Genomic DNA, 55002 nt, shown 5'->3' with positions numbered 1-55002 from the left:
TAATCTAATAAAAGTTACATAAATCAAACTTAAACAGTATCAGTATTAATCAAAGTATAGACTTGGTCCAAAAAAATTACTTTCTTACCTGGAAATTTGTATTTTTGCTGTAAAATCTGCACACTTCTTCACACAGTCATGCAAATTCACGTTTAAGGTCATGGAGGGAGTGGTTATATATAAAATTGATCACAAGACTCTTCTCTCATCCCTTGTTGGTGAAAGTGACACAACAAGCTATCACAAGGCACAACCCACACTACTCTTCCACTAAGTGGCATCACCTTGTGTTAGTTAGGTTTAAGCATGAGGGCTGAGATTGGTTGAGGGTAAGGTAACATATTAGGGTAAACCAATGCAGTGCAGTGACTACACCCTACATATCATGATAGAGCTGAGTTTTTATTATGCGGTGCATTGACCATACACTGCATATTATAACAGTATAACTGAATTTATAGCCTATTATGCAATTGACCACGCCACTGAATATTATTACAACAGAAGTGAATTTATATTATGAGGTGCAGTGACCACACATACTGCATATTATAATAGTAAAACTACAAAAAGCTTTTATTCTGAAAAACTCAGACAGGAAGTGTCGTCAGAACAACAAGCTGGTCGTTAGAGAGAAGGAGCGATGTCAGATTTGTCGTTGTATTTAACTAATGTCAACGTCTCCTTGGGGCAAACTATGGAAACTGAAAAGGTTAGTCCGTGCGAAACAACTCTCTTTATTTTCGTGTACGTGAATGATAAAACAAAGTCTTGTTAGCTTTATAGCGACTGACTTCCTTAGCTGACGAGCTAATAGTCAACAGACACAAAGTAGCTATAGTGAGCTAACTTGGGAACCAATGATATGTCATTTAGTGGCTGACTCTCCGCTTTTGAACCACTTATACTTGTGAAAAAGTGTTAGGCATCGTAACAAAAGCCTTAACGCTGTTTAAACCCACTGTCACGTTTAACAAACCTTTATTTTGCTTTTGAAAACAGAAAAAGCGATATCATTGCTTTTTGGCCATCCACATTTAAACCAGGTGTGGGTAAAAAAAAAGGTCTGTAGGCTACTACTATATACAGACGTGTCAAATCTGGACTCCAGACTTTCATTATAGTACAGTCTCTGCTTTTTGAAATTCAATTTATATTTCTCCATGCAAATCTCATTAGGACAGTTTTTACAAATATATTTTAGGTTTTACACATCTGAAAATGTATTTTGCCGAGTCTCTAGAGTCCATATTTGATACATGTAAGGTTTTTAAGTGGTGCAAAAACTGAGTGTCACTTAACTTTTCCCCAAATCAGAAGGTGACTTCAGCCTCATTTGCAGTGGTGACAATGTTTTGTCTGATAATTTGGGACGATACACAGCACATTTGAAGATCATTTAAGAAAACTGTAACAACATAGAGCCTAATGTTTGTTAAATTAATTGATTTGATTCTATAATTTTGACAGAGTCAAGGAGGGCAGACAGACTTTGAGACAGTGGAGATGGGTGACTCTGCAGCCACTCAGGGGGGCGTAAAGGTTCCGCGTAGGATCGTCTACTTTGCCAGTGGAGAGACCATGGAGGAGTACAGCACTGATGAAGAGGAGGAAGAAGAGGAACCCGTGAAAAAAGACATCATTCAAGTAGATTCGGTAGGCTGATTTTACACTCACTTTACTGGAACCATACTGACTCTGCGGATGACTTTAACACGAGTACATTCACAAAGCATATCATATGTATTAATGTTTAATGTTTAATTCTCTCTATGTACACAGTAACTGGCACTTAATGCACTTAATACTTTGTTGTTACGCATCAAATAGTATATGTATAATGTATGTATTTAGAAAACATGATAGCCTTTACTGCAGGCTTCATTTAATGTCATAATTAAATACTGTCCCTGTTCTCATCTAGAGGCCCATAGAAGGACTGCTCCTTATTACTACACTGCATTGGACTTACAAGAAAAACATCATTTGAAATGCCATATTACATCAATTTTCATTTTTCAATAATGGACAAATTGTCTTCTCTCTGTTTATCTGTGTTCCAGTCCAAACTGACCTGGGGGCCATATGTGTGGTTCCACATGTGGAGAATGGCCACCTCCACTATCACAGGTAAAATACTACTGTATACAGTTAGAGTTGTTTTTTGTGTCAAGTTTTAGAAGTTACCTTAATTTACTGTGTGTATGTGTGTCCTGCAGTGTGTGACTACATGGGAGAGAGACTGGCCTCTTTGTTTGGCATCACCACTCCTAAATACCAGTACGCCATAGACGAGTACTACCGCATGAAGAAAGAGGTACGTCCTTGAGCTTTACAAATGAATCTCCCATGTTCACCTGAACAAAGTCACGCCTAAAAAATCTGTTTACACAAAGGCAGGAGCAAGAGCACAAACCTTAACCATGTAAGTGTGCTCATGCTGTTGTCTTCCTGCAGGAGGAAGAGGAAGAGGAGGAGGACCGTCTGGCTGAGGAGGCAGAGCGCCGGTTTGTGGAGCAGCGAAGGGGCAAGCAGGACGATCCCTCTGCTCCTCACCCTGCTACTGTGGAGCAGCCAGAAGCAGTCGGAGCCTCCTTTGTAAACATTAGCTTTGAGCTCCAACCAGAATCTCCTCTCAACACTCCAGACGGCAACAGAGTCCCTTCTCCACTCCCCTCCTGAAATGTCAGACACAAACCCTCTCAACAGTCACACATTTCTATCCGTTGACAAAACCTTAATTAACTTAGCTGTATAGATTAACAATATTGTTATTTTTCTATATTTTTATTTTGTCAAAAGAGGTCTTAGTATACAGCGCAGGGAAAACTGATAAGGGCTGTGCATGTGGCTGCATTGGCCTTACCTTTACCTGAATGTACATTTGTGTATAATGTATAATTATATGCAAGACTGACGCATATCACTTAACTAATTGTAGACGAGGACAACAACTGGACTCAACTCACTTTAAACTGATATCTGTTGAGTCAGTTGGCTGAATTCATAAGCTAAGCACAAACTCTGTTGATCCTCCTAATCTATAAAAATATATAAATATTTATGCAAAATAAGTAGTGTCATAAATGTAACCAGATTTGATAATGGCACTGCCTTGTCATTTCTGCTCTCAGTCTCTTTCTGTGCTTCTTGTCTCTGATACTGTTGTCCAGACCTGGTGTGTGCATTTGTAAGGTATAAAAGATAGTTAACAGGAAGTGATTGACTCAGTAGTCAGAGCTAGTGTATTGATAGTTTACACTGGGATTGCATTCTCCTCTGCAGCTCAGCCTGTCATTGCCATACAGTCATCTCTGTCATTAAGAAATATAAAATAAGGCCTTAAAGTTTTAAACATTGCAAAGGAGAGTAAACTGTTTATGTATTTTTTTAACCATTTGATGAGATCAGGAGAGAAACAACAGATATCAGAGCAGTTTTGAGTCTTTTGAGTTTCAGCTTCATCAAATATAAAACTCTGCTATCTCTGATTTCCAATCCTCATCACCTCCCTGCTGATGTATGAATAGATCTAATACATGCAGAGACATCTACCTTAGATTACTGTTGCAGGGTCAGAATAAGGGCTGGTTAAAACAAAACAAGTCACATGAAGGTTGTTACTGATTTATTTTTTGTAGCAAGTGCAAATTTTCATTTTTTCAATTTTAAATAATAACACTAGTCTGGTTTAAATCTTTAAAAAGTCTGATGATCTTCAACTTTCATGTGTGCGTTGAAGGTTCTTTCTTTAAGTGTCCTTGTGGAAATGTTTCCTGGTTGTTCAGCTGCACAGCAGGCGAGCTGCTATGGCTGAACTGTTATAAGCTTCTTATTCATTATTTGAATCCACTGATGTGGCTGCGTGGTGTAATTACAGACCTCCTTAGAGAGCAGAGGGTTTAGACAGGAGTAGAAGATACACAGAAGCCTTGAGGTTTCTCTTGCTAACACAGAAATGACTAAAAAATTACACACACCTCCTTTGAGAATGATGCATTTCAAGAAGAGATTTTAAAAGGGGATTTAAAGTTAGTTGCTCGGTGACTCGCTTTAGTTAAATGAAGGGCCAGCATATGCAAAAATGTTCTTTTAACTGGCATCTTAAATTGTAATGACTGTATATACATATTTATATTTTCAATGCATTAATAAAAACCTTTAGTTTAAAAAGTTGACTTTTGTTGTTTTATTGTATATGTAAAGTTATTAATGACAGTATTCCACTATTATAGAGGTATTGAGTATTTTATATTACCATTTTTTCTGCCTAGAGAACTGCTTCATTCATGGAATGTCATGTTAAATAATCCCATTCCTCTTATTCCATAAACTTCTCTCATTCTGTTTTATCCATTTATACATCAAGAAACGTTGAAATATGGCACCCGTTTACCCTCAACATCAAAATAACATTTAAAACTCAAGGCTGATCAATCTGTGAGCATGTTCTGTATATCTCTACTTATGATTAAACATTTTAGGAGGAATGCTTCTTAAATAATTTCTGTTGATATAATTGTGATGTTTTAACATGATCATCTTCATCACCAACAGAAAACATCATATTTTGGGGCACTGTTCTCTCAAGGAGTAAAAAATCATGTCAAATCACTGACGACTGAGGTATGGTTAAAACTACAATACAGTATCTATATATTGTTTATGATGTGTGTGGGATGTTTAATTCCAGTGGATGTGAATGATGAGGTGCCTGCATAAAACAACATGAAAGCTGAGGCAGATGGAAACATACAGGCATGGTCAAAAAATGAAACATTTATTTTAAAAATGTAAATGACAACATGTATATTAGGTCTTCTTTACAATATAAACAACAGAACACAGGACTATTATTTACACAAAGCACCATGCCTGATTTTCTTCCTTCCATCCAGCTTATTCATTTCTTTTCTGTTCAGCTGAAACTTGTCAGCAGGTCAGAGTTTAATGTCCTGCAAAATGAAATATTAACAGGTGTGATGTTTTTTGTTGGCAATTCTTCTTTAGGCCTCTAGGTGTCATCGAGGTCGGCTGTGTTGCTGCCGTCGTTGTCGTTGGCGACCAGCACTTCTCTGTTCTCGTAGGTCCAGAAGCCATTGAGGTCGATCAGGATGCTGGTGACCGTGTCGCCCTGGCAACTGTTGACCAAATCTTGGAGTGTGATCTTGTAGGGATCTTTAGGCTTCACCATGTCAAAGATCTCATCCTGAGGAGAAAGACAGAGAGAGGTTACAATGTTCAACTTTTTCTTTGTGAGCACCACTTTCAGTTTTAAACCACAGTGAGGACATTTTGGTCCACCTTATTTTTTTGTATGATGGTCCTAATAAATACAAAGAGACGTGTGTGTGTGTGTTTGTGTTTACCTTGACATCCTGGAAGGAGACAGGCTCTTGACTGTGGAGTTTCATCTGCTCTTGAATGGCCTGAAGAACATCAAGAAAACATCATGAAACACATAACAAAGTGAGTGTGAATGTAGAATAAACATGTGGGTGAGTGGGAGATTTAAATAATCACCCACTCAAAGAGGGCCTTATAGAGTCAGCAGTTAAGGTGAAAATTTTGTGACTAATAACTAACATGCTTGGATGACACCTTGTTTGACTCAATGTCTTGTTTAGTGTGTTGTGTGAGGGGTGTGTAGTTGATACCCTGAAGAAGTAGTTGAGGGAGAAGACGTTGAGGTATCCCTGATTCTCCATGTCTAAAAGTTTAAAAATATACTGCAACGCTGCCGGCTCCTTCCTGTTCTCCAAGGCCAACACAAAGTCTAAATAAGTCTTATAATCCTGGAAGAAAATAAATAGATAAAAGAAACAGAAGGAAAGCAAATGTGTTATGTGTTATTTGAATAGAACAAACCACTTAACACCAATACCCTGTCATTTTCCTGCTAGAGAGAACACACTGTACAGCTGAAGATTAACCACATGGGAGACGGTTGTTTGAAGTTGAACATTAACATACACACAGGTGACAAACTAGAGAAAACAGCCTGAATAAATGAGTGAAGAAACTTAATGAATGCCTCCACACAGGACATGAGAATCTGTGCTAAGAGGCTTCAAAGCTGTTGTTTAATATGGTGTCAGCACTCCTCCTGGCCTTTGCTCTCTGTCGTACCATTTCTCCATCGTAGGTGAGGCACTCCTGGAACACTCTGTCCAGGAAGACTGAGGTGAGGGTGGCTGTGCCGTAGCGTGACAGCTCCTCTTTGCTCAACATGCCATTGTGGTCCTTGTCCAGGTTGAGGTACTGGCCTGTAGAGAGAAAGACATGAAAATAAAAAAATTAAAAAAAAAATCAGAAAGCTGCAAAAACACAAGCAAGAGTTTATATAGATATTAATAGCTAATAACACCCATACTAAATAGATGCACTGTCATTTATAATTCCATAATTTAAATATTTCAGTTATATACCAAAGGTTTTCGCTTTCTAGGTTTGACAATCACTGAATTAGAGTTCCTCAGCAGCACAAGAATAAGGCTGCAAACTGTTTCATAGAATAAGTCTAATATTTCCACCAAAGAGATGATAACATGTTGTGCAGTACTGATACCAAATGCTGCTGAAAAAGTGTACTGGCTGATTCCCTGACACCTGCTTTTTTCCTGAGGATCGTTCAGAAACATGAACATTAGATGTGAGAGTGTGAAGTTCACAGCAGTTCACACAGACATTCTCTCACCGTAGACTCGCAGAGCCGAGGGGGCCGAGAACCAGTTGGACTCCTGGCTCTCTTTAGACAACTCCTCGTCTCTTAACTGGAAACACAGAGAGGAAACGATAGAGAGAGAGAGTGTGTGTGTAAGAGAGGTTATGAATAAGTACTGCACACGTACTACTAAAATATTTGTAGGGCAACAAGAAAAACTAAATTCATTACTATAATACAACCAAAAAATGACAAATCATTAAGAAAACTACTCCAATATCAGTAACTTATTAAACTTATTCTTTGTTTTAGTTAAGTGTTAACATTTGCTGATAGAGTAGACAGCTTTTAAACTTGTAACATTTTAAAGCCAGTTCAGACTGAAGATTCACAATGAGACAAGTTCAAACTTTCCACTAGTTGCAATGTGCCAGTTTACACCAATGTAACGATGATGTATCATTTCCATAGCAACAACTGTCTGCACTTCCCTTCTAACTGTCTAATTTTTGGTACTTCTTTTGTAACTGCAAGGAAAACACAACCTACCTCCAGTAAGTCATCTAGAAAACTGCAGGCCAGGATATCCTGGATTTTAATCTTTCCTGAAAAAAAGGAGACAAACATCTTCAGCAAAGAAAAAGATGTTGCTGATTTTGAAAATGATTCTTGTTTACTGGTTTATAATTCATGGTGTTTAGTAATGCAGGGTTCAGTCTCACCGGTACGGAGGGGATCGAGGAAGAAGAAAAACTTGCGGACGGCAGTGCAGACGTAAAAGGAGTAGAAGGACTTCTCCAATCCGTCCAGCTGAGGCAGAGTGGGGATCAGCTCCAGGATGTAGTTCTCCAGATCCTGTAAAGAATAACAAGCATTTGAAATGTCTACTTATCTGCTACTATCTGGCTCATTACTATGAAGAGAAATCTGTGATAGAATCAGATGGAAACGCTTACCGACTCCCTGAGGTAACCCTGTCCTGCCACATCATAAAGACTCAGACCTATCCGGGTCTGATGCAGCCACACTGGATCCACAGACAGAAAAGAAAAGAAGAAACAGGTGAACAAGACTGGGAGATACAGACAAAACCAAATATGATGATTTATATATATATATATGATATGATACATATGTTGTATTGGTTGACAGCAGGAAGCCTTTAAGACCTCCATCTGTTTGCTTTTCTTCTATCTGCTCAGTTCAAGATATATTTCTTTATCTTTGCAGATTTTAGCTGCTCAAAGTGTGGGAGTCATAGTAGAGGAGAAAGCCAGATGAAGGTGCTGACCTTTCCTCATGACGTAGTTAAAGAACTGCATGATAGAGATCCTGCCGTAAGGGTCATTGTGGAGCAGCTTGGCATACACTCTGGCTGTGAAGAATTTTCTGAAGGAAAAAGAGGAGAGAAGAGGGGTGATTGTTACTTTTCATTAATATATATATATATATATATATATATATATATTAATTACTCTAGTTGATCTGAAAAACACACCACATGTCTTCTAGAAAATAAGTCTGTTTAATTGGGTTTTATTTTTCTAAGTAGTCTCTGTTACAGACTGTAAAGACAAATATCTCTTTCTATTGCCACAGGTCAACACATTACTTCCTTGTGGGAAACTTAAACCATGTTCAACTTTCAGTGAACACCATCTGCGTAATTCATGTCCTTTTCCTGGTTCAATGTGTGCACTGAAGTTCATTTTTTATCACCGCCTCCACCTTCAGGGTTAGTTCAGGTGATCAGATCCCAGACGCCAGCACAGGAGGATGTAGAGTTTAAGGTAACATGGGTATTTCCCACAGTCAACCTTTGATCCGTGAAGGAAACAACAAAGTACCCACAGGGGGTTTACCCACACTGTACTGTTGCCGTTGAACTTCCTTTAACTTACGCGCACTTGGGTCCAGCCTTTTCTCCCACCTGCAGGTAGGCTTCATAGCTGATCATGGCCTCCTCTCCACTCACAGGAGGCACCTGGTGCTTATCCAGCAGAAACCACAGATTCTACAGACACACAGGCAAATAATATACAATAAAATAATCAGTGTAGTCATTACTGCAGTCGTAAGTTCTATGACTGACTATTTTAAAGTGTTATACCTGGAGTTCCTCATTATCCAGCAGTTCTCTGCTTTTCCTCTGGAGGAAGACTGCTCTGGATTCCTCTCTCAGCTTCTGGAGTAAAACTTCATCCTCTGCTGGTAGCTGCAAAACAACATCATCAGACTTATTTTCACTTATTCACCTCAATACATGAGTTAATAACATTTACATTCAGTGTTGTTTTTCCTATCCATCCAAGACTTTAATGAAATCTTAAAGTGTGTGCAATTGGTGGAAACTGACCATTTTATGCTTAAGCATGTTTTCATTAGTGTATAATCACCTGAAAATAAGAATCGTAACTACTTAGGGGGTCCTCTTCCATTGAGCCATCATATTGTAACACAATGTTTCTATAGTAGCCCAGAACAGACTTAACACTGGGTCTAAAGAGGACCTTTGGCGTTTTTTGTGAGTTTCACACCTGCTATAGTTTCTCCTATATGTTTTAAAGGGGAGGGATATTGAGTTTGTTGTAATCTGCAACCTCACCACTAGATGCCACTAAATCCTACACACTGGACACACTTTACAGAAGTCAAATGAAACACCAGAGTATGGTTTGCATTTTCCGTTATACTGTCATTTGCAAGTGCCTTCATCATTTCAAGTGTTAAAAGTGTTTCAGGTGTTTAAAACAAAGCAAAAAACACACATTATATAATGTAAGAATATAATGTAAAATTATCATCATTTAATAGTACAACTGAATGATGTGATCCTGACAATATCCTGGACTCCTTCAGCTCATCATACCAGCGGTAAACACCTGTCAGGGTGTCCTGCCATACAGTGGCATAACACCTGTAATATAATCCATTAGTTGTATTATTATTATTAGCATACAGATACCTATATGACATATCTTGTTTCTATTCTTGCTGATACAAAGTTGAACAATTCTTGTAAACAGAAAACACGCTTAATTGGCAAATGCTGGGGAGTTTAGCACTGTCTTGTACCATAATACAATTAACTTGTGAGTGACAGCAGTTTTCACTGGGCTTATAAATGTAAGGTATGTTTATTTTACCCTGTAGTAGAACCGAGGGATGTTCTTGTAGGACTTGTCTCTGTCGTCTCCTCCCCTCCACTCTGTGTAATATTTGGTGAACAGCTCAGTTTCTTCTGCTTTATTTTCCTCTTCGCTTCGCTCTTCTTTTACAGAAACACAGATATTGTAGAAAAACACTCGGAGTCAGTAAATAAACCAAACAACACACATTACTGTTAATGTTCACTCATCTTTAACTCAGTACGTTCAATTCTCAGTGAGTTAGCTCACGTTAGCAAACATCACTTTACAGTATTTCTCACCTTTCTGGGAGTTTGCTAACCTCCTTTTCAAAACGTCTGACCAGTGAGGCTCTTTCTCTTTAGCCATGCTTGCTAAGAAGTAGTCCTAAACTGTCATGAGTGTAAGTTTTTCTATCTCAAAAGTCAAAAACTGCTTAAAGTTGAGCAAAGTAGCTAAGCGACGCTAAACTGACATCAAATTAGCTCACAAAACAGGAATAGAGCTTCCGAGTTATTTTTCAAAGTAATGGTATTTTTTTGGGGGGGGGGGGTGGAGGGTTACTAACAGAATCTCACCCCCTTTTACAGAAGTACACAATAAAGCATCAAAATACATTACATGAAGTTGACATATTTCCTTATTTTTATAAACTGATCATTTTGTGTCTGTTTTGAACTTTTATTCTGAAATCAGATTTCTGGTTCCGGTATGTGTATGCTTTTTGTTGGTTTTAAACTTGACGCAGCTCACAAACCGGAGAGCTGTCATACGTTGATGACGTTTAAAAGTGTGCGACCGGACTCATGCCTGCACATATGTGTGTTTGTCCCTGAAGGTTCAGAAGCTGAACAATAGCTGAAGACGTCTTTCAGGTTAAAGAGTGAATGTCGTTTAAAGTGTTTTGAATGGTGTACAAACAGAACCAACGAGAGAGTGAAAGATGTGTTTCAGTAACTACTAGCTGGCTCGTCTCACCTTCAGAGTATTCATTCATGTAACAAACAGGGAGATAATTGGCTAATACAGTTTGTGTATGCTATGAAAGATCAGGATTTTTAACTGATGTGAAGTAGTAATAAATAATTTATACTAAATTCTCACAATCACAGAGGTTTCACACATCCTAACATGGGCTCCACCTTGATTTTAAAAGTCAGAATATGCCTAAAACCACTACAGCCTTTCTTCCACCAAGGAACTTCAGCTTTTCTCACCATAAACACTCCTGTGTCATTAGTGGTGCCTCCCACTGTACGCTTTCTGTGTACCAGACACACAAACTATAACCCTGCCCGCAGCAAAGAGACAGATAGGAGGAACAACAAACAGACCAACAGACAGGCCGGAGGGAATCATGGCACTAACAGATGGGCGGAGGAGGAATTGTGGGATGGTACAGTGGAGAGAAGAGGTAAAAAGGAGCAGTCTTTCCACAAATCTGTGTTCGCTGCTGGAACGGCGAAGAGGACGGCAGAGATGCTGAAGAGGAAAGCACCCATGGCCCATGAGGATGAGAATGAGGAGCGTGTCAGGGGGGAGCCTGTCAGGAGGGAGAGCAGAGAAGCAGGTAGGGGAAACTGCAACTGGCTACAAGGCTTTTTTCCACTGTTACTGTCAGAGCTTTTTGTACAAAATACAACAGTTTAAGAAACAAATAGCATAGTTTTGCTTGGGGGTTTTCTAGGGAAGATGCAGCCTCCTGAGCACCCGCTGTCTCCTGCTGAGTGGAGGAAGCTGAAGGAGTCTCATGGAAATATGCAACGTTTTGACATCAGGATGATGAATGCACTGTTCTCCTCTGGGGCCCAGCTGGATACTGCTAAGTAAGAGGAGGAGAAAGAGGGTGTTTGTGTGTCTCTGACTTTTGAAACTCTTGCAGATTGTTTTGTATCCACTTTAAAGGTCATAAATCAACATGTACCTCTTCCGCCACAGGTCCTTGCTGACTTTTGTAGCCATGGAAACTGGAACGCTATCCTATGAGCTGTTACTACGGTACCTGACACTTTGTGTGAGAGGTGGCCACGAAGCAGAGGTCTTCGATGTCTATGACATCATGCGAGGAAGTTTCCCCTCTCTGGACACAGGGGCCTCCAGCCTTTTTATCAAGTCCTTCAGCCAGACAGTGAGGTGGAGGGAGGCTATCGACATACTGCAGGAGGTTAAGAAGGTGATTATTGCTTTAAAACGTTCATTAAAGTGACGACTCATTTAAAAATTAGTGTTATTATTCATCTTTTCACCCCTGTTATCACATCCCTGTCATACTGGAGATGGAGCTCTATCATCAGCTGTTTTTACTGGCATCCCAACAGGTCTTTACCCCATCAACTCGTAACTACGGTGACATCATCACTGCAGCAATGCTAAATGGTGACACGACCACCGCCTGGGCCCTTTATGATGAGTTAATTGAAAACGGATTGAGCCCACACCAGGAAACCTGGGACGCTCTGTTTAAGAGAGTGACCAATAGTAAGGAGGAAGAGGGGCAGGGAGCAGAGGTCATGTCTGACACCGAGCACCAGGAGAGGCTGCTGGGGATTCTGCTCTACATGAGGAATAACCAGATCTACTCCCAGCAGAGCCTCACCAGCACCATCAAGACCTGGTTTGAGAGGTACAAGAGAGCCAGAAAGATAATGAGGGTTAGATGGGAGGCAGGTTACAAGATTTCCTAAACTCAGATGCATCACTTCTCTAAACTGTGTCAAAGTCTGTCAATATGTTTTCCAAGATATGGATACAGATACAGATATTTTGTGATAAATTAAAAAAAGTTATATTGGTCTCATTAAAAACACATAGGAATGCACAGATCCAACTTTCTCCAAATTTAATACAGCGATGATCATAAAGTCTGCACGAACTTCACATGATCTGTTTCACTTCTATTGTTATACACAACCACACGTCACTCTTTGCTCTAATTTCTCTATTTAAATTCAAATAAGTTCAAATACGTTTTATTGGAATGACAGGTCAGAAGCTATTTTGCCAAAGCAGTACATGAAAAATATATACATTAATAGATGATTAGCAATAAATATACAATATTCAAATATCAACAATCATATCAAATACATTATAATAAAAGGCATTAATTTTTTTACAGGTATAATCACACAGAAATGTATTGTAGAGCTGGTTTCTCTTGCAGTGTGATAATACAACTCAGGATATATATATATATATATATATATATATATATATATAGATCCTTATATCTCCACAGCATAAAAGTGAGATTCTGTCTCCACCTCTTCACTGTCTGTCTTCCTCCATGTTTTCAGCCTCTCAGGGGAGAAATGGACGGGAAGTTGGACCAAGGCCACTCCAAAGTAATGACACCACTTTCTTCTTCAACATTAACACACTTAATAACAGCTTTTTTGTGTTGACATCCTGTAATTTAGGTATATTATATAAGTATGTACTGTGTATTTGTGTGTGTTAGGGGTGTGTGCAGGTGTTGTGGGACACAGTTGGAGTCCATCCAGCTGACTGCGGAGGAGTACCAGCAGCTGAAAGACAGAGTCATGACAGACATCATTCAAGGCCGAGATGTTTTCAAAAAGACCACACCAGAGGTGGGTTTGATCTACATTTTAACCAGGTTTCTTTCTTTTATTAATTAGTAAAAGTTTGTGAACTTTCAACTTCAGCAGTTTGAGAAGTTTGAAATTGGGTGTTTTTCCAGTTTTTCTCTTTGTAAATGGACACTTTTAATCCTCAATAGAAAGTCAATATTTCAAAAAATGTGTTAAAAAATCAAAGATCAGATATCCATTGAGGCTTATCTATCAAATATCATAGTGTGGTAGTTTTTCTAGCTCCTTAACCTCTGCTAGATGGCGTCATTGGTTCACATGCAGCTCCGGACTTTTGAGGTTTGTTTAAGCAGATTAGCAACTGCTCAAACTGCTGCTTTCACTATCTAGATGAATGAGAAGAGAACAGGTTAACAACAGACCTCCTTTTAAAAAGACTTCTTGTCCATCTGGCTCCAAGACTGTACTGATTCATTTCTCTGAGTTTGATATTTAGTCATTCATCCACAAATTTAAATGTAAGGTTTACCGGCAGTGATGTAAGTAAGTAAGTAAGTAATCACTTTTACATAGACAAAACTAACAACACAGCAGTGTGAAAATACAGTTATCAGCAAAATAGTATCAAAGGAAAAAGTAGTTAGATAGGTAGTAGGTAGATATTAATAATACTACTGATGCACCAGTGTGTAAGCGGCATTTACTGTTGTAGTTGATTATGGTGTGACTATTTTAACAAACTTTTTATACAGTTAGCTGGTTTAGTCCAGTGCTTTCCAATTTATGGTTAGGATCACAAGTTTAATATGGGGGGTCTGAAGAATGAAAGAAAGACCTCTGTGATCTTTTTTTTTTTTTTTGTGGTATAATATTCTTTGCGGCTCAGACAGTTATTCAAATGAAACCATCAGAGAAGTGAAGAGGGGAACTGCTAACAACTCATAGACATCTGAAAAGGTGTCAAGTACAGCCAAGCAGACACTGCTCTTTTTAATAAGGGGTCACAAGCCAAAACAGTGTAAGCTTGAATCTGAACTGTATTTTGTGAATTCATTATGAGTTTATAATGTAAAAACTTAATCTGTTATGAAAATACAAGTACAATAACATAATATATATTCAATTACAGTGCTTAGTTACTTTCCACCACTTTACAGTGTCAGTGTTAGTGATTGGGATAAGGTTAATATCTGATATAGATAACAGGAGCATCCAGATAATTATACAGTTAACCTGCAACAGTTTCTAGTCTCACTTTCAACGTAATCTAACAAGTTTTACACTCAAAAAATAAAATGAAAGCAAATGCAAAATCAGTATTTTTTCCTGCTGTTACAGTAAACAAGGGTAGTGAATCAAGGTGAATGTGTCATGTTTTAAATGCTCTCCAGGAATCAGAGCTCTCACCACCTGTTCAACAGACACAATTTCAACTGACAGAAGCAGGATCTTGAAGCAGGGCTGCATACAGGGCTGTATTTTTTAAAATTGCATGCTCCATTTTTAAAAACCAAGATGCATCCCTGCATACAGTATGTACACAGGGATGCAGGGTGCAATTATTTTCACTGGACTGGAATACCCTGGCTGTAATTTATTAGTATCATTATGGCAAGAAACTTGCATTTTTATCTGAAATAGTGCCAGAAAGAAGCTTGGCAACATCAGTAATATGTAAATAATAACATGTCATATTCAATTTATGAGCAGAGACAACGTTTGCTGTCTCCCTTTGTGTGTTTCTGTAGTCAGGGGAAGTTTGTCAGTGGAATAGTTAGTTAAATTGAGGGGATTTCCACCATGTGGAGCACCATGTGAATCTGGACCACAGCGACCTCCCGCCAAGCAGACAGAAGAGAGGAAGGCAGACAGACACGTAGCTACACTCCAGTTCATTAATTTGCCATTTAAGGCAATTCATTTTATGGGCAAACAGAGTTATTCAGACAACAGAGAGATGACAGATGCAGGGAGGGACAGAGATAGACGGAGAAAGAGAAGGAAGGAGTGGACGTCTGTCTGCGTCTGGTGATCAGTAGAGTCACAGCCAGCAGGAAATCATGATGCATTTTAAAGCACATATTAGATATACACAGACACGGAATAAAGTAGACAGGGATCAAGTCAGATAAGGTGACAAAGCAGAGGAGATGTGCTTTTTTCACACTGCATCGAGTGACCAGAAAAGCAGAAAGCCATGTGTGACATAAATCAAACTGACAGAACAGCAATTATTAATTAGAGGAACCCACTTGGTTTCACTTTCAATTAACAAAATAGTAATTTTTTGAGACTGTAGGTATTCGGTTTACCTTGTATGCCATCTAACTTTAGGGTGTTAGCATGCATTTGCTTATTAACACAAAGCACAGCAGAGGCTAATGCCATTAGTTTTGAAAGTTTATTTATTTATTAGTATTGAACAAATTGAATTTTTGACAGTAAACAAAGAAATTATTACAGTCCGAGGGAAACATAAATGTCGGTATTCATTTCATAGAAATTCAACAGTTGCAATGTTTCACCCCAAACCACAAATGTGAACCTCATGATGGCGCTACAGGGAATGTCCGGTGCTGCACATGAGGGATTAATAAAGTATTTATCTATCTATCTATTAGGATACGCCGTCTGGGCACCACCACTGTCTATATAAAATTGAATGTCTAATTGCTGTTGAGATATTTTAGTCTGAGGAGTGACAGACATGGCTAACATTTGAAGATGCAGAGTTTAGCTAGCTAGTTAGCTTCAATTGTGAAGGGAGTCATTTTCTGTTTAGACTGTTAGAGCTAAATTAACCTTCGAAACAAGACAAGACTTATTTAAACAGGAACAGAAAACTTGAACTTTTAAACACTCTTATCTCTGTCTTTCCTGATATAGACTGTTTCTTAACTTTAAGGCATTTCAGTTCATGACCCAGTTTCATTTCAGGGGCAAATATAACAGTTAGATGCAGTGAAAATTAAAATGAAAGTCATACACGATTAGCTACTATATAACGATCTGCTGTTTTTGCTATTATCAGAAAGGATTTTCCATTAAATGCCATTTGGATGTAATATTAGCTCAAAAATGTGATGTAATGATATAATGCAACAGTAGGTTTAATATGTAAGATGGATTCTCAGTGTAGTTTTTATGTCATTATCAATCATAAAAGCTGTACTTCCTGTAGATTTTAAGTACTTTTGTGATGAAAACATAGAATTACAACCAAATCAACATGTAAAGGTTCAGAAAAAGGTGAAACCAGTATAAGGACTAGAAAAGAGGAAGTTTCCAGTAAACGGTGGTTAAAACTGTACATGTACATTTAGATGTAGCTTGCAGCTTGCAGTATCCATATGCATACAGCCCATCAGCTGTGGGCTAGCTTTTCTGAATACCACCACGCTTTGTGTCATAGTGGTGCATAAGTGGCACTGTAGACTTATGTATGCAAGTGCAAATGTGTCTAGGTTTGTGTGTGTGTGTGTGTGTGTGTGTCTGTCTGTGTGTTTTAAGCAGTCATATTATCCACAGCAGCACAAAGAGCTGGTTTCACATATCAGCTCTGGAAAGTCCCTGGATAATTATACTGGACTTTCTCTCCGTCTTTCTCTCCGTCTCTCCTCTTCCTTCTCCTGCCTTCACGCTCTCTTTATTTGCAAATTTAATCTCTCTTTTTTTTTTAAAAAAAACAAACTTTTTTACTATTTCTTTTTTCCACCAATCTTCTATCATCACCTTTCTCTCTCCTCACCTCCAAACTTCCATCTGTCTCTCATCCATCAGCTGTTTTTCTCACATTCTGTTTTCCGCACACCCAAACACACACACATGCATCTCCCCCATCTCAACCAAACCCAGCCTCCAATGTGAAACTGCACATTCTTTGGAGGATTAATTATTGTGGTGTATTCAGTATTGTAAGTGTGTTTTTACACTTTGTTGATTATAAATTAACACAATCAAAATGTATACCAGAGTAGCATCAACAGGGCTTGGCAGGCAATTTAAATAGTCCATATGTATATATATACATATATAGGTATACTATATATATATATACGTATATATATATATAGTATATAGTTATAGAGTCCAGTTCCTTCAGAGGAGGACCATTACAACCCTTTTTTATATTTTTACTGTCACATTTTGATCGAGTGTTCGTGACAGTATGCGCAGTCAAGTTTCGAGTCCAGGGGAATTCACAGAAGCCTATTTCCATACTGTCGCTATCTAAAATTGAAAGTACTAACAATGTTCCCGTGCTGGTGGCCTATACTAAGCTGCTGCACAACTTTCCTGGTATAGTACAAAGTTGTGAGACAGTCCTTTTTCACTGACTAGAAGGGGACGCACAGGTGGCTGAGAAAGTTTTAAAAAAATAAAAAAGGGGGTCTGAGATGGTGAGAAACTTGGTGAGCATTTCTACCCGTGTTACGTTGATGAAACCCTTCTCATTCCTTGTAGTGCAAAAGAAAAATTGTGTTGTTCATATTCAACTATCAGATGACAAAAAATGTTCTACAAAGTGTAACATGACTATATGTGTCATTTTTTAGGTGAGGCAGTAATACTAAAATTAAGCTTGAACATCTACAGATGACTCTCCACAGTAGCCTTTTTTTGTTACAGACTATATCTCAGCCCCTTTATAGGAAGTATGAATACTGGACTGTGCAGATAAAGTGTGACCAAATGCCTTCTTTACATTTTGTCATATTAGTGTGTATCCAAGCTGAATTTTGCCCCATGAAGATTAATGTTATAAAGTCTTAACTTTTTGATTACTCCTGTCACTCAGGCTACTAGCTGGCCCTCTGCCATGTTGATACAGAGAAGGAAGGGCTGAGTAGACTTTTTTTTATTTTTACTGGCAGGCCTTTGATCAGTCAGTGCAGAAAAGCAGCCAACCATCAGGCCATTCACCTCACAGCTGGAGTTCAGCCTCGGTGCCTAACCGCAATGAGGAACAAACTCCTGAATTTGTTACTCAGGAGTTTATGGAGTCACTAAACTTCTCAGAGAAGCAGGCAGTTAGGTGAGGTCAACCTAACATATGGACATGAACACATTTCTGATTTGGCTCAATGGTCGTGAAGGGAAATTATGTAGAGTAAGAGTAAATTTGAGATCATGTACTGTCTTATTAGATGAATAATTAAAGAAAACCTAAAAGTGGCTTTAAGTGTGAATAAAAAAGGAAAAAATATTAGTGGAAAATTATTCAGTGCTTTTCCTTTTTATGTGTCAATTAAATGGAGTTTCACTCCTGGCTGGCGGCACCTAAATGACATCAGAAGATGTAATATAAAGGCAACAAGTAGAGCATTGCTTACTTTCTTTCTCCATGATATACACAGTTTAATATAAGGAAAATATAACACCTTGCTGATGTTTGACAATCTTTTATAATTGTGTACTGTATTGTACAATTATTGTCTTTGTTACATTTCTGTGTACCTGTATGATCTGTTTGCATCTGTAAGATTCCTTTATGTTTACACACAACACTGTAAAATTCTCTGCTTGTTCAGGTGCAAGCAGGGATACTGTGGAGGCTGAACTGGTCTGAACCCAGTTTACCTGTCTGAATATGTACATGAAGACACAGTACACAGTTACTAAAACATGCATCTCTTCATGCATTTCTCAGAATCTTCCCTTCCACTGACTTGTCTTTTCTATTTATAACAGTGTGTGAACTGTCTTCTCTGTGTGTTTCTGTTCAGGAGTTGGAGAGGTTCAAAGCATTTGTGAAGAGGAAACCAGCTTTTGACGTGGTTATAGATGGCCTGAATGTAGCAAACTCCAACAAGGACAAATGCAGGCAGTCAGAGACGGTGAGAGCACACAGATATGCATGCAGAATGATAAGCTATACATTTTACAGCAGTTTAACACTACTTTTTCACAGTTCTTGCATATGCACACACAGTTTTACAGTTCAGTTCTTAGTGGTTTCATCCTACGTACATGTCGGACCAACCCAGGGGCTTTTCTGACTGTTGCGCTATGACTAACCTCGCAACGTGTTTTTTGTGTGTGAACATATGTGCGTGGGAGGTGTCTTTTATAACTGGCCAGTACCTGATTAGAACAACACCTAGCTATCTTGTCTGCCTGCCCACATCTGTCTATCTGTCAGGATGTGAGTGCGTGCGTCAACGTAACTGTCTGTCTCTCTGTCCTCAAACATATCGCGTCTCCTCTCAGATGTTCTGCGGCTGCAAGTCAAAGGAAAGTTCAAACGCAGAGATGGATCGAGCAATTTCCCTATCTCGCCCCAATCTGGTTTGCGGGAAAGTTCATTAAATTATTAAAATGAATGCAAAAGTCCTAGAAATTTACATCAGGACCACTTGCCAAAAAAACTTTTATTCAAATGTCAAAATTATCAAAATGAATTAAATCAGAAGCCAACAAGCACAGCTTATGACACTTGCTGAATCTATGATTTTTTAATGCTTCTAAGGCCAGAAAATAATACAATACTATAAGCAGCAAGCATTTAGTGCTAATACCTTTATAGCAATTTGTTGCTGAAATACTGCACAAGTGAAAAAGTAGAAGTTTTTGATGTGGAAATAAGTAACATTTCACAGTACTTAGTAGCCCAGGGTAGTCCCAGTCACATCCAGGGCCATTAACATACACTGTTCTTCCTGTCTGAGGCATATCGAAAAACATGACTGGTGGTGTGTGAAATGTGTGTAAATGCAGGTGTACACAATTTTCATATGTCTCTAACTCTGTTACATTGATGTGTGTATTTGTCATGCCAGTCCTGACATTAATTGTAATTTGTGTGACTCTATCTTTGCTGCTTATCTTTTGCACACACACAGTCGTGTTTTATTATCCTGCACACACACACACACACACACACACACACACACACTTTAACAGCCATTGTCATAGTATTAACTGGAAGCGATATGATGTGTAAACTTCAGACTTGTATTAATCATGTAGAAGCTGCTGTTGCTGCTTGCATTGTTAGGTGTGGTTGTTCACAGTTAATAGAGCCGGCATACAGACATGATGGTGTCATATGATATTCATGATCTGTTTTTTTAATGTGAGAATATATAAAAGTTTTAATGTGGGTGTGTGTGTGTGTGTGTGTTTCAGTTGTTGGCAGTGGTGTCGGAGCTCGAGCGTCAAGGCCTGAGTGTTCTGGTGTTGGGGAGGAAACACATGCTACGGCCCTCCAGATCCTGGGACAAAAACGACATGAAACTTATCCAGCAGAAAGCTCACTGCTTCTTTACTGAAAACATGTGAGCACCTGATAAAAAAAAAGGATAAATGCTCCATGGAAAACACATAAAACACATGTAGACAGCTAAAGCAAAATAGGTTATTTTTCCTGGGAAAGGAATCTTATCTCACAGGAATGCTTTTATTCAATGAATTTTAATTGTGCATTATTTACAGCTGTTATTAAAATCAAAGGGTTTTGTTGTAGTAATCACATGACAAGGCTGCAGCACGTGGGTGGCTGGCTAATAGAATAAAGTTGAATAAGGGAGTATGAAATCACATGCGGCATTCAGCACATTGTTATTCTGTTTATTTAGAGCCTTTTTGGTTAACTTCATGTTAAAAGTGTTTACGTCACATCTGCCTGTCATTGTGTTCATCAGTTCAGAGGACGACCCCTTCCTGCTCTATGCCTCGTTGAATTCTGGAAACCACTGTCGGTTTGTGAGCAAGGACCTGATGAGGGACCACAAGGCCTGCCTGTCCGATGGAGCCGCCAGACGGCTCTTCTTCAAATGGCAGAGAGGGCACCAGCTGGTGGTGTACGGAACTGTCACAGCAGGCAGGAGGGTTCGATTTCAGGTGAGGATGAAAGAAAACACAAGGGCGGGAAAGGTATGAGAGGAAAGGGTGAAGCATATTAATTAACTGTGTATTTATGTGTTTTTAGATCATTCCCAGCTATGACACCATCCTCCAGACTTCAAGAGACTCGTGGCACATCCCTTACGATGACACAGAGGACAGGAGCACTCATGAAGTACCTCAGAGATGGCTCTGCCTCATCAAAACGCCCTGAAGTCACACATGTAGAGTAGTACTAGTATTGTATTTTTGATGTTGAATAATTTCTGAGTCATATTCATCATGACTTGTGGACTTGTAAATAAAACATTTACCACAAATTAAAAAAAATGTTTCATTTGATTTCATTTTGAATTATGATTAAGTGAAATCTGGTTTGACTTTTATTCATAATGATATATATATTTTAAACGATCAGTATTTTTTCGCATTATTTATCATTTCATCAAACTGTAGATGCTGTAAACAATGCAGTCCAAACATTAACACCCCCCCCCCCCCCCCCCCCCCCACACACACACACACACACACATACCAGGCCAAAAAACAAACACAAACTAAAATAAATAATCATCACTCTAAACACTTCTTTGCTGTCAGTAAAGGCCCTGGGTGTGCAATAAGTTGTTATAATACATCCATAATAAAGGCATCTGTCAGTAGTGACCCGGATACTGAAGCCTTCCCTCGGACTGAGCACATCCGCAGCAGATGTTTGCCATGTTTTGCTTCATTCATCACTCCAGGTCCAGCTTTAGTCTCCATCAGTGTCCCTCAGCTTCTTCCAGCCGTCATGTCCCGGGGCTCCAGCGCCGGGTTTGACCGTCACATCACTATCTTCTCCCCGGAGGGAAGACTCTACCAAGTCGGTCAGTGGTGGGGGAAAAAAACAACAAAAAGAAAAACCCGAAGAAAGCTTAACTTGCTCTGTCATACTAAGTTAGCCACCATTCATCACTCAGTGTAGCTAGTAAAAAAAAAGAAAGCTTAGATGATTACACAATAGCATGACTTCAGGGTAGAATAACCAGTTATATGATTCATTCATTATGACTCAACGACACAAACGCTAAATATAGGAAACAGCCATTTAACGTTATTGTTGCTAAAATGTTAGCTAACCAAACGCTAGTTGCACTTGCTATGTAGCTTAATTGGGTTATAGTAACAGTAACACTATAAGTTAATGTTAACAGTTTTTAGAAAACAAAGCTGAGTTTTGTGGACGAGGAATTCAACATATGAACCTCCTGAACAGAGTAAAGCGTCTGTTTCAAAGGAGGACAAAAGTGCTAACAATGCTAATGTTTTCATTGAAGAAAGTCGTCATTTTATCCGAACATGGCAACCAGTAAAGTTGGAATTCAGACTGTTTCTTACGGCCTTACGCAGGTTTTTATAACTGAGCAGTATGATGTAGCCTCAGACTGACTGACTGACACAATGAATGTAAAATCACTGTTTATATGTAAGTGAATAACACACTAAAACAACAGGCTCCTTTGTTTTCTTGTAAACAATAAAGTTTGCTCCAGTGGAGAAACTGAGTTCAAGCTGATGAGCAGTGTGTTCCTGGATTCTTGTGTCTGTGTCCTCAGAGTATGCCTTCAAAGCCATCAACCAGGGAGGACTGACCTCTGTAGCAGTCAGAGGGAAGGATTGTGCCGTGGTCGTCACACAGAAGAAAGTCCCAGTCAGTATAAATGGACACATTATAAACACACAGGCGTTTGTGTGTGTGTGTGTGTGTGTGTGTGTGTGTGTGTGTGTGTCTTCACTTAGCATGTGATCAGATTCCCCAGCTGTCATGAAGGTCGTTACGTCACACTGGTGGATTGTGGGGTTGTATGTGTGTGCTGTTAGCAATGTCTTATGTTTTTCTTCTCCTCAGGACAAGCTGTTGGATGCCTTGACAGTTACACATATGTTCACAATCACAGAGAACATCGGCTGTGTTATGACCGGCATGACCGGTAAGCAGTTTGTTGCCCAGCTGACCGCATGCAGGAGCCTTTTTTCATTTTACGGGTTGCACTTTCCTCCTTTGCACCTGCCACTACTCAAGTGTACAGAGATTTGTTTCATAAATTACCCAAAAATGAGCCAATTAGGGATCAAACAATATCAAAAGCTTATTTCAACAATAATTGTTTTTAAGAAGGAATGGCACACACATATGGGGAAGGCAGTCATGTTGCCATGTTGTAGTTTCCATGCATCCTTCTTTACAAGTGTAGTTTAAGAAAGAGATGTATTGAGGGATAAAATATGACCCATTATGAGCTGGAAATGCATCATGTATCCAAGTATTACATTTAGCCAAACTAGCCTGTAGCTCATACCTTCTCAGCAATTGTGGTGGCAGTCAAATATATTTTTAACATTAAAGGCCAAACCCCCAGGAATCTACCTTTTTATAGCATTCATTGAAACTGATACGACTTATGTGGCTGTCACCTGTCCCCTCATGGATTCATTTTTACGTTTTTATTAATTTGTGTTAAGGACATTTTCTCTGTCCTCTTCCCTCCAGCTGATGGCAGGTCTCAGGTGCAGAGGGCGCGGTATGAAGCAGCTAACTTCAAGTATAAATACGGCTACGAAATCCCTCTGGACATGCTGTGCAAACGTATGGCTGACATCTCCCAAGTCTACACGCAGAACGCTGAGATGAGGCCGCTGGGATGCTGTGAGTAGTGTCCACAGTCATATAAAGTTTGTTTAAAGGTTTAGCATCCCATGATTGTATACATGTTGCATTAAAAATTTCAAGGGCACAAAATAGTCAAATTATACTGATATTGAATAGCAGAATAAAATATCTGTTATATTCATAACTCATATTGATCTGTCCCTCATGTTCCTCTGCTTTGCTTTCTGCCTCCAGGTATGATGTTGGTCGGAGCGGATGAGGAGCTGGGTCTGCAGCTGTATAAGTGCGATCCAGCTGGATACTACTGCGGTTTCAAGGCCACTGCAGCTGGAGTCAAGCAGACTGAGGCCAACAGCTTCCTGGAGAAGAAAGTCAAAAAGAAACTAGACTGGAGCTACAAGCAGACTATAGAGGTTTGGGACATACACACATTGTTTATATACAACTAAAAGAAAAAACTACAAGAGTATTTTCGAGCTTCCTGTGATTATTATAGAAGTCCGGTGTAATCAGATTCATAATCTCACGCTGGAATTTTGCCCTAAAACAACCCCGCTGAGGTATTTCAGTCAAGCAAGTTGCATTACATTGTTTTGTTGCAGGGTTCCCACTACTAATGAGATTTCATGGAGTTCTGTTGGTATTTTCTAGACGGGGCATTCAGGGAACTTTACAACTGTGTCACTGTCCTGGTTTATCACTTCATACATTCACTAAAACTATCAACAGAAAGCGAAAGAAATAATAAAATAAGACTTCCAGACTTTCAGTTCTCCTGTCACAGCCTGTGTACTGATGTGTATATAAAGGACTTGGGTCGGTTTTTGTGGGAAAAACCAAAGGATGTGATGTTTATGTTCGCTCCCAAGTGCTTTGCCTCTCTAACGTCCCCCTACAGCCCTAACAGGGTGTAACACTAGCTTAGAGCTATAGAGCTGGATTTCTTCCTATTGGACAGGTAAGCTAACATTACTGCAAAGCATGTCAAATATAGTGTGATATTTATTGTTATCTATTGTATTGTGTATGTATATTGTTATTTACAGCTTGGTGATGTTAGCGCCGCTGGTTGCTCATGCTAACGGAGTGTGAGCACGTGTAACAGGATGCTAACTGCAGCTCATTTAACGACTACTTATATTAAAAATGAGAAGGAATTTCTTATTCTTACATACTGCACCTTTTTAAGCCTGGTTCCCCTAAAGAATTAGAAGTCAACTGGAATATGGTAACCTGATCTAAATTTAAAGCTACAGGTGTTTTTCTTTAAAAGTTTTTCTTTTCTTCTTTCTTTAAAAGTTTGAACATTGTGTTCATTGTTAAATGTGTTCCACCATGTGCACACACACACACACACACACACACACACACACACACACACACACACACACACACACACTGATTCACTGTTCCCTGATAGCATAAACACAGACTATCATTCACTCATATATCAATTGAAAATCCATTAACAAATTCAAGTATCCCTCATATTTATACATAAAGTTCCAAACTGTCTTCACATGCATCTATTTCAGAGACCCAATATTTAATTTATTTTCCTCTCCTTCCTGTCACAATTCTACAATTTTTCTTCTTCAATGCAGACGGCCATCTCGTGTCTGTCGACCGTTCTGTGTGTCGACTTCAAGCCCTCAGAGCTGGAGGTGGGCGTAATCACTTCCCAAGAACCGAAATTCAAGTGAGTATTTTCCTGAGCTGGAGAGGGAAGAAACTGAGAAACTATTGTGATGGCCTCGAGTGAGAAATGTGATCCTGGCCACAGGCAGAAGTCTGGTTCCTCTGCTGTAAATGGCTTTGACAGATTTAAAGTGAAGCAGGCTTCTGCCGAAAAACGTCAAAGGCTTCTCCAAACTTCACGGATATATTTCGAAGCAAATAAAGTCTTTGGCATTCACAACAACACATGCAGCTCTTGAACAGATCAGATTGTTCCTGCCTTTGAAGTGCTGCTTTTTTGTGCTGAGAAAAAAATAAAAGATTAAAGCAGTAAAACATGCTGATCTGTCAGCACTTAAAATACATCAGTTATTAAAAATGAGAAAAAGAAACCCGTTTTGTAAGGGAAGTTCCCTAAAACCTTGGGGTTAAGATCAAAGTAAGTAGTTATAGGGTAACTAAAGGGTGTGTTAACGTGAATGTGTGTGTGTGTGTGTGTGTGTCTATGGCCTACGAAGGCAACCAAGAACAAAAAAACACAAACTTGTGTGTTTATCTTCCAGGATTCTGTCAGAGTCTGAGATTGATGTTCACCTGATGGCTTTGTCTGAGCGAGAGTGAGGAAAGCTGGCAGCCATGTTGGCCGCTGTCACAAGCAGATGAAGAACAGTAACAGTAACACAACGGAGCCCCGCCTCCCTCGCACGAAAAGACGGAGACGGAGATGTAAAACACGAAGAAGCTGAGACAAAGAAAAAGATGGTCATTTTATACAAGCTGGAGAGAATATGTTACCCAATCCCTTCCCCCTCCATTGACCCCCTTCTCGCATCTTCCTTTTAATCACATTGAGACATCCTCCACATATCACAGACCCTAGAGAGACACGCTGGACATTCAGATCAGTGCATGATATGACACATATGTCTGATAACTTCGCCCACTTCAGCTGATGAGTGTGATATGAGCCAACAGGAAGGTGGAGGTGTGGTAACACTACAACTACAGCACTTGATACCTCGTTATCCCCCCTTACTCAGTGTCAGTGGTCCCGTAGCATCTTGAGTCACTGTAATTAAACAGTGTTTCCTCACCATCTCTACTCAGGGCTACCACAACTCTCATCTCTCATACTATTCATCCACTTAAATCCTGTCCTCTTCTCTTTCTCCGTGGCAACTGTAAATGTCAGGATGTTTATCCTCTGATGTACTTTATGATAACCCAGGGAACGGCTGTGGGATTTTTCCCCAATTGCGATAACCCCTGTTTAAGTCTACTCAGGTCATCGTCAATGAGAAGTCACCATCATTTCGTTCTAGTCCTCCTCTCTCTGTTGGGTTTTGATCCTCCTGTTATCACTGAACTGCACTGCACTTCTATTAAACGTTTTTTTATTGAACACTGAAGTTTCCCTGCTTCCTTTTCCCAGCATGCGTTGCCACCTTTACGGTAAACTGACAGCATTCAATGCAGATATATGCTGGTACTGCCCATGTAGGAAGTCGGTTTGACTTATCAGTGCCATCGTTTTGTGACTCAGGTAATGTGAAATTTCCGTCACGTTTACGAAACTAATGTTCCACATGTCAAAGTGGCATAGACTATTTATAATGTTAGTAATTCTTATAGTAGATTATCTTCATGTTCTAATTATTATAAAACAGTTTGGCATCATACTTTTACTAATCACATTGAGACATCCTCGACATTTGACAGACCCTAGAGAGACACGCTGGACATTCAGATCAGTGCATGATATGACACATATGTCTGATAACTTCGCCCACTTCAGCTGATGAGTGTGATATGAGCCAACAGGAAGGTGGAGGTGTGGTAACACTACAACTACAGCACTTAATACCTGGTTATCCCCCCTTACTCAGTGTCAGTGGTCCCGTAGCATCTTGAGTCATTGTAATTAAACAGTGTTTCCTCACCATCTCTACTCAGGGCTACCACAACTCTCATCTCTCATATTATTATGTTAATAAAAATAGTGATTATTAACATCTGTACTTGTATGTACAGTATGTAAAGTGAGATAACCCTAGTATATGAGTATGATTCAAAGCTGAAATGATCACTCTGGTTGCACTGCTGGTATCATATTGTGATGTAAAACTGACCAAATGATCTACTATAGTTGTTTACTACCAACTACTTCTTAGTAAGAAGGCAATCAGCAGCATAGAGTGGATGTTTGTGTAATTGGGGAAACATTATTTGTGGTGCCTGCACAAATATTCAAGCACAAATTGCATGTTTATTATCCAGATATTCTCTGTTGTAACTTGCAATGTGAACAAATTAATTTAGAGCTCGACTCTGCAACACAATGCTAGAATTGCATAAGTGTGTTTAAGAGTGACGTTGGTAATTTATTGATTTAAGTAAAACTCCCTTCCTCCCCACCTCCCAGAGTTTGACTGAAGCATCCTGTTATTCAGCCGGAGATTCCCCTCTTTGGCAGATGCAAAGTAGGAATGTCGAGAACAGCTGAGTGTTCTTGTTCCTGGGAATTTCCTGTCGCTTCCCTCGTAGCCCCACCCTTTCAAAAACTTCCTGATTTAAATGACCGAACCTCATTCCTCACACATGTAAAAAATTCCCTAAACCTTTTATCTCTTTATACACACCCGGCATAAGGAACTCACGTTGCAGGTTTAAATTGAACTGCAACTTCCTCATTCAATGCAATGGATTTGTTAGGTTATCAGTCCTGTATGACAATGCATCGTATTGAAAAGAAGGTGGTGGCTGGAACTCAGCTGAGCTTACACAAGCATAGACTGACTGACGTTGGTGAAAGGCCACATGGTTAAAGTAATTTCCTGTGTAATATTGTCAGGCGCTGTCTATTATATGCTGGATTCTGTGTGATCTTTTTTATTGTAATATTACCAATATCGCCTTGTGGCTAATAGACAACATCAACCGGAACCATTTTCCAATCACGCACCATCCGTCCCCCCCCCCCCCCCTTCATGTCACCCATCTCCACAAATACATCCACACAGGAGCTTTTTACTGTTAAATATGAGTGTTTTAATTTAACTGGAGTGTGCTGGACTGTTTGCTGTCTTGACATATACAACCTGCTCAACTGTACACATTCACAGCTTCCATAAAAAATACATCTTTGTATACACAGCATTTACAATATCATACAACAGAGCTGTTGCAGGTACATGTGTTGCAGATGGATGGTTTTTTTTGTGAGAATGATTTGCAGCGTCCACAGAATACAAAGCGATTCCACTTTTTTTAAGCATACAAGCGATCCCATCCCGTCGTAATGCGTCACGTGTTCACATCTCATCATGTCTCCTCTCTTTCCTGCAGCCTGGAGCGGTCGAACTCTTTTTAAATTTGGCCATCAGTCTCTGTTTTTTTTTTTTTTTTTTGCAGCTGCCTGTTCCTCTCATGAGCGGTCTGTCGTTCTCGTCGGCGGGCCGCACCCCCTGCGATGCGTCTTCTGTGACACGCGGTCGGGCTTGTGTGACGGCCAACGTGAGGAAGTGGTAGACGTGCCGAGGCCGTTCTCTGTTTTCCTTCACCGTCTTCGTCACAGCCTCCTGCCTCTGCGACTTCCTCTCTCTCCCTCTCTCTCTCTCTCGCTTCCTACTAATGTCCGTTCCACTGGATATCATCATAACTAACCTGCGGACACGAGGAGGGCAGAAACAAGGGTTACACACTGAGAAGATGCTTATTTTTTAGAATTTTGTAGATTTCCTGGATGTTTTTCAACACGCACCTCATCATCGGACTCCTCAATCGCCTCCTCCTCGCTGTCTTCTGATTCGCTGTCGGGCAGCTCCCTCAGGCTGGGATCGGTCAGAGAGTACAGTTCCATTCTGATGTTGCCGTTGTCGCGGCCGTAGGTGAGGTGGAAGGGACTGTGGCCTCCGGATGTGAGCTGGTTGGGATCCGCTCCTTTCTTCAGCAGCAGTTGGACCAGCAGGAGGTTCTGCTGGTCAACAGCCAGATGCAGCGCACTGCGACCGTTACGCTGTTCCTAGAGGATGAGGAGAAGATACAAGATTTCATCAGGACAGGCGGGCGGAGAGTAAAGAAAACAAGAAGGCCGGGTGTAAAAATGTCTCAATAATTTATCAGATCGTGTGTCTGTTCTGTACCTTTGCGTTAATGTCAGCTCCTAGATCCACCAGGTTCTCCACCAGCGAGAGGAAACCATACACTGAGGCCAAGTGGAGGCAGTTCTGACCTGCACAAAACAACCAAAGAAACAGTTGAACAACTTGCACCAGAGCAGCACATGTCACATTTGTCAAATTGACAGTCTAAGGTAGAGTCCAGTATCCCAAGGTGGGTCATATGTTAATAAAAAATGACTGCAGGCTCTTTGAGAAACAGATGAACATAATTCCCGAAAAAATGGGCTGCAAAAGTTTAAAAATGTCTACGCACGTGTCTTAAAATAGAACCTCCCACCTTCCTATTTGGAGCCTGAGCATCTACCATTATGTTCCATGTAATAGATGGGTGTGAAGACAGGCACTGGTATTCCCCTTGCTCACTTAAATATTTCCTTCCTCCTAACCATAGTGTTCAAGGATGACGTGCAGCAGAAATTACTCTTTTCATGCACATCATTCCTCCTTTAAATAGTAGTTATAAGACTATCTGAGACTGGTCAGTGTCTGCTCTGTTTCCATGCAGCAAGGGTGGTCCACCACAGAATGGAAATCACCACCAGCTCTGCAGAATTTACCACAATATGCTAATAATGTTCAAAAATTATAATTTAGCCTACCGCTAATAATCTCACTATGTGCAAAGTGAGTCTTACCATGATAGTTGTAGGCGGCCATCACGCTGTGTAGATGCTCTAGCTGGCAGTTCTGTGTGATGACGCTGAAGCAGGGTAGGTTACCGTGGCGACAGGCGATGTGGAGTGGTGTGTCGCCGTTGTCGTCCACCAGCGTGGGGTCACAGCCGCCAGCGAGGAGGCGCTGACACACATCTGCCTGGTTTGTTATAACTGCTAAATGAAGAGGAGTCTAGAGTGGGATGAACAGAAGAAGAGAAGGAGTTGTTATTATTCTGCGTATGATGGTAGATATATTGTATATTTGTGTTTTTTAGGGTAAAGTAAACAGAAATATCTCATGTACCTGTCTCTGGTCATTCTGTGTGTTGAGGAAGTCTGTGTTCTTGGACACTTCTATCATTTTTCTGATATAGTCCTTGGCCTCGTGGATGATGGCCAGGTGGAGCAGCCTGCAGAGACAGAAGAAGACAGATGTTACATTAATACATATGAAACACAACCACATCTAGAAGCCAAGTAGTAACATTTCTACATTTTCTAACATTTCTTCTAAGTAAACCAGTGAAACTGTACAATTAGTTCAAAGAATCCTATGTGGGAAGATTTTAAATATAAAAAAAAAGTTTATTTAATGATATAAATGTTCTGCCTACAATCAAAAATCAATTTAAGTTTTATAAGTCTATAAAACAGTCAGTTTCACACTTGCTGGATGGTTACTTAAGAATGCAATAACTAATAAATAAAGACCCTCAAGTGTTTCCTGAGAACCGCATTAAGACCCACACTGAGAACCACTGCTCCTCTGGTGAAATCACTGAAGGTTTCATGCTCCATTGCTTTGCACCACTTCCAGTCTTCACTTCTGATTAATTGTTTACATTTGACCCAACTGCACATAAGTGATGGTTGAGTTTAAATGAGCTATTGAACTGGAACTATGTTTTCTGGCAGAGGAACAAATAACATTCTGAGCCCCTTTTAATGTTATTCCCCCTGGAGTCAGCTGAGAGGAACCAAGATCCATGTGTAAATCTGTACTCTCAGTTTAGAAATCTGATTCATAACCCTCACCCTCAATTTTTACTATGTAAATGTCACACATATCATGTACTAAATTGGAACAATTTCATATATGCATACATATAGTTAATAATAAATGTAACACATAATAATATTTGTATGTAATTACGTATGTACATATTTGGCATATATTTTAACCAATACTTTCATGTGTGTTGTGCAACATACATGTGTGTTAAACAGATGTTGCTCTTGTATGTTTCATATATGCCAAATTGTGGAAGTATTAAAAATTAGAAGTTAATCCGTAATCCGAGTGCTGGGATTTTAATCAATGCACACAGATGTATAAACAAAGGTCTGCTGAATCTTTTTCCCTCAGTTGACCCCAGGGAGACTCTGTATACGATCAACAGGCCGCGGAAACGCATCTCAGGACAGGGTTTGGGGCCTCTGTGCTTTGCAGTATTTTGAGGTGCTTTTTCTACTTCTCGCTCCGCGGGAGCGCGCGTCGCTCGGATTCCTTGGCGGCGCGCCTGGGACTTTCCCAGTCTGACCCGCGGCCAGAGTAGATTCCCTCCTGATAATAGCCTTTTGTTTACGTCCAATTCCGCCGCGTCTGACCACAGCTAGACCCATTATTAAACCGGACACCGGTTGTGTGTATTGTTAACTCTGCAGCTATGTGCTTTTATAAGCCCATAAAGCATGAGAGCGAAGCCCCCCCAGCCTAGAGTTAGTTAGGCCTGAGCGTTATTATAATGACAAGCGAGAGGAAGACATTCCCAGCAGGAAAGGGATCATGTTACCTCCAGGAGCTGGGCCTAACTCAGCTAGCTAACGCCTCCTGAAAACTCTTCTATATATACCCCTTATATGCTTTACTTAGCGGTGGTGTTATTTGTGAGTTAACTTACGTGTCTCCGTCCTCTGTTATCTGTGTTTTCCATTCCTGCAGCTCTCCGGTGGCGACGACGGGCTGTCGGTGCTGCGACGGCTCACATTCCACCTGGAGCCGACGGATCTCGGCGGCCACAGCCTGGTACTCCTCCTCCTTCAGCGAGTCTAAACCACTGTCCAGACGCTCCTCCGTCGACTGGGCCGGTTTCCCTTCTTTCGACTCCCGGCTATAATCCATTTGGTTTAATATACTGGTCCGGTGGAGGTCCATACTGGTCCTAGTTGTTCGGTACGAGGTGCGTTTGGTTGTATCCCAACGGAGCTTGTGCAGCAGGCTGTAAATGCAGCGGGGCGGAGCTTACAACTAGGTGGGGGATTTCCAGAAAACTGTCACTTAGAATAACATACAGATTGCTGGCTCCAAGAGGGGATTTCTATTGAGACACATATAAACACACTCTTCAGACCGACTCTGCATCTGACATAATTATACATTTTTACGCAAGTATTTCAGTCTTTACATAAATAGGTCTCCAAAAACAAAAAAAGAATCAACATTTCACAAACAAATATGCATCTTTTCCCAATTCCACATCCCAAACTTGCAATTAGTAGTTACTTCAACAACAGTCAATCCCTGTTGTAGTATTTTAGCAAAAGTATGCACTCTGAAGTCACTCAGGCCAGCAGTAATAGCAGGCATTCATAGCCTGAAAAAAAATGCTAATGCCTCAAAAAGGGGAAGCACTACAGCCAAGGAAGTCAGAATAACCTAAAGCACAAACATATATATTTAATATTTTTCCCTCATTAGAAAACTTTGTGCACAAGTATTGCTGCAGTCCCATGAAATAGTTTCTGTTTTGACACCAGAAGGGGGAGTGGACCCATGGAAAGTACTGAATCTACACCTTCAGCAGCATCTGTTTGCTGAATGACTCGAATGCTGCTTATGAGATACTGAGTAACACTTCCTTTTGTCGGAGTGGGTGTGTTGACCTGCAGGTGGGAGTGGGGAGGGGGGCTTCAGCGTGCAGCACAGGAGTTTCCTCCAAAACTTCAAGTGTGATTTCAATGTGTTCTCGGTTTGTTTATGGTGCTGTAAAAATAATGCAATGTATGTAAGAGCAAGCCAGCAGGCCCGCAGTGGAGTTTCCCTAAGACCTGCAGATCTTGACCGCACTGCCAAATTTGCATGATTGTGCTTAAAGGTATATTTCACTCTGTTATAACACTAACTGATTTCAGATAGTAAATAACATGTAGTTTATGTTACATCATAATCCATAATCTGCAGGTGTTGAAGTCAGGGGTTGTGAGAATTTATTCACTTGGCTAAACATCCTGCAGATTATTTGCACAGAGACGTGAATTGAACTGCCACTGACTCTGACACTGTGCCTCTAATAGCCAAGTATTAAATCACTCATTCAATTCCTTTGCAGATAAAATGGCAGCACTCCAAGTTCTCGATAAGGCCCGCAAGACTTCACGAGGCTGTGACCTATCCCTTTGAAAACAAACATCAAGTTGAACGTGATGTTCTGGAGGCCTGGGGGGAAACTCCAGACTTGTTTTACCTCCCATTGTTCAGTCAGTGTGACCAGTTAGACTGGGAGGCTCAGGCCTCGCTTTCATAGCACATTTTTACAGTCACGTTAGCAACTCTTTAGCAACATATCAGGATTTCAGTCACAAAAACACACACATGCAAATACATTGTACTAATGTGCTGTGCAGATCAATGTGCATCCTTTAAAGAGCATTTCTACAATTATACAAAGTTGAATGAAGTAACAACTGCATATTGCATCTCTCCTTTGTATATCACTATCTAAAGATAGAATGAGCAGATTGTGGAGAGGCAAACAAACCATATAAGCCACATTCACACCCCCACAGTTCATTTTAAATACACGTTATGTATCTAGACCGCCGATCACTCTCGGCTTTGAAGGCGCACTGAAAACAAGACCTCTGTTTGAACCATAATAAGGCAGATGAATGGAGTGAAGGAATGCACGCATGAAGCTGAAAGAGAAGGAGCGTCACTACGGCCCAGAGAAATGAAAACAAAGACGTTACACACACTCGCATAGAGATTTGTGTGTTCAGATGGAGGAAACTTAATATTTCAACTATATTAGGAAAGAAAGGCCGCTAAATCTCTAGATCAGCTTACCTAACTCATCCTTCTATTTGTGAATTACTGGTTATTATTAGTCACTCTGTTCCTACTTCCTAAAACTGTCTCTGCTGTACTTTTCTGGGTAGTGCACAAAACCCTGGAGAGTCCAAGTGCAGCTCATTTTTTTTTGTCAATGTAAATGTCTGAATGAATATGAATCGACAAAGCAGTGAATCGACAAAGTGAATCATTTTGACCTGAAATCAGTCAGAAGAAGCAACTCGACTGACTGGAAGTCTGTGCCATCACTGTGATGACTGTCATTTACATTGTGAAACACGACATACTTAAAACTTGAACGCAATTCCAGTACAAGGAAGAAACACCTACACTCTTAAAGAGAAGCCCGAGACGAAGGAGGAAGTGAGTACAGCTGCCAGAACAAGGAAAGATCTTGGATGTTCGTATGCAAGCAGTACTTTTCTGGGCTTCTTGAAATGTAAAGTGACTCATCATCACATGCACCTGATTACCTGGTAAAAGGAAACTGATACAGAGTTGTGGAGTCTCTGATAAATCTTTATGACAGTTCTGTTATTGTTGACGCTTCACAGCAGAATATAGAGCCTGATATATCAATCAACCAACATTATCATTGATATATTGTATATTGGTGTTTCTGCTGTCTGATATGTGTTATTTTTTTAAAGATATATAGGCTGCATTTTCGTATATCTAATCCTTTTTCCTAATATATTCATTTCCCAGTGAAGTTTACTGTTCCAGTGCACTGATGTCATTTTATGAAAATTAAGTTAATTGTTCAACTGTAAAACATCATGGCCTCCATCATTATATATCTTGAATATGATTCAGAAGACCTTTGTTTATACATTTGTGTGCATTGATTATAATATCTCGTGTTTGGTAACTACATCTGAAAAAATAGGTTCTTTTTATGTAAATATTCTTTATATATTAGTTTATTAGCCGATATATTGATATTTTTTCCTTCCTATCAGCATTGGCCCCTCCGGTAAAAGGGTCAGGCCCTACAGCAGAACTTCAGTACATTTAAGAAATCTTTTTGTACATTTCTTAGAACTGATGATTCAGAATTGAATGTAAGAGACATGCAAATGACTTGTATACATGTGTGTGATGAGGAAGTTAAGGGGTGGACGTTTTAACACATGTCGAGTTGATTGAAAGCTCGATGTTATTCTTGGCGGGCCAGATCTCTCACCTCTGTGTTTCTAGCAGTTACAGTAAAGATGTTGATGGCACACAAGAGAAAACACAAGAAAATGAGTGTTGTGGTGGTGAAATAACAGAACCACAGTGAGCAAACACTGCCAGCTGCTTGCATCCAGTATGGCCTGTTTGACTCAATGCTGATTTCATGACCACGCCAACAACCAACACAGCACTAAGGTCACCTCAGTCCACAGCCAAGCTTGTAACTCTGGGCAAGTTAAATGTTTTTAAAAAAATATATGATATATTTGTGATATAGTAAAAGGTGAGCTTGAATAGGTGTAAAGCTTCACCATTCAGGTTTCTATTTAAGAAAGGAAAGAAAAACCATTGTTACAGCAATTAGTGGTTTTACACACACCTGCACGCTTACACGTACAGTATCTTTGCACATTTGGGTGTGTGTGTGTGTGTGTGTGTGTGTCTGTGGGAATCCCTGGGCATTCTGGACATGAGCAGATATGAACAGCACAGTATGACTCACTATGAATCACTGCATCAGCCACACACATACATACCACACTGTAAAATACATTAAGGTGAAGGGTCGAAGTGGATAATGACTCATCAAATCATGTTCTCAACTAGTGGCTGTATGGAGAAAACATGACTCACACTTCAAAGCCCAACATGGCCTCTGAAAACACCACAGGGATTCTCTGGTTTTTACCTGATCCATTACCTGCTTCCTTTCTCTGTATTTCCTGCTTCCTGTCCAGGACTGCAGAGTCATTTCGTGTCCAGCAGACTTTCCAGTGTGTTTACAGTAGAATTTTATTACCATGTACTGTAAATGATTGTTGTTATTTCACTCCATTTCCTCAGTATACAATCTTATCTGAATCAGAAGTGATTAAAAATCACACTTTACTGATAAGATGTAAAACTGCACTTAAAGAAACAGTAAATATAGATCACATTCATAGATTTGGATATTTACTTATAAGTATTTGTACTTTATTTGAGTAGTTCCATTTTATCCCAGTGTACACTACTATTCTACTACATTTCAGATGGAAATATTGTACTTTTTATTCTACTAGTGATAGTTACCTGTTACTTTGCAAATTAACATTTTACATAAGATGAGTTCTTAAAAAATGTATTTTATTTTAATTAGCTTTTCTTTTACTGCACTTCTTTTAATTGTTGTATTTTACTTGATTTTCATATATTGTTTTATTCTATTTTTTAAGCTACTTTCACTATGTACTATTTTTTTTATTATTATTTTATTTGTTCTTTATTAACATTGCTCTATGCTTTTATGTTCCTTATATATGGTATATATATATGGACATACTTGGTGTATGTCATTTATTTTTGTTGTAAAGCACGTTGAGCTGCATTTATTATAAGACAGGTGCTATACAAATAAAGTTATTATTATTTATTATTATTAGATTAAACTACCCAGCAGTGTACAATGTGGTTTTAATTAGCTCTTCATCAAGCCACTGCAACATTAAATACTTCTTACATGTTGATGCATCAATAGTAATGACCCAATAATATAAAATAATACACTGACAGTTTTCACTTCATGATAGTACATTTACTTTTGGCCCTGTGGTTACATTTAGCTGATAATACTTCTGTACTTACTGTAAGTATAAAGGATGTTTACTTGTAGGTGAGTATTACTTGGAAGAAGTACTTCTTCCACCACTGTATATTTCAGAGGTAAATAATGTACTGTTACTTTATCTGGCAGTGATAGTTACTAACTACTTTCACATTCAGTTTTAGTTTACAATGTTTTGTAAAGATTAAACTACCCAACACTTTATAAAGATAAGAGATAAGACATTCATTTATAAGTACCACATTCAGGAAATTCACATTATTGCAGCTGCAAAGTGGAAAGTAAAAATAGAACAGTGTCAATAAAAAAGAATAAAGAACAATAAACACTTACACAAGCAATGAAAACATTATGTACAAGACTAATGTTGGTGTGAGTGATAATATACCTGAGTTTGATATTATTACACAGATTTGAAGTGAAAAATAAAATAAAACTGCAAAGTTAGACTGAAATTAGTAGTACTATTATTAGTAGTAGAACTGAAATACTAAATATACTAATACTAAAGTAGTTATTATTAGCTTCATCTACACCAGCTATGACATGAACATGCTGCTTACCTGCTTAACTGACCAATAATAATTAGAGTATTATAATATAGAATAGAATAGAATATTATAATATAAAATAACTGAACATTAATAGGGGCATGTGGGCCATATAAAATGAATAATGGCTGAATTCCATTTAGCTGCTTTGGTTTCAGGGTCTTTGTGTTGTACATGTTGGCTCATTTCAGTAGAATGGTGTCATCCTTAATGTGATTAGCAACACTGGTGCTTTTCATACTGTGTGCTGCATAATGACTTTTGATACATTAAGTACATTTTGCTGTTAACACTCATGTTCTTTTATTAATTTATTATTATGTCATTCATATATTTGCAATGCAGGGCTTTAACTAGAACATATTTTCATTATAGTATTGATTCATTTACTTAGGTAAAAGATCATATTACTGCCCACAATGTGGCATAAAGATAGAAAACTACATTTGAACATTTAACATTTACAAGATAGGAATAAAAAAAGAAAGCATTATTATTATATTGCATTAGGCTTGCATTACATCTGCTTTCAAATGATCAAGAACTTAATTGTACTTTATTTATCTCCTTCTTTCAGAAATACTGGGTAACTACTGCAGCAAGGGTTTGCAATCATTGTATATACTTTTACCCAGAATGCCACAGGGGAATAGAGGCAGCAATCTCTACATTACTGCTGTTCTTACTACTTTGCAGTTGTGCAGTTTACTCATTTGTTGATGTTCCTGAATTGTGCTGAGTCTGCTTCAATGAGCCGTGGGGGTTTATTCAGTCAGCAGTGCAGACTTCCCTTTACTAAAGCTGATTGTTTTCCATTATTTCTATCTCACAGCACTTTGTTGAGAAAGTGGCTAAACAGATTTTGCAAATTTTGATGATCCTGCAGATACTCACATCTACAGTTTCCTGTCATTCAGTACGAGTGCACAACAGTCAACCAGGTCGCCCCCTCCTCTCCTGGCCGTCAGTGTGTCACCAGAGGAAAGCTGATATCATCCGATCTGGTGAACTGTTGCCACACAGATTCTAGGCTTTACTGTCAGGGGGAATAAAACAACAGTGTCACCAGTGCAGGGTAGGCCAGAATCCATGCTGCCCTCAGAAAGGAAGAATTAGGCAGCTGATTTCTCTGCAGACCAGCTGTTGGTCAGCAGGGGGCATACAAGCGCTGTCAGTCAAACAAGCTGTTCAAATACAGATCAGGTTACATTATTATAAAATTATTCTCCAATGCTCTTTGTGTGAAAATCCTCTCAACCTATGAACTGGCCCCCTCCACAGGGAGGCCTGAGCTCAGGCTCAGTCATGCGGGCGCAGGCTTGGAGCTGGTGGGGATTCAAGGGATTTATTCTCTTCTTACACAAGCACACTTCAGCAGGGTGGGAACATGGGAATTTTAATCTGAGTCATCCAGTTGAGACACATTCACTCAAACTGCACTGTTTGATTTGACAAGCCAAGAAAGCTTCCAAAGAATGATTCAGGTCTTTAATTGTGGATCCTGGGAACCTCTGCCACTGGAATCCACTAGATGGCGACAGATGACCACTGTGTGACATACTGTGGCAAAGTGTGATATTGGACTGTAGGACCCATTAATCAACCAGGACTGCTGGATGATTTGGGTGTTTATTTTTCATCACTTTGCTAATTGAATCAATAAGCCAATGAAATAGCTTTATTTATTTGCTACAGTAGATTTGGAAATGTCCATAGATTGTTGAAGTTCATTATAGCAACAAGACTTCAATGTCAATTGTAAGCTGTTTACTGGGTGTTTGTATGAGTAGTGTATGCACTGTAAAGGCTTGATTTCACAGATTTTTTTTTCAGTCAAAAAGATTTTGCATTTTTCTGTCAGTCTCCTCTGTTAGCTTGCTTGTTTTACTCATTGTCGTTTTGGTGAGAAAAGCAAACAACCAGCCTCTTAACTGGGTCAGAACAAGTAGAATATCCTCATTTCATATCCTTTAATTCTCCTCTATCAGACATTTGGCTCCACACACATACACACACCCATCCCCAATCGTGCACAAACAAAGAATTAAAGTTCCCATCAGTCCAGTCAGTTAAGATGTAAACTCCATGTAAACACAAACAGACAAGCAGACAGCTCAGCTGTATAATACTGCAGTACTTAAAGGATTGTGACTGAGGAGCACGGATCAATAGAGTCATTTTCAGCAGTCTGGAGGATTATCCACCTCACTGCCCACTGATGCGATGCAAACGAAAGAGTGAGACACAAACCCACACACACACGCACACACACGCACGCACAAACACCCACACACACATACATACATACACTCCACCAGCAAACAGCCTCTTCAGACTGTTAGTGGATCTATATTTTTTACAGGAGACAGGCTGAGAACATTTACCCTGCTTTTAGTGACAAAGCCACCTGCTGTTATATCCGTCCCTCCTTACATCTGACAATTTTCTCCTAATATCATGCCCCATTATTTTAACCTCATGGCAGACTTTAATATCCCAGCCAGGTCTTTTGTCCTTTGACGTTATTTGATTTTTTTCTGCTTATATTATGATATATTATATTATAATCTGCATCAGTTAATGGTGTGAGTAAAAATGTATAGTGTAATGTGTGTCACTACTGGTTGCATCACAGGAATTGAAGTTTGCACGGCATGGCACAAATTATGTCAATATTAAATACCAAATCTGACACAATGAAAAGAGAATAACTTATGAAACCAACCATGTAAATTACAAATAATCATAATTGAAGCAATAATGTATCTTTTAAACTGATAAAAAATATTGCAGTAAAGCTTTCATTCCTTTGATACAATTACTCACCTCACATATATTCAATCTCCTGGATGGAGTTTTGAGTAGAGTAGATGAGTTTATTTACAGAAACAAAAACAAAAAAATGTGTAGTGGTTACTGCAGTAGAATATTTGTGTTCCATTGTACATTAGAGACAGAAAAGGCTGCTCATATAATAGTTTGCCAAATTATCATTTTATGCAATTTCACATCTGCAAGTTAAAGAAAACAAAGTATATTGTATATTCTATTGAAATAGTAAGCCTAAGTATTTTTTCAACAGTAAGTCAAAATAATGAGAAACTAAATCATAATTAGGAGGCAAGTATTCTTTTCTTTTTTTTTAAGGTCAACATTATGAGATTAAAAATAATTTAGTTTTTCATTATTTTGGCTCACTGTGAGCATTTATTTTCATAATTTTATTTATTTATTTCTAAAATGTTCTAACATGTATTTATTTTTGCTGGCATAAGTGAGCTTCCATACAATAAAATAAAAAAAAATTCGAATGAAGACCTACGAAAGGGCCACAGTGACTCAAACGTTCCAGTTTTAGACAGTGGGTCAACAAATGCTCAACCTGGGTCAATGTTTTCACTCTGGGAGATATTAGCAGCTGTCAATTACAGTGAAAAATAACTAAAGTGAGGATCCAGGTTGGTGCTTAATTAGTTTTTAGTGTTTAGTGACTCTCCTCCAGCCATCTCGTTTCTATTCTCCTTTCTATTCCCTAGGCGGCCATCGTCAAGCCAGCAGCCCGACCCTCAAGCTTGTTCTCACGCTCATCCGCCTTGATTGATTTCCAGGGAGCGACGCCGGCTGGCCTGAGCCCACTGGCCGAACTATAGAGCGCCTGGCCCGCACAGAGGGGCTGGCCTAGCCCGGGGGGAGAGGCTGGATGGATGGATGAATTTCCCTCCGATCCCTTATCAGCCAGAGCAGCTTCTAGTGGGGGGAGGACCGCTGTGAATAGTCCTGACACACACACACACACACACACACACACACACACACACACACACACACACACACACACACACACACACACACACACAGGGAAAGCTAAACCCGAGGTATTCCCACCACCAACAAAGACAATGATAATCAGACGCTTCAGCAGGACAGAGACGGTCATTAGTAGTCTTAATGGAGATATGATCTGTGGGCTATCTGAGTCCCATGGGTGCTGTCACTACACTGACTCCAACATGTAGGCTGTTTGGACAAATCTAATCAGGTTTTCCTCTTGAAAATATGTCCATTTGTATTCTCATTCTCACTGGTGGCAGGTGAAGACAGCTGATTTTCTTCTAAAAAGAGCAAAAGATGAGTGACAGGAGCGGGCAATGTAAAACTAACTCTTGCTCTGTGTTATTGATACTGTAACACAGATTTCCACTATGAATGAAAAGTGCGGTACAAGTATTTAAAATAATTCTAGGCAAATGACAAGGAGACAATCAAGTGAACGACATGAACCCTTTCACGCATAGTCGTCACTACATTGGACAGCTGTTTTCTTATGCATGGCTTTTGATGGTATAGTTGTACTGAAGCCACAACAGTGGACACTAGTGCGTCATCCCATACACCACCATTTCATCTGCTGTAACTTTTTTGGTTGATTATGTTATTATAATGTAATATAATGTGAAAAAAGTATATTTTAGTATATTCATTTTTTTCATGCCAAAGGAGAAATAAAAACTCTTAGGAAAAAAATCTGACTGACTGAAATGCATGCATGAAAGGGATAATAATAGTGAAAGTAAAGATGTTGGCTTTAAACATAATGATTTGCTTACCTTCATTTGAGCCCAGCTGCCGAAATGCGTAAAGAATAGAACAGAAGAACCAAAACCTAGAAATATAAACGTATATAAAAGGACGCAAGTAAAAGGAAGTCAGGAAGACTTCTTAGAAAGAAACAGTCTAAAAGTCAATACAATTGTTTCTATATTTTCCAAAAGTAAATGAATGAAGGCAATGCAGCGGATTCAGATTTATATCAGTTAAGACAGTGCACTCCATGAGTGTCCAACTCTTTATTTTACACTATTAAACTCCAAAAGCTCGTTTTAAACCGGATCACTCTTGTTTTACATGTTGACTAAAAGTATCAACGGACCAGATAATTCAACATCATATAAAAGGTGAGTAGCATTTGATCGTGGGGTTACAAAATATCATTATTTTGACGTCATTTTATTTTGGGGAGCTATAACTACACTGCTCCTTCAGGAGTTTAACACAGTGACCAGTCGTTGTTCTATTTTACTCAAAAATGTCTCATTAAGTCTGCTGTTTCATTTCAATTTATTTTGGGGAGGGGTTACTTTTCAAAATATGTAGCTAAGCTGTGCGTGTTGCGCGTGCATGTTTGATAGAGAGCGAGAGAGAGAGAGAGAGAGGAGAGAGAGAGAGAGAGAGAGAGAGAGAGAGAGAGAGAGACACTGATGGACACAAACACGCGCATCACAGACACTGAAACACACTCTCTCTCTCATGCCATACCTGCACGCGCCTCTCTCTCTCTCTCCCTCTCTCTCTTGGACTTCAAAGCTCTACTTGAAAGTGCGCTCGAGACAAGAGTTGTTGTTCTTTCCGCCCGGTGGTGCCACGCGCCGAGCTTCATCATCATCACCATGCCTCGAGGATTCTTGGTGAAGAGAAACCGGAGATGTTCGGCGTCGTACCGGTCACGAAATAACGGTAACAGCAGTCCTGTAACTTATGACAGCGATAAACCTGAAGGGAGTAAACCGGAGAGGGTGAAGGAGAACGGTGTGGTGAGTGTAGGACTGCTCCCGGTGTCCCGCGAGGACTCCGCCGGTGTCAGGGAGGCGTGGAGCCCACACGTGGAGTCAGCGCTGGAGGCAGAGGCGGACCGGCGCGCGCAGTTACCGGAGACTGAGGAGCAGGTGAGCGAGGTGGACATTTTGACTCCCGGTGGTGACTTCTCCTGCTTCTTCCCACCTCCACCTCCGCCGCGTGACTTCACTTTAAGCCCCGTCAAACCAGTTGGCACGAGACTGCTGGAGCAGCACGAGGAAAGAGAGAAGCAGCCGTTATTCGCCGGCAGGTGCCTGACATCCTCTCCGGTGTCAGAGCTACCGGCAGAGTTACCGGAGCTACCGTTCCTAGTGAGCTCCACGCCGACTTCTATCGAGAGACTCCTCGCGAGCAGCAGCCGCCACCACCACGCGCCGTCCTACGGTCACAATGACAAATATGACCAGAGTATGGCTCACGTGCACCTGTTCCCCCCGCTGACACTGATGAATCAGGAGCCGCATCACGCGGAGAGGAAAGGCTCGTTCCTGGAACCGGATCAGCGCGTGAACAGCAACAGACACAACAAACCGGCGGCGGGAAACCCATCCAAGAAACCCAAAGTGAACCGGAAACTGAACTTCGAGGATGAGGTCACGACCTCGCCGGTTTTAGGTCTGCGGATCAAGAAGGAGAGTCCCGAGCTGAGGAGGCACCGGGAGAAATCTGGTCTTACCGGGAACCCGCCGCTTGGAGAGTTCATCTGCCAGCTGTGTAAAGAGGAGTACCCCGACCCTTTCTCCCTCGCGCAGCACAAGTGCTCCCGCATAGTGCGCGTGGAGTACCGGTGCCCCGAGTGCGACAAAGTCTTCAGCTGTCCCGCCAACCTGGCCTCCCACCGGCGCTGGCACAAACCGCGTCCGGTCACCAACCGAGGAGGAGAGACTGCGACCAACAAGAGCCAGCCGTTAAAAGAGGCACGAGGGCCCATACAGCACGAGAGGCAACCGGTAGATATGGAGGGAAAGGAGAACGAGCTGCTGCGCATCAACACGAATCAGCACCAAGAGGCGCAGGACAGCTCCCGAGTCAGGCGCGAGCCCTCTCTGCTGTTGCTGCACGCTAGGTCTCGAGACAGCCCCGACAACAACAGCCTCGCGCCTCCTCACTATGATTCCTCGTGCCATTACCGTAGTCCGGTAGAGAGCTGCCTGGACCTGCAGCAGCACGTGAGAGCGGCGGACAGTCCAGCCTCGAGCCTCCTTCTATCTAACCCAGAGGAGCGCGCGGACCTTCCTCAGCAGCAGCCGCACGCTCCTCTACCGTTTATGCAGGCGTTACCGGAGGAGGACGTGTACGAGTGCCGGTACTGCGGGAAGAAGTTCCGCCGTCAGGCTTACCTGAAGAAACACCTGGCCGCGCACGAGATGACAGCGCGTGCCTCTCCTCCACTTTCAGCTTACGGACAAGCGCGCGAGAACAGCGGCGGACAGAACCAGGTGTTTCTGTGTCACCTGTGCGGCGCGCGCTTCCCGTCCGTTGAAATCAGGGACAAGCACCGTCTGTGGCACGCGATGAGGGACGAGTTACTGGCGGGAACACTGGGAGGAGGACTCAGACCGGACATGTTCCACGTGCACAGAGAAGAGAGCGGCAGCGGGGAGCGCGAGCTGCAGCAGCCGCAACAACAGCAGCAGCAGCAGATCTTCACGTGCAAGCACTGTCCGTCCACATTCTTCAGCTCCCCGGGGCTCACGAGACACATCAACAAGTCTCACCCCACCGAGAACCGGCAGGTGATGCTGCTGCAGATGTCCGTGAGACCCTAAAACAGGCGCGAGACACACAGTTGAAATAATTTGGACAAACGGAATATTATATAAAGTTGTTTATGGTTTTCATTTACACTGAAATACAAAACTGTCAGCCACTGTTCTGTTGTCCCTCTTGTTTAACGCTCATTATGCATCCTTAATACTAAGCTGACGCACATATAATAAATAAATGGTCATTATACAAACTGATTACGTCACTGAAACAAGACAGTTAAATATTAACACGGTAACGCTGAACTGTCCATGGTGCTGAAACTAACTTTGATGAAGTATAAATTAAGCACGACACTCTGTCCATGGTGCTGAAACCATGTCCGCAAACATGAAGGGGCTTCTGCAGTTCTCCACATGTAGTTCTAACGATTCTACCATAATGAGTGATCCAATCTCGCATTTGTATTTATTGAACAGGCAGATCTAATATGGTCCATAATCAAATTAACGAACTTTAACATCAGGGTTATTATAATACAGAGATTAAACTGGAGCCTGATCATAGTGACCAAATATCTTTAAAGGATGTTGAAACTTTAGAGATAATCAAAATGTTTGTCGGTATTTTTTGGTTGTTTCAAGGGAGTTAGAGTCAGTCTCTATATTTCTGTTCTCATATACAGAATATATTTTATTTGTATTGCCATTTTTGTTCAGCTTGTCTTCACGATTTGACATTCAAACACAGTAACTCAAATGCTACAGTTGGTGTCATCTTGAGAGGGTTACTTGTTAGACTGAGGACATTTTGATTATGACTAACGACATTAGGAGAGACTCATTTAACATATATTGACGCAATGATTGACACAGTTCATTCATGTCCGTGGCAAAGTAATCCGATTACACTGATGCTCGGGAGGAGTCCAGTGTGTTACATTACTGACTTGAGCCAGACCATAATCAATGAGCTGGAATTACGTTTAGAGAGTGACCTTTCTTACCCCCGAGAAGTGGAGACAGAATCAATGTCCTAACTCCATTTTAAAGATGGTTTCAATGTACAGCTAACAATAAAAGAATCAAACGAGAATAGCGAATAATCAAATAGACCATAATATGCCTTTTATAATAAATGTGCCAATTGACTTCTCAGCTATAAAATATTTTCATACAGAAATGGAGCGTTTAATGTTAGTACAGCTAGTTAAAAAAATGTCTTTTGTCTTTATGATTATAGACTATTGTTGAGATATTTGCTAAAAATGCCTTCATGATGCTAAAAATGTAAATGTGGTTGAATGAATGAATGAATTTGATGATTAAAAAAAATACATATAATTCTGTACTGTAGTAAAAATGACCAAGGATGAAAACATGAAGCCTGACACTTATTTCCTTTTAAAACTTAAACACACCATGAGATTAAAGCAAAACAACAAGACAACACAATAAACATATAGCCTAAATAACAGAGGGGTGGGGTGGGGGTGGGTGAAGCTATGACAACATGCTCATGTTTTTTTTTTTTGTCATTAAAAAGTTACATTTAGAATTGTTCTATGAAGCCTGCACAGTACTATTTTGATATGTGTGATGTTGAATGTGAAATCTAATTAAAATTATTGTCAATAAAGGTTCATTAAAATCAATGAGAGTTGTGCACTGTCAAACTTTCTCGCATTCACTCACACACACACACACACACACACACTCTAAAGCAGTCTGTGGTACGAATCGTTTATTGTCAGATTCAATCATCCTTGCAGTCTGTGTGTGAAACAGATGTTACACATGTTTACATACTACAGCTTTGACAGTAACATAGGTTGCGGAGTGTGTGTGTGTGTGTGTGTGTGTGTGTGTGTGTGTGTGTGTGTTGTGATACAGCTGTTAACACGGTCAACACATGCAGTTAGTACTGAACTGGCATCATGCAGTATGTATAGTCAGTAGTTACATACATCAACCTTGTCCCACACTGACGTCTGGACAACAGCTGAACCCGTATCCATCACTGGCCTCACATCCATCTACACAGGCACAGTATCAATAAGGGCAATTTCTGCGGTTGTTATGGCTGCTCAAACAGGAAGAAAAAAATCTGATCTGGGCTAAAGAGGCAGGAAAATAACACTATCCAAATACAGTGACTCGGTTTAGTTGAATTTTGTAATACTGTTTAAAGGCTTTGAGTCACTTTGGGACTTCTATAGATTTTGGTTGCTGCTAAAGAGAGTTTTTAAATTCAAAACACACCGATTTACAGTCTTACATCTGAGTTCAGTCCTGTTGAGTAAGCAGATCATTTTGAGTCTATTTTGCTATCTGTAAAACAACACTGAAGTATGAAATGTACCAATTTTTTCCCATGGGACCTGAAAGCAGCATTATGACTAGAGCCATCATGTGGAGTCATTGGTATTTTAACCCAAAGATGATGTGATTTTTAGGTTGGAGGAGTGTAAACGGGTTGTTACCATGATAGGAGTGAGTTTGGGTCATGGTGGGCAGTAGTCTATATACAGCATGTACAGACCAGTGCTGGGGTGCACTGGAGCTACTAAACCACGTGTCTCGACCACAGGTGCTACAACCTCAAGAGTCCACTCACTTGGTTTTTAAATACTAAAAAGCACATCAACAGCAATAACTTAATGGGAAGACTCATTTTAAGATGGCTTTTTTAAAAATTTAACAATGTTTTACAATCCCTTTCCTCTCCATGGAGGATATGTGAGTGGAAAAAAAGTGAAACTGAAGAAACAGCCATGTAACACACTTTGATTAAGCAGTGAAGCATTATGCAAAACCTTTATAATACATGATATCTATACTGTCACATACAGATCTTTCATATACAGTATGTAGATTTTCTTTTATAAGGGATCACATGAATGAACGTTCAGTCCTGACAAACCCTTGGAAAACCACAGCCATGATTATTATATGAAAATAATAATGATTAAGTTTTGAAATGAGTGCTTGAGGCCAGCGAGGTGCTACAAATCAAGCGCACCTCAAATATTTCAACCATACAAACAAATTTGAATGTTTTTGTTGAGTCTGACTGATGGAGTGCTCGAATGAAGATGGTAAATACACAAAAATGGTAGTGTTAGATTTTCTGGAGTGTGATAACATGCGGATCCCCTCCATCCAGAGCTGGAGCTGAGGGATGAGTCTAAATACAAGAGCAGGAATAGAAAACAATGGAAAAGAAACACATTTATACAAGTTGCCATCTGTAATTTTTCCCCCCATCTTTGGCCTTGGATACACACCATCTTTCTTTTGTATGCTTTGATTTTCCTCTTTTAATTTTTTTTTACCACTAAAACTGCCTCCAACAGACACTAACCCTTATTTAACAAGTAAAACAAACACTGAAAAATGATGGACTAAAACTTCTTCCCATCACTCTACATACGGAGCTATAGTGATGTTAAGTTCTGTCTCACACACCAGGCCCATCATGTCTCCTCAGTTTTACAGTAACTCATATTTGGAGGAAATGAAAACAAACAAAAGCTGACATTTTATAACAAACGTGGATGTCCCAGAAACAAATTCACAAGATCATGGACGATCCCTAATGGTTCCTCTGTTCTTCCAGAGTCTGGCTGTGGCATCAAGGTTACACATGTTGGCCGTATTTGAGCTAAAAAACAGGATGAAACTCCTACAGTATGAAGTGCAAACAGGTTATAAAAGAGGAAGTGTTGAAAGCATGAAATCTTGTAGTGTCAACCCCATCTGTTTGGCTTTGGCAGCTATTTCTCACATAACAGTATATACACAACAAGCCTTCTCACACTGTACACATTCTTATAGATATTCTTATATCTACTATATATATATATATATTTATATTTAGACTCATACATATATAGATATACAGAATATATATATTTATATATACTCAGACGAACAACAAAAGAAAAGCTGTGGTTCTGTTGCATCGGATGACAAGAGTGACAGCAACATTCTTGTTTGAGTGAAAACAGTTGATAAAAAAACAACAACAGAATAACAACACATTTTAACAGACTGAAGAAAAAAAAAAGTATTAAACATCAGTGCTTGTCCACATTTTACAGCATGAGCAAAAAAAAACCCCCCAAACATCTTAACTCAACTTTATGTAACAAGTGCTCGCTCTTTTTATCTGTTTGATGTGTTTCCTCTCATCAATGAAAGACAAATAATCCCTCCATCATCACTATATAACACTGCTCACTCAGAGAGAGAGAGAGAGAGAGGGAGGGAGGGGTGTGCTCATGTTCAGTCTGGGGGGGGGGGGGATTACTTCTGGATTCAAACATGAATATTTTTGGCGTTAAAGCGAAGGAACTTTTTTTTTATTTTATTGGAAGCAAATGATTGACTTTTTATTTACATTTTCATGAGGACTGAGTAGAAAGCGACCCCCCCTACCTTCTTCGGTACTGTCTTTATGGGCTTAATGCTGCTCCGACAACAAAAATAGACCTTTTTTTATTTACTATCCTGCTTTTTCATCGACTTTCTACAAGTGCCGTCACTCTGAAAACTTTTTAATATCAAAACTCAGCTTTCTGTCTGTACACACGCAGGCTGACTATATAGTACAAATATACAGATTTTAAGAGCATGACGTCACGCATGAGATTTGTTCTCCCCGGCTCTCTAACAGGTAGTCGAGCTGAAAAATAGAGCGAGGTACAATGTGGCACACTTTAGCTTTTTTTTTTTGTTTTTTTTTGGTAGTCCTGGTTACACTAAACTAGAGTTTGTGCATTTCCTAACATGGCACAGATGAGGATGAAGGAGCAGAACTTGTGTGTGCTCCTGTAGACTGACAGTCAATCAGTCTGTAGTGTGACCTGATCCTGGTCCACGTGGGTCTCTCCTTTTGTCTTGTAAAATAACCTGATGAAACTAATACTGCTTAGGCTGCACTTGCTACCTTGGCAAAGATCAGCATGCTGCAGCACTGGTTTAACTGGTTTATGTGAGCAAAGCTGAGGATAAATGCAGCAGCTGTGAAGACTTTCAAAATGAAGTTACAGTATAATTATAGCTCACAAACATACAGTAGAGTAGATAAACTATGATGTGTTTCTGAGTACAACTGTGCCACAAAGCTAAAAAAACAAAAGGCCAGTGTCTGCTCAGAACTGCAGCATGCTGGGAGGGAGGGAGGGAGGGAGGGAGGGAGGGGGGATTTTTAATTTTTTTAACAGAACCGTTTTACAGACTGAATGTCTTTCATAAAAGGAGTAACGTGATATGAAGTGTCAGTTCCGGCTGAGCTGCGGTTAAAAAAAGAAAAAAGAAAAAAAAAAAACAGCTCAAGTCTTATTGGCTGATCCAGAGGAGCGTCGCAGCTTCATGGACATGCGGCTCTTGCTAGTCCGAGGAGACATGGGGGACGCCGAGTCGCTCCCGGCCTCCCCAAGTGCCGGACTTTCTCCCCGAAGAATCTCGAGGCAGGAGCCTGTGTGGGTGGGTGGGGTGTGGGGGAAGGTGGATGGATTTGAGGGGGGGGGGCGTGTGAGGAGATGGATGAAGGGATAAAAAGGGGAGGAGGTAAATAAGAGGAGAAAAAAGGATGAGGGGATGACAAGAAAAGTTACATCACACCCTATGCTGCCCTACTGAGGCAGACGGTACACACTTCTACACACACTTCTACACACACACACACACACACATAGACAGGACAGACACGGGACAACACACAAGCTCTATTTACTCATTTCTATTCTACTTCCCTACAAATGAACTAATATGATAGAAACACACAATATCACACTATGAAACTACACACTTTCTGTTTAAAGGCTTTTTCCCCCCTCTGTGAGGTCCTCTGAGATTACGTGTGTCATTAAAAGCTATATAAATAAACTTGTCTCCACATCATATGTTTCACACTTGCCTTTCGCTATCAGTGGTGTGAAGGTAACAAATAACAGGCTACACAACTATTTGGATTTAGTGAGAACACAACAAGCAAAGAGCTGATGTTACACAGCTCGGTTCTCACTGGCCATCAAATAAAGTGAAAATGTGTTTACTTGATTATGTGAATGTAACACGTTTGTTTTAAGTTGCTTTTGATTCAATTTACAATAGTTTCCACATGTGATGTTGGGACATATTGAGTCCAAAGATGTAATTAAAGTAGATGAAGTAGAAGAGCTAAGCTAGTGTTCTATCTACAGGCCGTACCAGTCACAGCTAGCATGAAGGACCTTCTGCTTCAGACCCTTCCCCTTCACTCTGAGCAGGTTAAAGCTGTCTAGTGGTTTAGGGACCATTAGATACATTACACTATGCTCCTCTGGAGAGGAGAGGAGAGGAGAGGAGAGGAGAGGAGAGGAGAGGAGAGAGGAGAGGAGAGGAGAGGAGGAGGAGGAGGAGGAGGAGCAGGAGCAGGAGCAGGAGCAGGAGCAGGAGCAGGAGAGGAGAGGAGAGGAGAGGAGAGGAGAAGGAGCAGGAGCAGAGAAGGAGCAGGAGAGGAGAGGAGAGGAATGGAGAGGGAAGGAAAATAAAGGAGAAGGCAGGAAAGGCAAAGAGAGGAAAGGAGATGAAAGAAAAGAAAAGAAAGGGGAAAAAATGAAAAGAAAGTAAAGGAAAGCAGAAGAAAGGAGAGGAAAGTAGAGGTAAGGAGAGAGAAGAGGAAAAGGGAGAAGAGAGGAAATGAGAGGAGCGAAGAGGAGAGGAGTGAAAAGAGGAAAAGAAAGCGAAGGAGAGGAGAGGAGTCAAGGGGAGGAGAAGAGAGGAAGAAGAGGAGAGGAGAGGAGAGGAGAGGAGAGGAGAGGAGAGGAGAGGAGAGGAGAGGAGAGGAGAGGAGAGGAGAGGAGAGGAAACAAAATATATAGGAAATGGGAGATAAGGAAAATAAAGAAGAAAGTGACAAGAACAGAAAAAAACTGAATAAAAACAGAAATTTGAAAAAATTGCCAAACACAGAGAAGACAGAATATAAAAGACATGACACACACAATGACATCACATATATACACACACACACACACACACACACACACAATAATGACACAGAAAACACTGAACTTCAAAATCCTTTCTGCTTAATTTGACCAAACTAAGTACTTATAGCAAACATACACACTACTGAAAAAGAAACATTACTTTAATGTTAGTTCAAAGTTATACATTCAGTCAGTGTGTTTGAGTGTAGAATATTAACAGGTATGCTTACCCATTGTGTCACTTTGTGTGTGTGTGTATGTGTGTGTGTGTGTGTGTGTGCGTGCATGTGTGTAGTGCTACATCATATCAATACCAGGAAGAGAGGAGCATACAGAGGGTTAGAGGCAGAGTTTCACCAGGTCAGTGTGACATCGCAGGTTAACAGAGCAGACGGGAAAATTATTGAGTGGGTTCAAGAACAAAAGAGTCCAAATCTCACACGGTTAAAAATAAAAAGGATCCGTCACTTTCATCAGGACACAGAGTGTAGTTTGGTATAATGAAGATCTGGTAAGTTACACAGGCTGATGAATCATTTTAATCTGGCAGCAATACCACAAAAAAGGTTGAAGCTAGACAACATGTACCAATAGGTAATAGGAAAGATGTCCAAGAGGGTCTTTACCCTTTTGGAATGACCAGACCCAATTTACAATTTAGCTGCTTAAGAGCTTAAAAATGTTTAAAATCTGTTTGTTGCTGCAATGTGATGATTTTTGTCATAGTGAACATGGGATATATAATGTGATGTCAGTGTGTTAGTGAACCTGTCACTTTGTTTTTGGCTACTGTTTACCCTCTTAACTGTGGGTGGGACCCGCAGGTAGCTGGTTGTGGCCAATTAGCATAAAGCTGTTATAATCAGTGCTCCTATCTTAACAACTGATCACGTTACTATGAGTGTGTCAGTGTTCATTTCATCAATGAAAACTACGAGGTCAAATATTCAGACAACCTTTTTTCACAACTAAAAAGGGACTAAATCCAAACAAGAACTATAATAAAATAAAATATATGACCTTTTTTTTGTCAACAAATAAAAATCAAATGATAATGTGAAAGACAGATGAATGGACACAAGCTAATAACTGTTTAAATATAATGATCTGATTAGTAAACCTGCCTCCTCTGCTGCTCTATTGTTAAGCATTCAGTAACATTGTGTCTCTGTCAGTAGTGTTATCTGATGTTTCTGCTCTTAGAGAAAAAGATTTATGGGCTTAATTAATCTACAATACACTGTGAACTGGACTAGATGTGGAGGGAAACCAGCTGGAACAAACTATGAAACTAATGCACAGTTTAGACTAGAACTCGATGAACTTTAGGTGCCAAAATTAAAACAAGACATGACCCCAAATGAATGCTCTGTTTCTGCTGGTTCTGTAAATAATAGGCAACTAAATATGTTACTGAGCTTGTTTCTGTTTATATGACAATTAATTATAAATTAGAGGAGGAAAGGACAAATAGACTGGGGAATTGAAGATTTGAATTGAGCTCAGAAAATGAAAAAAAATCTCAATCTCATGGCCTGTTGTTACAGACTGTGTTAAATATGACACCAAACTACACTCACAGATGAGCTGAAAATGACATTTCCTTTTCTAGAGTCAGACAAGACTTGCTGTAAAGTCATGCAGACCTGCTTGGAGTGAAGAAAACACGGAGGAGTAAACATGAAGAGAGAAAACACACAATATGCAGGAGAGAGAATTGGAGAGAGCGCAGGTCAGGCTGAAATGTCAGTAGGAAGAGCCAATCAGAACGGGTTGTGGTCGTTCATGTGACCAGGCTTACCTTTTAGCTATAGGCAAGTGAGACATTACGATCTAAAGGAGGGGGGGAAAAAAAGAAGAAAAGGAAAAAAAAAAAAAAAGAAACAAACAAAACAAAAAAATCAAATAAAAAGAATAAAAAGGAGAAAACAAATTAAATAGAAATAAATCAGAAAAATTATAATAATAAAAAAGAAAAAAAAATGAATAAAGTTGGGAAATTAAAACAAAAACAGAAAGAGACAAGAATGTTTGATCATTGTGCTGTTAAAGGAGGGGAACCTTTGAGTTAATACAGGGAGATCAGTGTTTCCCCTACAAGGTTTTTCAGGCCTGGTGAGTGACACTGAAAAAGACCCGAAGAGAAGGCGCATGGGAGATCACATAATGATGTTAAGAAGCATTTATGGGTTATGCAGAAAACTAACATAGAGCTTCCTCTCACTTCACCTGCATCTATATTTTTGGAGGAAAACTATTAATATATTAGGTTATATTCCCGTTCTCTTTTAAGGCGGTGCCATGCCTTGGAAATGCTCGCGCTCTCTCTCTGCAATCATTTAAAGGCTCTCTGAAAGCAGTGGAGCTCAAGTCGCATCAAGAGTTTCCTAAATCAAATGATTATTTATTTCCCAATGAATTGATATTATAAATATATATAAAAAGTTTTTGGCCTAGTTGGGGTTCTCGTTGGCCTGATGGCCCACCACACCTGTAACATTATAGGGGAAACACTATAATGGGAGAGGATTAGGGTTAGAGAGAGAGAGAGAGAGAGAGAGAGAGAGAGAGAGAGAGAGAGAGAGAGAGAGAGAGAGGGAGAGAGAGAGAGAGAGAGAGAGAGAGAGAGATAGAGAGAGAGAGAGAGTGAGTGAGTGAGAGCTGCAGTAATTTGAGGATGGTTGACTTCAGAACACAGGATTAAGTTGTCCAGAACTGAATTTTGTATATGTAACACACATCAGAATTTTTTTTTACATTGAAAAAAAAAAGCTTGATATCAATCTGGTCCATATTTGGTATATAGAGGTTCAGCAATGAAATGATGACTATGATGAGCTCATGTCTTCATGTCTGGCTAACTTTGCCATCCTGTGTTCTGAAATGGGCTGAACAACACACTATAGAACAACATACTAC

At 40.0% G+C, this 55002-nt stretch overlaps 7 protein-coding genes across 7 annotated transcripts in view; 4 read left to right on the top strand and 3 right to left on the bottom strand.

The window, feature by feature from the left end:
* The first annotated feature begins 643 nt into the window (after nt 1-643).
* fam177a1 (family with sequence similarity 177 member A1) lies at nt 644-4178 on the top strand. Its single transcript, XM_053335470.1, has 5 exons — nt 644-712; nt 1471-1656; nt 2064-2130; nt 2220-2317; nt 2458-4178. Exons 1-5 carry the CDS (start codon nt 644-646, stop codon nt 2680-2682), a joined length of 645 nt encoding a protein of 214 aa, XP_053191445.1. The 3' UTR covers nt 2683-4178.
* Nucleotides 4179-4823: 645 nt separating this feature from the next.
* Nucleotides 4824-10276, bottom strand: ppp2r3c (protein phosphatase 2, regulatory subunit B'', gamma). The gene is made up of 13 exons (XM_053335466.1): nt 10095-10276; nt 9811-9935; nt 8775-8879; nt 8566-8678; nt 7956-8053; nt 7621-7691; nt 7387-7519; nt 7214-7269; nt 6698-6773; nt 6130-6266; nt 5658-5795; nt 5370-5429; nt 4824-5209 (listed from the first exon to the last, which is right to left on the bottom strand). The coding sequence occupies exons 1-13, from the start codon at nt 10159-10161 to the stop codon at nt 5015-5017; spliced, it is 1374 nt and encodes a 457-aa protein (XP_053191441.1). The 5' UTR covers nt 10162-10276; the 3' UTR covers nt 4824-5014.
* Nucleotides 10277-10636: 360 nt separating this feature from the next.
* Nucleotides 10637-21499, top strand: prorp (protein only RNase P catalytic subunit). Its single transcript, XM_053335465.1, has 10 exons — nt 10637-11362; nt 11480-11618; nt 11731-11965; nt 12111-12415; nt 13089-13136; nt 13253-13385; nt 19073-19183; nt 20475-20623; nt 20990-21188; nt 21277-21499. Exons 1-10 carry the CDS (start codon nt 10924-10926, stop codon nt 21403-21405), a joined length of 1887 nt encoding a protein of 628 aa, XP_053191440.1. The 5' UTR covers nt 10637-10923; the 3' UTR covers nt 21406-21499.
* Nucleotides 21500-21891: 392 nt separating this feature from the next.
* psma6a (proteasome 20S subunit alpha 6a) lies at nt 21892-26923 on the top strand. The gene is made up of 7 exons (XM_053335469.1): nt 21892-22060; nt 22790-22884; nt 23083-23164; nt 23725-23880; nt 24079-24257; nt 25449-25543; nt 26085-26923. The coding sequence occupies exons 1-7, from the start codon at nt 21985-21987 to the stop codon at nt 26140-26142; spliced, it is 741 nt and encodes a 246-aa protein (XP_053191444.1). The 5' UTR covers nt 21892-21984; the 3' UTR covers nt 26143-26923.
* A 1628-nt stretch (nt 26924-28551) lies between these two features.
* nfkbiab (nuclear factor of kappa light polypeptide gene enhancer in B-cells inhibitor, alpha b) lies at nt 28552-32694 on the bottom strand. The gene is made up of 6 exons (XM_053335467.1): nt 32260-32694; nt 30663-30768; nt 30338-30548; nt 29664-29752; nt 29282-29542; nt 28552-29184 (listed from the first exon to the last, which is right to left on the bottom strand). The coding sequence occupies exons 1-6, from the start codon at nt 32511-32513 to the stop codon at nt 29149-29151; spliced, it is 957 nt and encodes a 318-aa protein (XP_053191442.1). The 5' UTR covers nt 32514-32694; the 3' UTR covers nt 28552-29148.
* A 10516-nt stretch (nt 32695-43210) lies between these two features.
* Nucleotides 43211-45166, top strand: LOC128375179 (insulinoma-associated protein 2). The gene has a single exon (XM_053335464.1). It carries the CDS (start codon nt 43211-43213, stop codon nt 45164-45166), a length of 1956 nt encoding a protein of 651 aa, XP_053191439.1.
* Nucleotides 45167-50300: 5134 nt separating this feature from the next.
* Nucleotides 50301-55002, bottom strand: part of ralgapa1 (Ral GTPase activating protein catalytic subunit alpha 1) — a 66833-nt gene continuing 62131 nt past the window's right edge. Inside the window, 1 exon segment of the mRNA XM_053335458.1 lies at nt 50301-50585. Within this exon segment, the coding sequence (XP_053191433.1) occupies nt 50440-50585 (146 nt within the window). The 3' untranslated portion in view covers nt 50301-50439.

Source organism: Scomber japonicus, chromosome 16, assembly GCF_027409825.1.
Source record: "Scomber japonicus isolate fScoJap1 chromosome 16, fScoJap1.pri, whole genome shotgun sequence".
Taxonomy (NCBI): Eukaryota; Metazoa; Chordata; class Actinopteri; order Scombriformes; family Scombridae; genus Scomber; species Scomber japonicus.
Note: the sequence above shows the minus strand (reverse complement) of the source record. Positions and strands in the feature narration are given on the sequence as shown.

What these genes read in the sequence shown, in the direction of transcription:
- fam177a1 (XM_053335470.1), top strand. Translation starts at nt 644, where the DNA reads ATGTCAGATTTGTCGTTGTATTTAACTAATGTCAACGTCTCCTTGGGG. An exon ending in AAACTATGGAAACTGAAAAG is followed by an intron (nt 713 to 1,470) that starts GTTAGTCCGTGC and finishes TAATTTTGACAG; the next exon opens with AGTCAAGGAGGGCAGACAGA. An exon ending in ACTACCGCATGAAGAAAGAG is followed by an intron (nt 2,318 to 2,457) that starts GTACGTCCTTGA and finishes GTCTTCCTGCAG; the next exon opens with GAGGAAGAGGAAGAGGAGGA.
- ppp2r3c (XM_053335466.1), bottom strand. Translation starts at nt 10,161, where the DNA reads ATGGCTAAAGAGAAAGAGCCTCACTGGTCAGACGTTTTGAAAAGGAGG. An exon ending in CCTCGATCCCCTCCGTACCG is followed by an intron (nt 7,270 to 7,386) that starts GTGAGACTGAAC and finishes CCTTTTTTTCAG; the next exon opens with GAAAGATTAAAATCCAGGAT. An exon ending in TCACCTACGATGGAGAAATG is followed by an intron (nt 5,796 to 6,129) that starts GTACGACAGAGA and finishes ATTTTCTTCCAG; the next exon opens with GATTATAAGACTTATTTAGA.
- prorp (XM_053335465.1), top strand. Translation starts at nt 10,924, where the DNA reads ATGGGCTCCACCTTGATTTTAAAAGTCAGAATATGCCTAAAACCACTA. An exon ending in TACTGCAGGAGGTTAAGAAG is followed by an intron (nt 11,966 to 12,110) that starts GTGATTATTGCT and finishes GCATCCCAACAG; the next exon opens with GTCTTTACCCCATCAACTCG. An exon ending in GCAGGAGGGTTCGATTTCAG is followed by an intron (nt 21,189 to 21,276) that starts GTGAGGATGAAA and finishes ATGTGTTTTTAG; the next exon opens with ATCATTCCCAGCTATGACAC.
- psma6a (XM_053335469.1), top strand. Translation starts at nt 21,985, where the DNA reads ATGTCCCGGGGCTCCAGCGCCGGGTTTGACCGTCACATCACTATCTTC. An exon ending in TCACACAGAAGAAAGTCCCA is followed by an intron (nt 22,885 to 23,082) that starts GTCAGTATAAAT and finishes TCTTCTCCTCAG; the next exon opens with GACAAGCTGTTGGATGCCTT. An exon ending in TCCCAAGAACCGAAATTCAA is followed by an intron (nt 25,544 to 26,084) that starts GTGAGTATTTTC and finishes TTTATCTTCCAG; the next exon opens with GATTCTGTCAGAGTCTGAGA.
- nfkbiab (XM_053335467.1), bottom strand. Translation starts at nt 32,513, where the DNA reads ATGGACCTCCACCGGACCAGTATATTAAACCAAATGGATTATAGCCGG. An exon ending in GGCCGCCTACAACTATCATG is followed by an intron (nt 29,753 to 30,337) that starts GTAAGACTCACT and finishes TGTTTTGTGCAG; the next exon opens with GTCAGAACTGCCTCCACTTG. An exon ending in GAGCTGACATTAACGCAAAG is followed by an intron (nt 29,543 to 29,663) that starts GTACAGAACAGA and finishes CTCATCCTCTAG; the next exon opens with GAACAGCGTAACGGTCGCAG.
- LOC128375179 (XM_053335464.1), top strand. Translation starts at nt 43,211, where the DNA reads ATGCCTCGAGGATTCTTGGTGAAGAGAAACCGGAGATGTTCGGCGTCG.